Source organism: Anomaloglossus baeobatrachus, chromosome 11 (genome assembly GCF_048569485.1).
Source record: "Anomaloglossus baeobatrachus isolate aAnoBae1 chromosome 11, aAnoBae1.hap1, whole genome shotgun sequence".
NCBI lineage: Eukaryota > Metazoa > Chordata > Amphibia > Anura > Aromobatidae > Anomaloglossus > Anomaloglossus baeobatrachus.
The window spans coordinates 3,944,616-4,016,222 of record NC_134363.1 but is presented as its reverse complement, the minus strand read 5'-3'; the positions used below and the strand labels follow the sequence as shown (position 1 = coordinate 4,016,222).

The following is a 71,607-nucleotide window of genomic DNA, read 5'->3' as shown; positions in this document are numbered from 1 at the left end:
TATACCCCAGAGCTGCACTCCCTATTCTGCTGGTACAGTCACTGTGTACATACATTACTGATCCAGAGTGACCTCCTATATTATACTCCAGAGCTGCACTCACTATTCTGCTGGTGCAGTCACTGTGTACATACATTACTGATCCACAGTGACCTCCTATATTATACTCCAGAGCTGCACTCACTATTCTGCTGGTGCAGTCACTGTGTACATACATTACTGATCCAGAGTGACCTCCTATATTATACTCCAGAGCTGCACTCACTATTCTGCTGGTGCAGTCACTGTGTACATACATTACTGATCCAGAGTGACCTATATTATACTCCAGAGCTGCACTCACTATTCTGGTGGTGCAGTCACTGTGTACATACATTAATGATCCAGAGTGACCTCCTATATTATATTCCAGAGCTGCACTCACTATTCTGCTGGTGCAGTCACTGTGTACATACATTACTGATCCTGAGTTACCTCCTGTATTATACTCCAGAGCTGCACTCACTATTCTGCTGGTGCAGTCACTGTGCACATACATTACATTGCTGATCCGGAGTTACCTCCTGTATTATACTCCAGAGCTGCACTCAGTATTCTGCTGGTGCAGTCACTGTGTACATACATTACTGATCCTGAGTTACCTCCTGTATTATACTCCAGAGCTGCACTCACTATTCTGCTGGTACAGTCACTGTGTACATACATTAATGATCCTGAGTGACCTCCTATATTATACTCCAGAGCTGCACTCACTATTCTGCTGGTGCAGTCACTGTGTATATACATTACTGATCTGGAGTGACCTCCTATATTATACTCCAGAGCTGCACTCACTATTCTGCTGGTGCAGTCACTGTACATACATTACTGATCCTGAGTTACCTCCTGTATTATACTCCAGAGCTGCACTCACTATTCTGCTGGTGCAGTCACTGTGTACATACATTACATTACTGATCCTGAGTTACCCCCTGTATTATACTCCAGAGCTGCACTCACTATTCTGCTGGTGCAGTCACTGTGTACATACATTACATTACTGATCCTCAGTTACCTCCTGTATTATACTCCAGAGCTGCACTCACTATTCTGCTGGTGCAGTCACTGTGTACATACATTACATTACTGATCCTCAATCAGGCCTCCTTCACACCTCCCTGTCTCACGTACTGGAGCCATGTTCACACATGTACTAATTAAAGTGAATAGTGATCTCCACACCTCCATGTTTCATGATCAATGTATGGGCCTCACCTGACAGACAATACAATGTATGGGCCTCACCTGACAGACAATACAATGTATGGGCCTCACCTGACAGACAATACAATGTATGGGCCTCACCTGACAGACAATACAATGTATGGGCCTCGCCTGACAGACAATACAATGTATGGGCCTTGCCTGACAGACAATACAATGTATGGGCCTCTCCTGATAGACAATATAATGTCTGGGCCTCACCTGAGAGACAATACAATGTATGGGCCTCTCCTAACAGACAATATAATGTCTGGGCCTCGCCTAACAGACAATACAATGTATGGGCCTTGCCTGACAGACAATACAATGTATGGGCCTCTCCTGATAGACAATATAATGTCTGGGCCTCACCTGAGAGACAATACAATGTATGGGCCTCTCCTAACAGACAATATAATGTCTGGGCCTCGCCTAACAGACAATACAATGTATGGGCCTCGCCTGACAGACAATACAATGTATGGGCCTCTCCTGACAGACAATATAATGTCTGGGCCTCGCCTGACAGACAATACAATGTATGGGCCTCTCCTGACAGACAATATAATGTCTGGGCCTCGCCTGACAGACAATACAATGTATGGGCCTCTCCTGACAGACAATATAATGTCTGGGCCTCACCTGACAGACAATACAATGTCTGGGCCTCACCTGACAGACAATACAATGTCTGGGCCTCACCTGAGAGACAATACAATGTATGGGCCTCGCCTGACAGACAATACAATGTATGGGCCTCGCCTGACAGACAATACAATGTCTGGGCCTCACCTGACAGACAATACAATGTCTGGGCCTCACCTGAGAGACAATACAATGTATGGGCCTCGCCTGACAGACAATACAATGTATGGGCCTCGCCTGACAGACAATACAATGTTTGGGCCTCACCTGACAGACAATACAATGTTTGGGCCTCACCTGACAGACAATACAATGTCTGGGCCTCACCTGAGAGACAATACAATGTCTGGGCCTCACCTGACAGACAATACAATGTTTGGGCCTCACCTGACAGACAATACAATGTCTGGGCCTCACCTGAGAGACAATACAATGTCTGGGCCTCACCTGACAGACAATACAATGTTTGGGCCTCACCTGACAGACAATACAATGTCTGGGCCTCACCTGACAGACAATACAATGTCTGGGCCTCACCTGACAGACAATACAATGTCTGGGCCTCACCTGAGAGACAATACAATGTATGGGCCTCGCCTGACAGACAATACAATGTCTGGGCCTCGCCTGACAGACAATACAATGTCTGGGCCTCACCTGACAGACAATACAATGTCTGGGCCTCACCTGACAGACAATACAATGTCTGGGCCTCACCTGAGAGACAATACAATGTATGGGCCTCGCCTGACAGACAATACAATGTATGGGCCTCGCCTGACAGACAATACAATGTTTGGGCCTCACCTGACAGACAATACAATGTTTGGGCCTCACCTGACAGACAATACAATGTCTGGGCCTCACCTGACAGACAATACAATGTTTGGGCCTCACCTGACAGACAATACAATGTCTGGGCCTCACCTGACAGACAATACAATGTTTGGGCCTCACCTGACAGACAATACAATGTCTGGGCCTCACCTGACAGACAATACAATGAATGTCTGGGCCTCACCTGAGAGACAATACAATGTCTGGGCCTCAGCTGAGAGACAATACAATGTCTGGGCCTCACCTGACAGACAATACAATGTCTGGGCCTCACCTGACAGACAATACAATGTCTGGGCCTCACCTGACAGACAATACAATGTCTGGGCCTCACCTGACAGACAATACAATGTCTGGGCCTCACCTGACAGACAATATAATGTCTGGGCCTCAACTGACAGACAATATAATGTATGGGCCTCGCCTGACAGACAATACAATGTATGGGCCTCGCCTGACAGACAATATAATGTTTGGGCCTCAACTGACAGACAATACAATGTCTGGGCCTTGCCTGACAAACAATACAATGTATGGGCCTCGCCTGACAATATAATGTCTGGGCCTCGCCTGATAGACAATACAATGTCTGGGCCTCAACTGACAAGACAATACAATGTATGGGCCTCGCCTGACAGACAATACAATGTATGGGCCTCACCTGACAGACAATACAATGTATGGGCCTCGCCTGACAGACAATACAATGTATGGGCCTCACCTGACAGACAATACAATGTATGGGCCTCGCCTGACAGACAATACAATGTATGGGCCTCACCTGACAGACAATACAATGTATGGGCCTCGCCTGACAGACAATACAATATATGGGCCTCGCCTGACAGACAATAAAATGTATGGGCCTCGCCTGACAGACAATATAATGTATGGGCCTCGCCTGACAGACAATACAATGTATGGGCCTCGCCTGACAATATAATGTCTGGGCCTCGCCTGATAGACAATACAATGTCTGGGCCTCAACTGACAAGACAATACAATGTATGGGCCTCGCCTGACAGACAATACAATGTATGGGCCTCACCTGACAGACAATACAATGTATGGGCCTCGCCTGACAGACAATACAATGTATGGGCCTCGCCTGACAGACAATACAATGTATGGGCCTCGCCTGACAGACAATATAATGTATGGGCCTCGCCTGACAGACAATGAAATGTATGGGCCTTGCCCGAAAGACAATACAATGTATGGGGCTCGCCTGACAGACAATACAATATATGGGCCTCACCCAACAGACAATACAATGTATGGGCCTCGCCTGACAGACAATACAATATATGGGCCTCACCCGACAGACAATACAATGTATGGGCCTCGCCTGACAGACAATACAATATATGGGCCTCACCCGACAGACAATTCAATGTCTGGGTCTTGTGTAAACATTCATGCCTAAATCAGACATAATTCTCATTTTTTCCTCTTAACCCTCTATGTGATTGGGGGAAACACAGAAGGAGTCAGTGCCGCTCCTAATTGGGAGGCTGCAGGTCATGACCATGTTTGTATAACATGCCTAATGCTTTATTTCTCTGCTATATAATGGAGAAAGGGTTAATTGTGGCATCTGAGCTTCTTCAGAGGAGGCTCCGGCTGCCCCGGCCTCATCCCGGGTCTTCTTCCCAGCCAGGAGCCTACTTAAGAGCAGAGATCAGGTGCGTCCTCACCTCCTGGGAGACAGGTAACTGCTGAGGGCAATGTGGGAGCAGATGATGGAAGGGTGGGCTCGGGTCACCGCCATCCACTGCACGGGAAGGTTTGTGCAGGCGGGAGAAGCTGCTGCTGCGCTTCTTGTTCGCAGGTTACTAAGATGGGAACAAGCCCCAATGTGGTGTGAGGTTTGTGCTGCTAATGGCGCCATCATTCTGAGGGTTAATGTGAAGGTGCAGATCTCTACAGGGCGGAGAAGCCATGTCTGGCCAAGGATATAGCACTATAGCTCTACACAGAGGAGAGGGTCTGACCGCCAGTCACCTAGTGATATAGAAAATATACACAAGAGGGCGCTATAACCTACAGGAGACCCAAAACTGCTCTCACCTGTATATAATGTATTCTTATCCAACTCAGTGCCACTTCTCCTGCCTTGCACAGTGCTCCTTCTCCTGCCCTGCGTATATACCCTGCACAGTACCACTTCCTGCATATATACCCTGCACAGTACCACTTCCTGCATATATACCCTGCACAGTGCCACTTCCTGCATATATACCCTGCACAGTGCCACTTCCTGCATATATACCCTGCACAGTGCCACTTCCTGCATATATACCCTGCACAGTGCCACTTCCTGCATATATACCCTGCACAGTGCCACTTCCTGCATATATACCCTGCACAGTGCCACTTCCTGCATATATACCCTGCACAGTGCCACTTCCTGCATATATACCCTGCACAGTGCCACTTCCTGCATATATACCCTGCACAGTGCTCCCTTCTCCTGCCCTGTATATACCCTGCACAGTGCCACTTCCTGCATATATACCCTGCACAGTGCTCCTTCTCCTGCCCTGTATATACCCTGCACAGCACCACTTCTACTATCCTGCATATATACTCTGCACAGTGCTCCTTCTCCTGCCCTGTATATACACTGCACAGTGCCACTTCCTGCATATATACCCTGCACAGTGCTCCTTCTCCTGCCCTGTATATACCCTGCACAGTGCTCCTTCTCCTGCCCTGTATATACCCTGCACAGTACCACTTCTCCTGCCCTGTATATACCCTGCACAGTACCACTTCCTGCATATATACCCTGCACAGTGCCACTTCTCCTGCCCTGTATATACCCTGCACAGCACCACTTCTACTATCCTGCATATATACTCTGCACAGTGCTCCTTCTCCTGCCCTGTATATACCCTGCACAGTGCCACTTCTACTATCCTGCATATATACTCTGCACAGTGCTCCTTCTCCTGCCCTGTATATACCCTGCACAGCACCACTTCTACTATCCTGCATATATACTCTGCACAGTGCTCCTTCTCCTGCCCTGTATATACCCTGCACAGTACCACTTCCTGCATATATACCCTGCACAGTGCTCCTTCTCCTGCCCTGTATATACCCTGCACAGTGCTCCTTCTCCTGCCCTGTATATACCCTGCACAGTGCTCCTTCTCCTGCCCTGTATATACCCTGCACAGTGCTCCTTCTCCTGCCCTGTATATACCCTGCACAGTGCCACTTCTCCTGCCCTGTATATACCCTGCACAGTGCCACTTCTCCTGCCCTGTATATACCCTGCACAGCACCACTTCTACTATCCTGCATATATACTCTGCACAGTGCTCCTTCTCCTGCCCTGTATATACACTGCACAGTGCCACTTCCTGCATATATACCCTGCACAGTGCTCCTTCTCCTGCCCTGTATATACTCTGCACAGCACCACTTCTACTATCCTGCATATATACTCTGCACAGTGCTCCTTTTCCTGCCCTGTATATACACTGCACAGTACCACTTCTACTATCCTGTATATATACTCTGCACAGTGCTCCTTCTCCTGCCCTGTATATACCCTGCACAGCACTACTTCTACTATCCTGCATATATACCCTGCACAGCACTACTTCTACTATCCTGCATATATAGAAACAACAAAGAGCCAGCACCAATGTGCACTAAGGCATCAAATATTCCAAACTGCATTATAAAATTTTTTTTGAGATTTTTGGCAAAAAATTGCAATTTCTTGAGCTGCTTCGCCACGTCACGGCAAATCTCATTTGAAGCAGTCCTACACTAAAATATTTTTATAAAATGTGCCATGCGGCCTCACATATAAATAGCAGAACTGCTCTCAGCAGCACTCACCTGGTCTATTGCAGTCCCGTACCCATGACTGAGTCATGGCTGTGGGCGGGACAGGTCCAAGCAAATGCTGCATGAAGTATATATATAGCCTGTGGACAAAGCCTGATGACCCTGCACAGCACTACTTCTACTATCCTGCATATATACCCTGCACAGCACCACTTCTACTATCCTGCATATATACTCTGCACAGTGCTCCTTTTCCTGCCCTGTATATACTCTGCACAGCACCACTCCTACTATCCTGCATATATATACTCTGCACAGTACCACTTCTCCTGTCCTGTATACTGGGTGTAATCCTCAGTGTCTGTATTATGCTGTATATATACACTGCACAGTACCACTCCTCCTGTCCTGTATACTGGGTGTAATCCTCAGTATCTGTATTATTCTGTATATATACACTGCACAGTACCACTTCTCCTGTCCTGTATACTGGGTGTAATCCTCAGTGTCTGTATTATTCTGTATATATACACTGCATAGTACCACTTCTCCTGTCCTGTATACTGGGTGTAATCCTCATTGTCTGTATTATTCTGTATATATACACTGCACAGTACCACTTCTCCTGTCCTGTATACTGGGTGTAATCCTCAGTGTCTGTATTATTCTGTATATATACACTGCACAGTACCACTTCTCCTGTCCTGTATACTGGGTGTAATCCTCAGTGTCTGTATTATTCTGTATATATACACTGCACAGTACCACTTCTCCTGTCCTGTATACTGGGTGTAATCCTCAGTGTCTGTATTATTCTGTATATATACACTGCACAGTACCACTTCTCCTGTCCTGTATACTGGGTGTAATCCTCAGTGTCTGTATTATTCTGTATATATACACTGCACAGTACCACTTCTCCTGTCCTGTATACTGGGTGTAATCCTCAGTGTCTGTATTATTCTGTATATATACACTGCACAGTACCACTTCTCCTGTCCTGTATACTGGGTGTAAGCCTCAGTGTCTGTATTATTCTGTATATATATACACTGCACAGTACCACTTCTCCTGTCCTGTGTATATATACACTGCACAGTACCACTCCTCCTGTCCTGTATATATACACTGCACAGTACCACTCCTCCTGTCCTGTATACTGGGTGTAATCCTCAGTATCTGTATTCTGTGTATATACACTGCACAGTACCACTTCTCCTGTCCTGTATATATACACTGCACAGTACCACTCCTCCTGTCCTGTATACTGGGTGTAATCCTCAGTATCTGTATTATTCTGTATATATACACTGCACAGTACCACTCCTCCTGTCCTGTATACTGGGTATAATCCTCAGTATCTGTATTATTCTGTATATATACACTGCACAGTACCACTTCTCCTGTCCTGTATACTGGGTATAATCCTCAGTGTCTGTATTATTCTGTATATATACACTGCACAGTACCACTTCTCCTGTCCTGTATACTGGGTGTAAGCCTCAGTGTCTGTATTATTCTGTATATATATACACTGCACAGTACCACTTCTCCTGTCCTGTGTATATATACACTGCACAGTACCACTCCTCCTGTCCTGTATACTGGGTGTAATCCTCAGTATCTGTATTATTCTGTATATATACACTGCACAGTACCACTCCTCCTGTCCTGTATACTGGGTATAATCCTCAGTATCTGTATTATTCTGTGTATATATACACTGCACAGTACCACTTCTCCTGTCCTGTATACTAGGTGTAATCCTCAGTATCTGTATTATTCTGTATATACACACTGCACAGTACCACTTCTCCTGTCCTGTATACTGGGTGTAATCCTCAGTATCTGTATTATTCTGTATATATACACTGCACAGTGCCACTTCTCCTGTCCTGTATAGTGGGTGTAATCCTCAGTATCTGTATTATTCTGTATATATACACTGCACAGTACCACTTCTCCTGTCCTGTATACTGGGTATAATCCTCAGTATCTGTATTCTGTGTATATATACACTGTGCAGTATAAAGATGGGTTAATAAGCGTTCAGCCCTGGCGGGGGCCACAGCCCCTAATATTTACACCAGGTTTGCATTGCAATCTATGAAACGTGAGTGCGTTACTTATCGTTTTTTGTGAAACCATAGTAACCTGCTGAAGTGTTTTCCTCTTCGGGATTATGGACCCATCAGAGCTCAGTGGAGCCTTCTATTGATTAGAAAAGTATTTATAACCAATGCTGTCACCATGTTCTGCAGCAATAAGGTTGTGAAGTTCTTGAAGCAGCTCACTGGTTTTACCCATCATGAGATGTTTCTTGTGTGGCTCGTTGGTAATGAGAGCTTTTTATCGGCATCAGTTGGTGTTTGTCATTGGCAGGATTGCTTTCTAATTCCTGATGGATTTCGGCGAGTGTCAGGACTTTCCAGGGCTCTTGCTCCTTTCTTCATGTGCTCAATACTTTGTCATTTCTCATTATTACACATAACCCATACAACTCAACACAAGTTGTTACCAACATAACAGTTGACTCCTCAGAGGGCAGTGGGGGCTGTGAGATGAGTGCAGGCATTACTGTAAATCTGCAGATTATAATCTGGTTTGTTCATTAGATCCATTGCCTCCTGCCCCAGACATGGAGCTGTTCTGCAGAAAGCGCTCCCGCAGTGAGTCTCCTCCACCGGTGGAAGTGACGGTGAAGCGGTGCGCCTCCTGCCCCGAGGCCTGCAAACCACTGGTGGGCCTGCAGAGAAGTGGCGAGGAGCAGGGACTGCTGCCACGATGGTTTCATCACAAGAAGCTCAGGAAACGCGTTACTGGTGGGAAATGGAAATCCTCTGATGATGTCACTTTGCGATCAGCCGCGGACCACATAGAAGGTAACCCGAGAGCTGATCTCATTAGGGGAACAGTCCCAGGGAAAACAGTCATGGAATTGGCCCATGTTTTAGTCTTTGTAGACAAGGTGAGCGAAAGCTGACATGGTCACCGTGGCGAGGGGGTGCCTGGGCTCGGTTGCCGTGGCGGGGGGGGGGGGTGGTGCCTGGGCTCGGTCGCCGTGGCGGGGGGGTGCCTGGGCTCGGTTGCCGTGGCGGGGGGGGGGTGCCTGGGCTCGGTTGCCGTGGCGGGGGGGGGGGTGCCTGGGCTCGGTTGCCGTGGCGGGGGGGGGTGCCTGGGCTCGGTTGCCGTGGCGGGGGGGGGGTGCCTGGGCTCGGTTGCCGTGGCGGGGGGGGTGCCTGGGCTCGGTTGCCGTGGCGGGGGGGTGCCTGGGCTCGGTTGCCGTGGCGGGGGGGTGCCTGGGCTCGGTTGCCGTGGCGGGGGGGGGTGCCTGGGCTCGGTTGGCGGGGGGGGGGTGCCTGGGCTCGGTTGCCGTGGCGGGGGGGGTGCCTGGGCTCGGTTGGCGGGGGGGGGGGTGCCTGGGCTCGGTTGCCGTGGCGGGGGGGGGTGCCTGGGCTCGGTTGCCGTGGCGGGGGGGGGGTGCCTGGGCTCGGTTGCCGTGGCGGGGGGGGGGGTGCCTGGGCTCGGTTGCCGTGGCGGGGGGGGGTGCCTGGGCTCGGTTGCCGTGGCGGGGGGGGGTGCCTGGGCTCGGTTGCCGTGGCGGGGGGGGTGCCTGGGCTCGGTTGCCGTGGCGGGGGGGGGTGCCTGGGCTCGGTTGCCGTGGCGGGGGGGGGTGCCTGGGCTCGGTTGCCGTGGCGGGGGGGGGTGCCTGGGCTCGGTTGCCGTGGCGGGGGGGGGTGCCTGGGCTCGGTTGCCGTGGCGGGGGGGGGTGCCTGGGCTCGGTTGCCGTGGCGGGGGGGTGCCTGGGCTCGGTTGCCGTGGCGGGGGGGGGGGGGGTGCCTGGGCTCGGTCACTCAGCTCTTCTATTCCCCTAACACGACAGCTGCATTACATCTTCTGCAGGTTGTAAGTAGTGTTGGCACCCCAAGTGAGGAGGATGCCGAGGAGCACAGGTTGGGAGGGAGCCTCAGTACATGATTTTTTGTTCTGGTTGGGGGATTTGGCGTCCTGGGTGGCTTGCGGCGCTCCATCTCTGGTCGGGAAGGATTGGAGGTACTACCTGTAGTTATCAGCATGATGGGGGTCATGCTACTAAAGCCCAGACCGGACGGCTGCTCCCGTCAGACTCTGTGGCCCTTGTGAGCTCAGTGACCCTATCCAGGGTTATGGGGGGAGCAGCCTCTGGTGCATGGTGTATATACCGGATTAGTAGGGATTATCGCAGCTCACCGGGAGCATTGTGTGCCTATTTGAGATGACACTACAGAGGTGAAGGACGTTATAGCCGGATTATCCCCCTGTGTAAAGATTGGGGGGGGGGGGGGTTACAAGTGAGCAAATAGAAGGATCAGATGACTGTGTGCATAACCGTAACAGAGCGCTCCACAGACCATGTACATAGTCCAGAGGCCGAGGATCGTCCTCCAGGGTATTACACAAAGGTCACACATGGTCCTACCCGGACTGTCCATCTGAGAACACTTCATACTTAAGTCCTCACTTATCACACACAGACGAGGGTTAACTCCGTTGCACGTCCTACAAGACTGTGGAGACCCGTATGTTTGAAGCGGTGCCCTCCCCTCTTCCCCCCAGTCCCCAAATGAAAACACGGGCAGGCCTAGATGGGGTGAAAACAGGTCGGTCACAGTTTATTAAGTTCATAGGTAGAGAAGGGGCCTTCCATGTCATTACGAGCTCGTCGCCGCAACCTTGTCTGCGACCGACCGGCGTGCAGCCAACGAGCTGTTACGACCTTGGCCCCCTCTCCGCCATTTTCCGCTGTGACGTAATTTCAAATACTAGGGTTGCATCTATATTCATATATTCAGTTAACACACAATTATTCTGGTAAAAAAACAATAAAACTAATAAGAGGGTGCTGAGCATATAAGGGAGGGAGGGTGGGACAAAAGCTTCTAGAGGGGCAGCCAGAGGGAAAGAGGAAATCGCTGACCCCGGGCACTGAATTTAACCCCTGTAGGTGTGGCTGGACCCCCCTTTCTCTTGTGATCCCGTTGGTCAGCTGGGCATCCCAATTAGTGGCTCACCTAGGGAATGGTGGAAAGAGGGGATATGGGCACGACCCTTGCTTCCTTTAGGATTGGTCAGGGGGGGGGCTCCACAGTCAGAGACACGTTCCTTAAGCAGTATCGTGCCTGCCAGACTGTGGAGACCCGTATGTTTGAAGCGGTGCCCTCCCCTCTTCCCCCCAGTCCCCAAATGAAAACACGGGCAGGCCTAGATGGGGTGAAAACAGGTCGGTCACAGTTTATTAAGTTCATAGGTAGAGAAGGGGCCTTCCATGTCATTACGAGCTCGTCGCCGCAACCTTGTCTGCGACCGACCGGCGTGCAGCCAACGAGCTGTTACGACCTTGGCCCCCTCTCCGCCATTTTCCGCCACGGAGGATCATGTGTACCGCCTACACAGGACTCCGACCCCACCCATCACCTTCAGGGCCTGATCCTCTCCGTCCTGTATCCCGGACAACAAAATGTCTTGACCAATGTCCGTAAGGTGCACTCCGTCTGCCCTCAGCAGTGCAGAGTTATCGCCTTCCAACTGGTGGTGACGCACCACGATTCCACATCTTTCTCTCATGAATTTTGCCATTCTCGCATTGATCTTTCTCCTTGACCGCTCTATGCCATTTGCATTTTTTGCTCCGTGCCATACCGCTCGTGGTACTATCTCTGACCACACCCATACTGTATCCGGGAAGAGGTAGGCCAAACGTTCGATGTCCGTCTTCATCACTGTTAGTAGTTCGACCGTACTGCGTTTCACCAAATCATTGCCACCAGCATGAATCACCATTACCAACGGCCCCGTGGCCGACCTGGAGATGTCCACCATCTCCGGGAAAATTTGTTGCCATCTTAGCCCTCTGATGCCTCTCCAATTGACCTCAACGTTTCTGAGGCCAAGGTTCTTTCCTCCTGGTCGAATCATGGCTCTTTTTTCTGCCCAGTAAATATAAGAGTGACCAACTACCCAGACTGCCGGTCTGCAGTCGCCTGTAATAGATAAACGTGTTATTTCAGCAAATCCGGTCTTATATATCTGGCAAAGCAAGCGGACTTCCATCGACCCATTCTCTGCACTTCAGCCTCCGTTACTCCTGCCCTCGCTGCCTCAGTGGCTGCCCCGATTCGGAAGGAATGTGTCCCGTATTCCTTCGGATTCTCCCCAGCTTTCGCTAAGCACTGTTTAAACATTGCTTGGAATTGATACTTGGTAAGCGGGGACCCGTCCGTATGGGAAAGAAAAAATCTGCTTGCGTGTCTGATCAGCGCGTACTGTTTGACTATTTTTAGTGGGCATACTGGGCCGTCTGCTGAGTTAACCAGGACCCACGTGCCCCTCCCGGTGGGGTCGCATTTGGATTTACGCACGCGAATGCGCAGAGCGTTGCTGCATATGACTAAATCCTCGTTGAGTAACCCGCCTTCAGTTGCTGTTTTTGAGCGTGGTAACAATTCACCAATGCGCAGCGCGCCGAAAAAAACGATAGCGAAGGATGCTGATATGAGGGACGCCTCGTATGGAGACTTGCATATTGAGGGGGATATTGCAATAATGTCGTGTAGTAATTTCAGTGACATGGGGCGACGACATTCCTGACTAGGTTGAAGCCTTTTCCAGCCTTTAATGACTTGCTTAATGACAAAGAACTTCGTCACCTCCACCCACCCTGCTAATTGAAAAAAGAAGGCTATCCCTGATAAATGCCGTTGTGCCGATGTGCCCGACGCCCCTTGTTCTTTGAGCCGAAGCAAAAATTCCGTCGTCACTTCGCTTCTTGCGCGGTCGCCGTTATGAACGGGCCTACCCTGGATTAGTGAACACCACTCCTCCCAAGCCTTACCATAGACCTGCCAGGTAGCCGGTGTAACGGAGGCACGGATTAGAGGCATTAGTGATTGGCTACAGTGTCCCATAGCGATGGAGGACACGGGATACCCTCTGGATGCGCCATTGGGAGATGGTCTGTGAAGGCCTGCCAATCGGAACATAAAAGAGAGTTAACAAGGTTATCGTCTATGTCTGCCGTTATATGAGCTCGGCACCAGATGTTGTGTCTCAGGCATAGAAGGGCGAGCCTGCGTAGCAGAGCCAGTAAGGGCAGCGACGCAGACGACATGTGATTTAAGCTCTTCGCCGTTATTGGATTTTTTGTTGGAAATCGAATGTTTGAGTTTTCCAGCTGATGACCCCATAACTCCACGGACAATACTATTGTGAATATTTCTAGCAGGGCTGGGTCACTCCCCCAGCTTGATGTGGCCCACAGATCCGGCCAGCTGCCGGTACACCACTGGTTCTTGTAGATTGCCGCAAAGCTCTTTTTATTACGTCCTCCTACAGTGAGCCCTATGTCTGTGCTTGACGTCTCTTTAGCCATGACGCAGGTATGGCCATTGAAGGATTGAAGGAAAGTCTTCCAGACTAGTAAGTCTGCCTTCAGCGAGCGAGTGAGCCTGATTCTATGGCCTGGTTGGGAAATGCCCTTTGTTGCTAGTGATAATCGCCGAGAGAAGGCCCTGCCAACCGGCATTACGCGGCTGGCGAATGTCAGCAGACCCAGCAAGGACTGCATCTGTTGGAGGGTAACCTTTTTCGCCTCGCAGAAACCCTCCAGCATATGCAGTGTTTTCTGAATTTTTTCTGCTGGTAGGCGAAAAACCAATGCGTTAGTGTCTATCTCGATGCCGAGGAAAGGCAAGACGTTACAGGGGCCGACTGTTTTTTCGGGTGATAGCGGGACGCCGAACCGCTGAGCTATAAATTTAAATTTTGTGAGGAGGAGGGAGCAGAGTTTAGAGTTTACGGGGCCGACGAATAAAAAGTCGTCGAGGTAATGGATCAGGGAATTGCTGCCTGTTTCGTAACGAACTACCCAGTCCAGGAACGAACTGAACAACTCAAAGTAGTGACATGAGATGGAACATCCCATTGGCAGACACATATCGTAATAATAGTGTTCGTTCACCTTGCAGCCTAGCAGGTGGAAGCAGTCGGGATGCACGGGTAATAGGCGGAATGCCGCCTCTATGTCAGATTTAGCTAGCAGGGCACCGGGCCCCGCTGCGCGGACTAATTCTACTGCTTTGTCAAAGGACGCGTATGTTACCGATGCTTCCTCTGGGGGGATTCCGTCGTTAACCGATGCGCCTTTTGGGTGCCGGGTTCCTTTTTTGGGATAATGCCTAGCGGGGATATCCTGATATTTTGGAAAGGGATTGATTCAAAGGGGCCCGCCATTCGGCCTAGGTTTACTTCATTTTGAATTTTTTGTTTCAAGATGTCGGGGAATTCGCGAGCGGATTTTAGGTTATGCGCCAGGGTTGGTGTTCTATTAGGTTTGAAGGGGATAATAAAACCGTGTGTAAAGCCGGAGTGCAATTGCCTTGCAGCTTCTTTATTAGGGTAGAGGTTTAACCAGGGGGCCATTGCGGTTACGCTCACCGGGGTTCTGCCTTGTAGGCCCTTGATTGCTGGACGGGTACACCTTGCTGCTGGGTGTCCTCCTCCACAAGCAGAGCAGTCGTGTCTGTATCTGCACGACGTGAGGAAACGGCAATTTCCTTCATTAAATAGCCAGCAGGGCCCGTTTTTTCGCACAACCACTGAGTGTTGGGCTGCGGGGTAGCTAGTGGTCGTAGGTGAAAAGGGGGGCTGCTTCTGTGACAGCATCAGTCGTAACCATACGTCTGTCGCTTTAACTCCCCAGCCTAGGCTGGGTTGCAGGGCCAGCCGCCTGCGGAACTCCTCGTCATACCGCCTCCAGGCTGACCCGCCATGGGCCTTGTATGAGTTATATATCAGATCCTGATATATATAGAGCTCGGAGCAGCGTTCCGGATGCTTCTGGCCCATAATACAGCCTAAGACTGCGAAAGCCTGTAGCCAATTATTCATCGTCTGCGCTATTTTCGGTCTATTTCTGTCGTATGAACGGTCGTTTGTCCTCCTTTCTTTATCTATAGTCAGTTGGTCGGGGGATAATAGGGACCATATGTCAATATAGTCATTATTCCAGATTTTGTCTCTTGTCTCCTGATCTATGTGCGCCCCTAGGGGGCTAATACCGCAGAAGAACGCGTCCTTGTGAAGGCTCGCTAGCTGCGGTGTAGCTTTATCTTCTGGTGTAGCGCTAGAGCGCGTCAGCTGATGAATTAATGCCTTAATGGTTGACGCTAGCTCGTTCCCCACTGCGTTATGCCCGATATTATGTACGGTGTCGTGTGCATTGGCCTCGGAGAACTCACCGCTGTGTGATGCAGGAAGAGCGACTCCATGTGATGGAGGGACCCCGGCTCCCACTCGATTGACGGACGGAGGAGCGACTCCATGTGATGGAGGGACCCCGGCTCCCGCTGGGATGATGGCAAGAGGAGCGACTCCAGGTGATGGAGGGACTCCGGCTACCGCTGGGATGATGGCTGGGGGAGCGACTCCGGGTGCTGGAGGGACTCCGGCTCCCGCTGGGATGATGGCTGGCGGAGCGACTCCGGGTGCTGGAGGGACTCCTGCTTGGATGATGGACTGGTAAATTTCGCCGGGCGCCCTGGGAGATGACCGGTCTCCCTGGCTGACAGCCATGGATGCGGCTTGTGACCGCTGGCGTCGGTCGAGAGGCCGGGCTAGTCTGTTGGGACTCTCGGATTTGTCGGACCATTGTGAAGATGATGATGGGGTACGCCATCTGGAGGACCGCGATCTGTGGCGGCTCCTATGGGAGCTGCGTCTCCGGTGGTAATGTGGGGGTCGCCTTTTAGAGGGATGTGGGGAATGGCGTCGGGACTCGTCGGAGGAGGTTGGGGAGGACCTGCCGCGCCTATGCCTACGCCTGCTGTGGCTATGGGTGCGCTGGGGGGCGACCGAGGGGACATTATAACTTGTGCTAATTGTTTCGCAGGGCGGGTTATGTGCAGTAACTAAGTGGTTTTCGCTGGTTAATATTGGGGTGTGCACTGAATGTGGTGAGTTAGTGGGGATTACGTGGTTAGTGGTGTGCTGAGCATTGCTGGGGGGCAGGAGGGGGAGTATAGGGGGCATTGTATGTCTGGTAAGGGCTGTGTGAGGGGGGGGCTGTTAGTGGGGATGTGGTATGTGTGTCAGTGGTGATTGCTGGTGTGCTGAGCATTGCTGGGGGGCAGGAGGGGGAGTATAGGGGGCATTGTATGTCTGGTGAGGGCTGTGTGAGGGGGGGGCTGTTAGTGGGGATGTGGTGTGTGTGTCAGTGGTGATTGCTGGTGTGCTGAGCATTGCTGGGGGGCAGGAGTGGGAGTATAGGGGGCATTGTATGTCTGGTAAGGGCTGTGTGAGGGGGGGCTGTTAGTGGGGCTGTGGTGTGTGTGTCAGTGGTGATTGCTGGTGTGCTGAGCATTGCTGGGGGGCAGGAGGGGGAGTATAGGGGGCATTGTATGTCTGGTAAGGGCTGTGTGAGGGGGGGCTGTTAGTGGGGCTGTGGTGTGTGTGTGTCAGTGGTGATTGCTGGTGTGCTGAGCATTGCTGGGGGGCAGGAGGGGGAGTATAGGGGGCATTGTGTGTCTGGTGAGGGATGTGTGAGGGGGGGCTGTTAGTGGGGCTGTGGTGTGTGTGTCAGTGGTGATTGCTGGTGTGCTGAGCATTGCTGGGGGGCAGGAGTATAGGGGGCATTGTATGTCTGGTGAGGGCTGTGTGAGGGGGGGGCTGTTAGTGGGGCTGTGGTGTGTGTGTCAGTGGTGATTGCTGGTGTGCTGAGCATTGCTGGGGGGCAGGAGTATAGGGGGCATTGTATGTCTGGTGAGGGCTGTGTGAGGGGAGGCTGTTAGTGGGGCTGTGGTGTGTGTGTCAGTGGTGATTGCTGGTGTGCTGAGCATTGCTGGGGGGCAGGAGTATAGGGGGCATTGTATGTCTGGTGAGGGCTGTGTGAGGGGGGGGCTGTTAGTGGGGCTGTGGTGTGTGTGTCAGTGGTGATTGCTGGTGTGCTGAGCATTGCTGGGGGGCAGGAGTGGGAGTATAGGGGGCATTGTATGTCTGGTAAGGGCTGTGTGAGGGGGGCTGTTAGTGGGGATGTGGTGTGTGTGTCAGTGGTGATTGCTGGTGTGCTGAGCATTGCTGGGGGGCAGGAGTGGGAGTATAGGGGGCATTGTGTGTCTGGTAAGGGCTGTGTGAGGGGGGGCTGTTAGTGGGGCTGTGGTGTGTGTGTCAGTGGTGATTGCTGGTGTGCTGAGCATTGCTGGGGGGCAGGAGGGGGAGTATAGGGGGCATTGTATGTCTGGTAAGGGCTGTGTGAGGGGGGCTGTTAGTGGGGCTGTGGTGTGTGTGTCAGTGGTGATTGCTGGTGTGCTGAGCATTGCTGGGGGGCAGGAGGGGGAGTATAGGGGGCATTGTATGTCTGGTAAGGGCTGTGTGAGGGGGGCTGTTAGTGGGGATGTGGTGTGTGTGTCAGTGGTGATTGCTGGTGTGCTGAGCATTGCTGGGGGGCAGGAGGGGGAGTATAGGGGGCATTGTGTGTCTGGTAAGGGCTGTGTGAGGGGGGGCTGTTAGTGGGGCTGTGGTGTGTGTGTCAGTGGTGATTGCTGGTGTGCTGAGCATTGCTGGGGGGCAGGAGTGGGAGTATAGGGGGCATTGTATGTCTGGTAAGGGCTGTGTGAGGGGGGCTGTTAGTGGGGCTGTGGTGTGTGTGTCAGTGGTGATTGCTGGTGTGCTGAGCATTGCTGGGGGGCAGGAGTGGGAGTATAGGGGGCATTGTATGTCTGGTGAGGGCTGTGTGAGGGGGGGCTGTTAGTGGGGCTGTGGTGTGTGTGTCAGTGGTGCTTGGTGCACTGTGTGTACCGTTATAGCCCTGCTGCAGGGAGCGCTGATCGGTCAGGAGAGACCGAGCAGAGGAACCCGCAGCTGTGGACATTACACTGGTGATCTCCGCCTCCTGTGTAAGCATCACGCTGGAGCCTGCTGGAGGGGCGGAGCCTGTAGGAGGGGAGGTGCTCGCCTGCTGGCATTGCAACAGGGGAGTGGGCGGTGCCCGGGAATGACGCTGCATGGTGGGCGGAGCCAGGACGCTCGGCCTGGAAGAGGAGGAGGTGATTTGTCTCCTGGATCTCTGGAGGGGGCGGGGCGCTTCCACGTGGGGCTTAGCTTTTCCTGGCCGGCGCCGGTGATGCAGGGGTTCGCCGATGACCCGGAGGCGCTGTGGGGGGCGAGAGCAGCGCTGGGAGCGTCGGTCTCCCTGGGTCGGCAGCTCCCTGGGCTTGGCTTGGGCTGAGAGCTCCGTGTGCAGGGGGCTAGTGACCGGCTGGATCCCGGGGGAGCTAGTGCTGGAGTGTGGGGCTGCGGGGGAGGCTAGCGAGCACTCGGGCTGATCTATGGGGAAGTCCGGAGGGGCTGTGGTGGGGGCTTGTGAGGAAGAGGCCTGGGCATACAGATCTATGGGGTGGCCTGGAGGGGCTGCGGTGGACGGAGTCCCAGGGATGGATAGTATTCCCTGAGAAGCCAGAGAGGGCGCAGGGAGGGGAGCGCTGAGGCCAGAAATAAGGGCTTGTAGCCAGTGCTCACCTTCCTGTGCCGCTCTCTGCCGCAGGGCCTCCATCAGGGAGTCAGCCATGACGATCGTCTCCATGGGGTCCTCAGGAACAAAAGCTTCTAGAGGGGCAGCCAGAGGGAAAGAGGAAATCGCTGACCCCGGGCACTGAATTTAACCCCTGTAGGTGTGGCTGGACCCCCCTTTCTCTTGTGATCCCGTTGGTCAGCTGGGCATCCCAATTAGTGGCTCACCTAGGGAATGGTGGAAAGAGGGGATATGGGCACGACCCTTGCTTCCTTTAGGATTGGTCAGGGGGGGGGGCTCCACAGTCAGAGACACGTTCCTTAAGCAGTATCGTGCCTGCCAGGAGCAGCTTTACAACGTATTGATCCTGGCAGCCTCATAACCAATTCTATGGGCCCTGAGGCAAGATTTGGAGCTAGCCCCATCCCCACACAGCATGTTGCTTAGATCTATAGGCCCCGGTGGCGTTGCCAGAGGTACAGACGTGTGCTCGCCCCACCCCATTAATAAAGCAAAACTGAGAAAATGTGTAACAGAGAAAAAGAAGCAATAAGAGATTTATCGCAGTGATCCTTCTAAATAGTCATGAAGTTACTAAGTAGCCATTATTTCCATACTATAACTGAGTAAACACTATGCAAAGAGCAAATACAGCTCTATAAATACTACAAGTGTACAGGTAATAGTGATCACCACTGACATTATACACCGGAGCTCTGTATATAGTGTAATTGTACAGGTAATAGTGATCACCACTGACATTATACACCGGAGCTCTGTATATAGTGAAATTGTACAGGTAATAGTGATCACCACTGACATTATACACCGGAGCTCTGTATATAGTGTAATTGTACAGGTAATAGTGATCACCACTGACATTATACACCGGAGCTCTGTATATAGTGAAATTGTACAGGTAATAGTGATCACCACTGACATTATACACCGGAGCTCTGTATATAGTGTAATTGTACAGGTAATAGTGATCACCACTGACATTATACACCGGAGCTCTGTATATAGTGAAATTGTACAGGTAATGGTGATCACCACTGACATTATACACCGGAGCTCTGTATATAGTGTAATTGTACAGGTAATAGTGATCACCACTGACATTATACACCGGAGCTCTGTATATAGTGTAATTGTACAGGTAATGGTGATCACCACTGACATTATACACCGGAGCTCTGTATATAGTGTAATTGTACAGGTAATAGTGATCACCACTGACATTATACACCGGAGCTCTGTATATAGTGAAATTGTACAGGTAATGGTGATCACCACTGACATTATACACCGGAGCTCTGTGTATAGTGTAATTGTACAGGTAATAGTGATCACCACTGACATTACACTATATACAGAGCTCCGGTGTATGTCAGTGGTGATCACTATTACCTGTACAATTACACTATATACAGAGCTCCGGTGTATAATGTCAGTGGTGATCACTATTACCTGTACAATTACACTATATACAGAGCTCCGGTGTATAATTGTACAGGTAATAGTGATCACCACTGACATTATACACCGGAGCTCTGTATATAGTGTAATTGTACAGGTAATAGTGATCACCACTGACATTATACACCGGAGCTCTGTATATAGTGAAATTGTACAGGTAATGGTGATCACCACTGACATTATACACCGGAGCTCTGTATATAGTGAAATTATACAGGTAATAGTCATCACCACTGACATTATACACCGGAGCTCTGTATATAGTGTAATTGTACAGGTAATACAGTGATCACCACTGACATTATACACCGGAGCTCTGTATATAGTGTAATTGTACAGGTAATAGTGATCACCACTGACATTATACACCGGAGCTCTGTATATAGTGAAATTGTACAGGTAATAGTGATCACCACTGACATTATACACCGGAGCTCTGTATATAGTGAAATTGTACAGGTAATTATTATAATTATTATTATTATTATTATTATTATTATTATTATTTATTTATAGAGCACCATTAATTCCATGGTGCTGTACATGAGAAGGGGGTTACATACAAAATACGTATACAAGTTACAGTAGACAGACTAGTACAGAGGGAAGAGGGCCCTACCCTTGCGGGCTTACATTCTATAGGATTATGGGGAGGAGACAATAGGTGGGGTGTAGGTCGGGCGGCGGCTCCGCACGGTGGTCGGGCGGCAGCTCCGCACGGTGGTCGGGCGGCAGCTCCGCACGGTGGTCGGGCGGCAGCGAGTTCATTGTAGATTGTAGGCATTTCTGAACAGATGAGTTTTCAGGTTCCGTTTGAAGTTTGCAAGGGTAGGGGATAGTCTGACGTGTTGAGGCAGCGAGTTCCAGGAGACTGGGGATGCTCGGGAGAAGTCTTGGAGTCGGTTGCGCGAGGAGCGAATGAGAGAGGAGGAGAGGAGGAGATCTTGGGAGGACCGGAGGTGACGTGTTGGAGTGTAGTGGGAGAGTAGTTCGGAGATGTACGGAGGGGAAAGATTATGCACAGCTTTGTAGGTCAGTGTTAGAAGTTTGAATTGGATACGGTGGAAGATTGGAAGCCAGTGGAGGGACATGCAGAGGGGAGAAGCGGGGTGGTATTGAGGAGAGAGGTGGATAAGTCGGGCAGCAGAGTTAAGGATGGACTGGAGAGGGGCGAGCGTGTTGGCAGGGAGGCCACAGAGGAGGATGTTACAGTAGTCGAGGCGGGAGATTATGAGGGCATGCACTAGCATTTTAGTAGATTGCAAATTGAGGAAAGGGCGGATTCTGGAAATATTTTTGAGTTGAAGACGGCAGGAGGTGGTGAGGGACTGGATGTGTGGTATGAAGGATAAGGCAGAGTCAAAGGTCACTCCGAGGCAGCGAACTTTGGGTACTGGCGAGAGCCTGGTGTTATTTATTGTAATAGATAGATCAGGTGGAGAGTGTAGGTGAGACGGAGGAAAGATGATTAGTTCAGTTTTGGCTACATTGAGCTTTAGGAAGCGAGAGGAGAAGGAGGATATAGCAGATAGACATTTCGGGATTTTGGACAGCAGAGATGTGGCATCTGGGCCAGAGAGGTAGATCTGGGTGTCGTCGGCATATAGGTGGTAATGGAAGCCATGGGACTTTATGAGTTGTCCTAGGCCAAATGTGTAGATAGAGAAAAGTAGGGGTCCTAGGACAGAGCCTTGAGGGACGCCAACAGAGAGATGGTGGGATGAAGAGGTTGTGTGAGAGTGGGAGACACTGAAAGTGCGATTTGAGAGGTATGAAGAGATCCAAGAGAGGGCGAGGTCTCTGACACCAAGGGAAGAGAGGGTCTGTAATAGGAGGGAGTGGTCAACGGTATCGAAGGCTGAGGACAGGTCTAGGAGTAGGAGTATAGAGAAGTGCTTGTTCGCTTTGGCAGTAAGCAAGTCATTTGTGATTTTAGTCAGGGCAGTTTCGGTAGAGTGATGTGGACGGAAGCCGGACTGTAGGTTGTCAAAGAGAGCGTTAGAGGAGAGGTGGGAGGAAAGTTCAGCATGGACATGCTGTTCCAGGAGTTTTGAGGCAAGTGGGAGTAGTGATATGGGGCGATAGCTGGTAGTAGAGGTTGGATCATAGTTTGGATAATAGTGATCACCACTGACATTATACACCGGAGCTCTGTATATAGTGTAATTGTACAGGTAATGGTGATCACCACTGACATTATACACCGGAGCTCTGTATATAGTGTAATTGTACAGGTAATGGTGATCACCACTGACATTATACACCGGAGCTCTGTATATAGTGTAATTGTACAGGTAATAGTGATCACCACTGACATTATACACCGGAGCTCTGTATATAGTGTAATTGTACAGGTAATAGTGATTACCACTGACATTATACACCGGAGCTCTGTATATAGTGTAATTGTACAGGTAATAGTGATCACCACTGACATTATACACCGGAGCTCTGTATATAGTGTAATTGTACAGGTAATAGTGATCACCACTGACATTATACACCAGAGCTCTGTATATAGTGTAATTGTACAGGTAATAGTGATCACCACTGACATTATACACCGGAGCTCTGTATATAGTGTAATTGTACAGGTAATACAGTGGACACCAGTAATATATATCTTCCACCTTGACCCGATACACGAATAGCATCAATATAGAAATAATCTCCCCCATTATTTTATATAATATGTATAGTGCCTACAAGTAGTATTCAACCCCCTGCAGGTTTAGCAGGTTAACACATTCGGAATTAACTTGGCATTGTGACATTTGGACTGTAGATCAGCCTGGAAGTGTGAAATGTACTGCAGCAAAAAAGAATGTTTCTTTTTATTTATTTTTTTTTAAATTGTGAAAAGTTTATTCACCAGAATTCTGTTTAGTTCCCCTAAAGTATTAAGGCTATGTGCGCACAGTGCGTTTTTCGCGGCGTTTTTGCGCGTTTTTCTGGTGCGGTTTTGGCCTCAAAACTGCAGGACTTTGCTTCCCCAGCAAAGTCTGAGTTTTCATTTTTGCTGTCCGCACACATCTGTTTTTTTTTCAGCTGCGTTTTTGTGGTGCCACAAAAACGCAGCATGTCAATTATTCCCGCGTTTTTCACTGCGCTTTTCATCCATTGAGTTCAATGGGATGTTGAAAGAGGCAATGAGAAACGCAAATAGGTGCGTTTTGGTGCGTTTCTAAGACCAAAAACGCAGCTATAAACGCAGGAGGTGGGTAGTAAAGTGACGTGCACAGGAAGAGGATTCCTTCTGTCAGTATATACAGAAGCGTGAATCCTCCCGGTACCGTCACCGCCGCTTCCACCTCCAGTCCTGTGCATGTATGCTGCCGTGCGGCGCCATGTACAGGCAGGAGGTGGAAGCGGCTGCGAAAACAAAAGTTAACAGTGGGAAAAAAAAAAAAGTTATACTCACCTGTCTGCAGACTCCCGGTGCCATGCCCGCTCCCAGCTCCTCTCACGGTATCGCCACCCCCGCTCTGGCTGTGTGCAGACGGCCGGGAAACCTCCGATGGATGCAGGACCTGGCGATGGATCACCTGATGCAGTCACCTGACGCATCAGGTGATCGTAAGTATCGCGGTGACGCGGGCGCCCGGCCGGTATCAGCGGATGCGTCAGGAGACTTCATCCCTGATTACCGGCAGCTGCTGCAGCGGTTGGACGGGATCAGACTCCCGCCCCATCGCTGCAGGAGCTGCCGGTAATCAGCACATGTGAGTATTATTTTTCTCTAGTCCCTTCCACGACAGCATAGGAGGTTGTCTCTCCACGCCCTAATTGGGACAGGAAGTTCAAGAGGTTTAAAAGGACCCTCCCACAGCCGGTGTCTTTCCTGTCCCCATGGGGCATGGAGAGGTTTTGTTTTTCTCCTATGCTGTGGTGGCCGGCGAACTACAGTAAAATTTTTTTTTTTTTTTTTTTTTTTTTTTTTTTTCTTCTTCCCCTGTTACCTTAAGCCGGACAGCATCGGTCGGGCCTTCACCGCTCCTCCCTTGCTGTTCCCTCACGCTGTGGGGGACCGCTGCTCCAGCCTTCCGGATCCTCCTGAGGGGTGATGCAGGCTGTTGAGCTCCCCGGCCGGCGTCCTCCCTGAGCCGCCGGCCGCTTCCCGCATACACGCTGCCGGAGCGATCCGGAAGTGCTCCCGGGGGCGGGACTTCCGGTCTTGCGGACTTCCGGTTGAGCGTTTCCGGTTTGCGGAGGCAGCGTGGAGGCACGCCGACGGTGACACGGCCTGCCCAGGACCGGATGCGGGAGGCGGGGAACGTGCACCGTCACTGGGGGGGCAGGCCCTTTTGCATAAGGGCTGCCACGAAGACATCAGATCATGGTAAGCAGCCGTGCTCCCTGGCATGTCTTCCGCTGCAGCTGCATCTGCAGAACCCAGTGTGCCCCCTGCTACTGTGAGTATGGAGGGGAATGGTCCCTCGGACATAGGTCTCATCAGCTGATTTATGGCTCTATGGTCTGTGTTTTCTAGGAGGACAAGGCCACCAGGAAATCTGACAAAAATGAAAAATCAGAGAAGCCTGAGAAGTCAGAAAAAGCTGACAAGTCCGATAAGCCTGATAGACCTGACAGAGTGGAAAAAAATTAAAAAATGTCCTATCTGTGTAAAGAAGCTCCCTGCAGTATGGGATAAAAAGCTTTGCCAGCAATGTACGGACCAGATTATTAGGGCCGAACAACCATCTCTGATAGATGAGTTGCGGTCCATGATGAAACAGGAGATTAGGGCCTCTCTGGCCTCCCTTCCTGCTCCTGGCCCTGCTCCTGGCCCCTCTCCTCCAAAAAAGAGGAGACTCCGGTCGACCCCATCTGATCAGGAGGACGCTGATTCCACCTCTGAGGGTCCTGATGAAGGATTTCCATCTGGGGGGTCTGACCAGTCCTTTCTGTTTCACTCAGAAGAGTTGGGGGATCTTATTGGGGCAGTTCGGAGCACTATGGGTTTAGAGGAAGTGCAGTCTCTTCCTTCAATCCAGGACGAAATGTTTGCTGGCCTGAAGTCAGTCAAACAGTTGGGATTCCCAGTTCATGCTAATGTTTTGGATATTGTCTCTCAGGAATGGGAATTTCCTGAGAGGCGGGTACGGAGTGACCTTAGACGCCGGTTTCCTCTGGAACCTTCGGGACTACATTGGGAGGTCCCAAGAGTAGACGTTCAGGTGGCTAGGGTAGCTAAGCAAACGGCTCTTCCCTTTGAGGATACTTCCCAACTGAAGGATCAGATGGATAGGAAGGTAGAGGGCCTGATGAAGCGGTCCTGGGAGGCATCGTTTTCCTCTATTCAAGCCAACATTGCCTCCACCTGCGTATCCAGGTCCCTAATTAGGTGGTTAGACCAGTTGGAGGCTCATATTTCCCAAGGGACCCCTAGGGAGGAATTACTGGAATCCCTTCCCTTGCTTAGGAAGGCTACCTGTTTTCTGGCAGATACCTCGGTGGAATCTGTCCGCCTGGCAGCCAGGACCTCGGTGCTTTCTAACTCTGCCCGACGTGCCCTCTGGCTTAAGGCCTGGAGCGGAGACTCCACCTCCAAAATGAGGCTTTGTTCACTTCCGTTTAAAGGGGATTTAGTGTTTGGGCCTGCCCTGGATGATATCCTGGACAAGGCGACCGATCGTAAGGCCTTGCCCGATCCTAGACCTAACAAGAAGCGGTCCTTTCGTCCCTCGATGCCTCAGGCCTCCCAGCCCAGAGGGAAAGGGAACGCTGGCAGGTGGAGCTATCCCAAAGGTAGAGGGAGAAACATCCTCATCCCTCCCCATCAGCAACGTCCTCAGCAGGACAAACAGTGACTCGGCCCGGGTGGGGGGAAGACTCTCAGCGTTTCTTCCCCAGTGGCAGTCCATAACCACTTGCCAATGGGTTCTGAAGATCGTCTCGGACGGTCTTCTCATAGAATTCCTTTCCCCCCCTCTTCTGGGTCTCCGAGTCACTGCACTGGCGTCGCCGGGTTCACAGGCTCTGTTGTACACAAAGATTGTAGAGCTAGTGCACTCGGGGGTCGTTTCCCCAGTCCCGAGTCAGGAAGAAGGGGTGGGACACTACTCCCGTCTCTTCCTGGTCAAGAAGCCATCCGGCGACGTCCGTATAATTATCAATTTAAAACGTCTGAACCGTCAGGTACCGGCGGTTCAAGATGGAGTCGGTGAAATCAGCTATTCCCCTGATAGGTCTACACCATCAGATGGCCTCTATAGATCTGAAAGATGCCTACTTCCATGTACCCGTCCATCCGGGACACAGGCAATACCTCAGGTTTGCGGTGCTACACGGGGAGGAAGTACTTCATTTCCAATTCAATGTACTTCCCTTCGGGATCTCCTCAGCTCCAAGGATCTTTTCCAAGATCATGGCAGAGGTGGTCACCTTCATAAGATTGCAGGGTATCTGTCTGGTTCCATATTTGGACGACTTTCTTCTCATGGCTCCATCTGCTCCAACCCTCCGGAGCCATGTGGAAAGGTCTTTGGGAATCCTTCGGTCTCTGGGATGGATTCCCAATCTCAAAAAATCAGTTAACCCCCTCCTCCACTCGGCAGTTTCTCGGAGTGCTGCTGGACTCCGACAGACAGGCATCTTTTCTCCCAGAGGGCCACAGGATGGCTCTGTTAGCCAAAATTTCGAAGCTTCGCAGGCAGGCTCGCCCGACGCTTCGAGCGGCTATGTCAGCTCTGGTTCCATGACATCCTGCATTCCTTCAGTCAGGTGGGCTCAGGCCCATTCTCGGTGTCTCCAGGATCATATCCTGGCACATTGGGACAGACTCCCGTCATCCCTAAACAGACGGTTTCGCCTCTCGGAGTCCGTCTCCTCATCCCTTCTCTGGTGGCTGAGTCCCGCCAACCTGCAGGTGGGGGTTGCCTGGACTCAGAAACCTCTGGTTACACTGACCACAGATGCCAGCCTACGAGGATGGGGGGCAATGGTGGCAAATTCCCCATTTCAAGGGGTCTGGAGTCCTTATGTCAGCTCCCAATCCTCCAACTACAGGGAGCTCAGGGCAGTCAGGGAAGCCCTCCTTGCGGCTCAGGACCTCGTCCGGGACTCTCACGTCCTGGTGTATTCAGACAATGTCACAACAGTGGCACATCTCCGCCATCAGGGCAGTACACGCTCAGGCGCCCTGAAGTCAGTATCCTCCCGAATCTTTCAATGGGCAGAACAATCTCTGCTCTCCCTTTCTGCGGTCCATCTGAAGGGCTCCCTCAATCTTCAGGCGGATTTCCTGAGTCGTCGGGATGTTCATCCAGGGGAATGGAGCCTGGATCAGGCGGTGTTCTGCTCTCTAGTGGCAAGGTGGGGTGCACCAGAGGTGGACCTCTTTGCCTCGGCAGGGAATCGCAAGGTCGCAACATATTTCTCCCTGAACCCACGGGACGAGGCGTTAGGGGTAGACGCTTTCTGCCACAGATGGTCCTTTCGCCTCGCTTACGCGTTCCCCCCTCTTCCTCTTCTCGCACGGGCCCTGAGGAAGATCAGGGACGAGGGGGTCCCAACCATACTGGTAGCCCCTCTGTGGCCCCGGAGGAGTTGGTACAGCCTGGTCATGACGCTAGGAATCGACGGCCCAGTCCTCTTAGGTTCGGACCCCAGCTTACTGTCACAGGGTCCGATTTTCCATCCGACTCCCCAGAAACTCCACTTGGCTGCCTGGCTTCTGAGGCCCGGGCACTGAAGGCCCAAGGGCTTTCTGACAAAGTTGTGGCTACACTACAGAAGAACCGTAAACCTGTGACTAATAGTATATACAACAAAATCCGGAAGAGATTTTCCTCCTGGTGTGGTTCTCGGCCTCCTGACCCTCTTCGGCCTAACGTTGCGCAGATTCTGGACTTTCTCCAGAGTGGTTTAGACTTAGGTCTTAGGCCTAGCACCCTGAAAGTTCAGGTGTCAGCACTCAGTGCAGTCTTTGACACGGCTCTGGCAGATCATCGTTGGATCCGTCGGTTCTTTGTGTCCGCTAGTAGACTCTGTCCACGTCAGAGGGTCCTGACGCCTCGCTGGGATCTCAATGTGGTCCTTACAGGACTATCTGTCTCCGTTTGAACCTCTGTGCTCTTGTAACATTCGTTCCCTTTCTCACAAGACTGCTTTTCTTGTGGCTATTACATCTGCTCGCAGAGTCGGCGAGCTTCAGGCTTTGTCTGTTAGGGAACCTTACCTGACCATCAGAGATGACAGCATTGTTTTTCAGCTGGACCCTTCCTTCCTTCCCAAGGTGGTTTCGGATTTTCACCGTTCGCAGTCCATCGTCCTGCCTTCCTTCTGTCAGAATCCTCGGACTCCGGGTGAGGAAGTGTTTCATTCTTTGGATGTCCGTCGGATAGTGTTGCACTACCTAGAGGTTACTGCTTCTTGGCGCCTTGATTCTAACCTGTTCATCCAGCCCTTTGGCCGCAATAAGGGCAAGAAGGTGGCTAAGAGTACCATCGCCAACTGGATTGTACGGGCAATTAGAGGTGCCTACCTCGCTCAGCATCTCTCTCCACCTACTGGATTCACGGCGCACTCCACCAGGGCTACCTCTGTCTCCTGGGCTGAACGGGCAGGGGCTTCTCCTGAGCAGATCTGCAAGGCGGCTACGTGGTCTTCGCTCCATACTTTCACGAAGCATTATCGTCTGGATCTGGATTCCAACAGGGATTTGGCCTTTGGCAGGAAAGTCCTGCAGGCTGTGGTCCCCCCCCTAGGTATCAATTCTTTGGTATTCCTCCTATGCTGTCGTGGAAGGGACTAGAGAAATAAGAATTATTCTTACCGATAATTCGGTTTCTAGGACCTTCCACGACAGCAGGTAATTCCCTCCCCTATGTATTCATATATTCCTGAATGTGTGGTACTTCTCATATGCTATGGATTCTTTGTAAGACACTGGCTGTGGGAGGTGGGAGGGTCCTTTTAAACCTCTTGAACTTCCTGTCCCAATTAGGGCGTGGAGAGACAACCTCCTATGCTGTCGTGGAAGGTCCTAGAAACCGAATTATCGGTAAGAATAATTCTTATATTTTTTTTTTTTTTTTTTTTTTTGCACCGATGCATCAGCTGATTGTATAATCGGCTTTTATACAATCAGCTGATGTGTGATGGGATTCAGGCACTTGATCCTGACACATCATCTGATCGCTTTGCCTTTCAGCAAACCGATCAGATGATATTGGATCCGGATTTGACGGCGCGGGACCCTGACCCAGGATTACTGCGGAGGGGGGTTCTTTATTTCAATAAAGATGGAGTCACTAATTGTGTTGTGTTTTATTTCTAATAAAAATATTTTTCTGTTTTTTTTTTTTTTTTATCCTTACTAGAAATTCATGGTGGCCATGTCTAATATTGGTGTGACACCATGAATTTCGGGCTTAGGGCCAGCAATACAGCTAGCCCTAACCCCATTATTACCCGGCGAGCCACCCGGCATCAGGGCAGCTGGAAGAGTTGGATACAGCGCCAGAAGATGGCGCTTCTATGAAAGCGCCATTTTCTGGGGTGGCTGCGGGACTGCAATTCACAGTGGGGGGTGCCCAGAAAGCATGGGCACCCTTCACTGTGGATTCCAATCCCCAGCTGCCTAGTTGTACCCGGCTGGACTCAAATTGGGCGAAGCTCACGTCATTTTTTTTTTTTCAAAATTATTTCATGAAATTCATGAAATAATTAAAAAAAAAAAAAAAAAAAAGGGGCTTCCCTATATTTTTGGTTCCCAGCCGGGTACAAATAGGCAGCTGGGGGTTGGGGGCAGCCCGTACCTGCCTGCTGTACCCGGCTATCATACAAAAATATGGCGAAGCCCACGTCATTTTTGTTTGGGGGGGCAAAGAAATCCTGCATACAGTCCTGGAAGGAGGATGCTGAGCCTTGTAGTTCGACAGCTGCTGTCTGCTCTCCTGCATACACTATTGGATGGAGTATGCTGAGCCTTGTAGTTCTGCAGCTGTCTGCTCTTCTGCATACACTAGTGGAGAATGAAGAACACATTGAAGAAGGAAATGACAGACCTTTTTTTTTTTTTTTTTTTTTTTTTTTTTTGTTCACTGATAAAAAACGCAGTGAGCAAAAACGCAGCAAAACACGCACCAAATCGTTTTTTGCCGCGTTTTTTCGACGCAGGTGCGTTTTTGTGCGTTTTTAGCGGCCAAAAACGCACAAACGCAGCCTCAAAAAAACGCAGTGTGCGCACATAGCCTTAGAAGTATTTCAGGCACAAAGAACAATGAGCTTCACATGTTTGGATTAATTATCTTTTTCCAGCCTTTTCTGACTAAGACCCTCCCCAAACTTGTGAACAGCACTCATACTTGGTCAACATGGGAAAGACAAAGGAGCATTCCAAGGCCATTAGAGACAAGATCGTGGAGGGTCACAAGGCTGGCAAGGGGTACAAAACCCTTTCCAAGGAGTTGGGCCTACCTGTCTCCACTGTTGGGAGCATCATCCGGAAGTGGAAGGCTTATGGAACTACTGTTAGCCTTCCACGGCCTGGACAACCTTTGAAAGTTTCCACCCGTGCCGAGGCCAGGCTTGTCCGAAGAGTCAAGGCTAACCCAAGGACAACAAGGAAGGAGCTCCGGGAAGATCTCATGGCAGTGGGGACATTGCTTTCAGTCAATACCATAAGTAACGTACTCCACCGCAATGGTCTCCGTTCCAGACGAGCTCGTAAGGTACCTTTACTTTCAAAGCGTCATGTCAAGGCTCGTCTAGTTTGCTCATGATCATTTGGAGGACTCTGAGACAGACTGGTTCAAGGTTCTCTGGTCTGATTAGACCAAGATCGAGATCTTTGGTGCCAACCACACACGTGACGTTTGGAGACTGGATGGCACTGCATACGACCCCAAGAATACCATCCCTACAGTCAAGCATGGTGGTGGCAGCATCATGCTGTGGGGCTGTTTCTCAGCCAAGGGGCTTGGCCATCTGGTCCGCATCCATGGGAAGATGGATAGCACAGCCTACCTGGAGATTTTGGCCAAGAACCTCCGCTCCTCCATCAAGGATCTTAAGATGGGTCGTCATTTCATCTTCCAACAAGACAACGACCCAAAACACACAGCCAAGAAAACCAAGGCCTGGTTCAAGAGGGAAAAAATCAAGGTGTTGCAGTGGCCTAGTCAGTCTCCTGACCTTAACCCAATTGAAAACTTGTGGAAGGAGCTCAAGATTAAAGTCCACATGAGACACCCAAAGAACCTAGATAACTTGAGAAGATCTGCATGGAGGAGTGGGCCAAGATAACTCCAGAGACCTGTGCCGGCCTGATCAGGTCTTATAAAAGACGATTATTAGCTGTAATTGCAAACAAGGGTTATTCCACAAAATATTAAACCTAGGGGTTGAATAATAATTGACCCACACTTTTATGTTGAAAATTTATTAAAATTTAACTGAGCAACATAACTTGTTGGTTTGTAAGATTTATGCATCTGTTAATAAATCCTGCTCTTGTTTGAAGTTTGCAGGCTCTAACTTATTTGCATCTTATCAAACCTGCTAAATCTGCAGGGGGTTGAAGACTACTTGTAGGCACTGTATGTATCTATGTATGTGTATTGTCCCCAATAGTAACCGTCTTTAAGTAGTTTTGTTTGTTTTTTTTACTTTCTATCTCATTGCTCCCACAATATGCAGCAAAGTTGGAGCAATACAGTGTAATTGTACCATCTGTAATGGCCTTAATGTAAACTTTTTCTAAAATTTGGAGCAAAAAACATCAATGCATACCACAAGACAAAAAAGAAAAGTAACTGAAGAGCAAAAATGTTGATTCTGGCCCCAATTATTTACATCTAGTGACAGCTGCAGTAGACAGCTACTAACCCTCACCACCTCATATATAAAATCTGCTACAACCTCATGCACCAGTATGGCTGCCCTATATCCACTCCATACTTACCGTAATATGGCTGCGTGAATAAGCCCCAAGTATAAAGTATCTATAAGGTTACTAGCTTTATATGCAATGTATATCAGGTGATTGAGGCTTTCTATTCTCCCCAACAATACTCTTTAGTCACGGATGTTGGAGTCCAGACTATGAAATGGGTTTGGTACCAAATTGTTAGGTTTCTTGTCCTTGGCTGGTTCTGAGGTCTTCACATTTCGCAGCCTCATCTAGAACAAGCCAACTCAAACTATACGGAACGAAAAGCTGATGTTTGTAAATCTTTCAGAATGTGACCTTGGGGGATCTAAAGTCTACACCAATCCCATCTACCAACCTCCTTTCTGTACGACGTCTCCGTGCGTTTCTTCTATGGGACGCGAATATAAAGAGGACACAAAGACTGACGTACAGGAGGCTCCGCTGCTCCCCACCTCAGAATACCCATCTAAGAAAAAAAATCGGGAGGAATGGAGCACAACCACAAGCCCCGCAGAGCCCAGGTAAATCCCACCATAGACTCTGATGTAGAGGATCCACACCACCAACTCGTTTAGTCTAACAATTACCAGCAATAACTGTTCACGGCCATGTCGTCAGTCCTCGGTCACCAGATGGGACCCTCTTTCTACCGGCCTGCCACCCCAGTGCCTCTTCTGATCACCAGGTTCAGAGTGATGTCATGCTGCAAAAGTGATGTCACCCCAGAATTACCGGGGAGTCTGGCAGGTGATTCATAGAGCTTGATTGTCTGTCACTGTTATGGCCACTGCACCAGGGTCCCACGAATCTATTCACTTTTCTTTTGTCACTGAGTTTTGGGACGTGTAGTGCTACGCTGTAGACTCCATACTGTACCAGTCATTACATAGCCTTTCATTGACCGTTAGGACTGTGATCATTGTAACTCAGGAACCGTATGGGCGTAGAATACGCTACCTGCATAGTTGGGACACGAATGTCGTGTGTTGTGACGGCATGTTAGCAGTGTAAGCCGGAGCCCATTTCTTTGAGTGGGTAATTAAATTCTTTAAACTACACTGAGCACACATCAGACTCACCACGGGCTCATAAACCTCCATCATTGTTGTTGATCAGACCCGATAAGCTGGCATTCTTCAAACCTCCATGAAGTGTGATGAAATGATGCCTCCTCTGAGACCTCTGAGTGTGATTGATTCATTGACCTGGAGCTTTGTGCTGATAACCATGTCTTTCTACTTAGCCTGATTGGAAGACTGATGAAGGAGTCTCGTCGGTGGAAGCGGAAGGAGTCTAAGTTTGTGCACACACGTTAGTAGCGCTTATAATTTAGTGTCTCGCACCTCTTGGTTGTGTCCTCTCCATAATCGCTGATATTCTATATTCTGTTCCTTCTTCAGAGCCGCTTTATCAAGACTATTGTGTCTACTACACTAAGGGAGCTCCGGTACTGTCCCCAGCCGTCTTCACGATAGATGCCTCTCTTCCTTTCGCTGGTCTCGCTACGTCTTCGTTACTTGCGAACAACGAAGGACCTCCACACTACACCTCATCCCTGTGGCAGGAACTTCCAGAGGTTAAAGGGAAAGGAACTGCTCTCAAAATGAGCCCCCAGATGCGACAACTTCAGGAGGTGAGCACCGGCCGATCTGCAGTCACAACGGGGTTTCGTAGGATTGGCATCAACAGCTAGAGCAGGGTACTGTTTCGATAGGAGGCGTTGGTTCTCCTATACAGATCAATACATTGGCACCAGGGCAAGGGGATTGTTATAAAGAACCAAAGACATACCCATGGCTTTCACTATACAACATGGTGCCACTGATATTCAAGAGGCTGCCATGGACCTGGTCTGCTCTGTACTATGTGCGGCACATCCATCCAGTAGAAGACTTGGTCCTGTCAGTTACTGATTACTCAGCCTGAAAGGTTCGGTCTCGTGACTTTGGATTTTGTTCCACAGGCTATTTTTGAGGTGGTGACGTCAGAAGCCTCATACCAGCGCAGTTTGTCTGTAGCCATTGGTCACTTCCAGAAATCGCGGAGACTGATGGAGTGTTTGGGCACCTCACACCGGCACACCCTGTTCTCCAATCTTCCCAGTGTTCGGGAAGTCAGTGAAAGGTCTGTGGCTTATAATCCATAATCTTGGCAGTTTTCCATGATTGAAGTTGACTTCTGTAGTCTCCAATGTACACAGGTTTCTTCTGGATCTAGAAGAAGGTTTGGAGAAGGACATTCACCTATATGATATTGGCGAACGTGTTCTGAGGCATTGCAATGAGTTCCAGAGAGTTTACATTCCCTACGTCACCAACCAGATGTACCAAGAAAAGCTGATGCAGCAGCTAATGTAAGTTCAAGACATGGAAAAGTGTGCCTCATGTCATCCAGTCAGCCTAGGACAGAGGCATGGAGTACCATGAAGCACCTGGAAATCTGTATCTGGCTCACCTTGTGCCACTTATAATACTGGCATTTAGTATGACATTTGGGTCTCCTCGGGCATCTTGTATGACACGGACATTTGGGCCTCCTCAAGCATCTTGTATGACATGGACATTTGGGTCTTTTCAAGCATCTTGTATGACATGGACATTTGGTCCTCCTCGGGCATCTTGTATGACACGGACATTTGGTCCTCCTCGGGCATCTTGTATGACACGGACATTTGGTCCTCCTCAGGCATCTTGTATGACACGGACATTTGGTCCTCCTCGGGCATCTTGTATGACATGGGCATTTGGGCCTCCTTGGGCATCTTGTATGACATGGGCATTTGGGCCTCCTCAAGCATCTTGTATGACATGGACATTTGGTCCTCCTCGGGCATCTTGTATGACACGGACATTTGGGCCTCCTTGGGCATCTTGTATGACACGGACATTTGGGTCTCCTCGGGCATCTTGTATGACATGGACATTTGGGCCTCCTCGGGCATCTTGTATGACACGGACATTTGTGTCTCCTCGGGCATCTTGTATGACATGGACATTTGGTCCTCCTCGGGCATCTTGTATGACACGGACATTTGGGCCTCCTTGGGCATCTTGTATGACACGGACATTTGGGTCTCCTCGGGCATCTTGTATGACATGGACATTTGGGCCTCCTCGGGCATCTTGTATGACACGGACATTTGTGTCTCCTCGGGCATCTTGTATGACATGGACATTTGGGTCTCCTCGGGCATCTTGTATGACATGGACATTTGGGCCTCCTCGGGCATCTTGTATGACACGGACATTTGTGTCTCCTCGGGCATCTTGTATGGCACGGACATTTGGGTCTCCTCGGGCATCTTGTATGACATGGACATTTGGGCCTCCTCGGGCATCTTGTATGACACGGACATTTGGGTCTCCTCGGGCAGCTTGTATGGCACGGACATTTGGGTCTCCTCGGGCATCTGGCCCAGAGACTTACTGCTCTTTATTATAATGTAGCATGGATATTAGTAGGAACAGATTCAATAATTGGACTCCTCTTATAGCTTAGCTTCTTAGTCTAAAGAGCAATCCATTACTAAACCCAGATGTAAGGCTAAAGTTACACAGTGACTTTTGCTGCACAGTGTAAGCCTCCAAAAAAAGCACAATATACCGTGCAGCATAATGTGAGTAAATGCACATTGTGGCCAGCAGGTTCCTGTGACTACGATTAAGTACAATGCAGCTGGTTCATGGTTGGGTTTTTGTTTTGGAAAGCAATGACCACCAATATGGGAACCATTACTGTGCCCATGATCCAGGCTATTTACTGCAGATTTGCCTTGCTGTGAAAGGAGTAACTAGTGGTCAGACCCAACTGCCTCCAGGACTGTGCCGTACTGGTCTTTGGCATGAGGTTTTCAGCACTGGCTCATATTCCAGCTTTCTATACCTTCACATTTGTCATAGGAGATGGTGATATTCGCAAGACTCTCCTTGTTGGCTCTGATCTTTTCTCTTCTCCCGATAGTCGAGAAAATGGAAGATTCCTGCAAGTGCTCCAGCAACTAGAGGAGCAGCCGGTGTGCAAGAGACAACTCCTGAAATCCTTCCTGGTGCTGCCATTTCAACGAGTAACGCGCCTGAAGATCCTGCTGGAGGTAAACGGGCGTCTTGTCAATCGGGGGGTAGAGTGCCCACCTGGGTTTCAACAAATGGCTTTTTGTTGCAGAATATGCTGAAGTTGGCAGAAAGTAATGCTGTGTCATTGTCATCTGCACGAGAGGCAGCTGCTTCTGTGGCAGAGGTGAGTACTGGATGGGGTAACTGGCCATGAAGGTCTAACATGGAGTGTAGGATAGCAGCTGACCACTGTCCACCAGGACTGAAGCTAATCACTATATAATGGGGTCTACAAACTCTGCTGTCTTTTGTCCGCAGATTGTGTCTCGGTGTAATGAGGGGGTGAGGTGTATGATGCAGACGGAGGAGCTGGTCTTACTAGAGAAGAGGATGGATTTCCACCAAACCAAGGTAAACAGTTCTCACCTTTTTATCCCCACGTGAAGATCAATTAGAAAGGAATCATTAGCCTCTTGTCTGATTCAAAGGCAAGAAAATGGATCTCCTCTTAGGCTATGTGCGCACTTACCGGATTTTGCCGCGGATTTTCCGCGGATTTGCTGCATGTTTCGCTGCAGAAAATGTTCATAACATCTCTGCAGTGAATCACCAGCAAAACCTATGGGCAAAAAAAAATCCTGTGTGCACTGGGCGGAATTTGACAGCTGCATGTTTTGCTGCGGGATTCCCGCAGCAAAAACAAGTGCATGTCACTACTTTTCCGCACATCGCTGCGGGATTTCACTCCATTGACTCCAATGTAATCGTGAAATCCCGCAGGGAATAACGCAGGCAGCAAAATCTGTGCGGTTCACTGCGTTTTCCTGCGTTATTCCCTGCGGTATTTCACGGTTTACCTGCGGTAATGTGCATCGCTTGTCTGCAGTTTTGCAGGGAAGTGATGTCATTACAGGAAGAGGAAGCCGTGCAGAGAGTAAACACACACACACAGACACACACACACAGAACACATCACAGACACATAAAACACACATAGAAAGAAAACGGAAATATAGAAAACAAAGAACGTGAGCTCCGCTGTATATTTACCGTCCAGCCGAGGTAAGCACACAGCGGCGGCCCGGTATTCTCAGGCTGGGGAGGGAGAGGGGCAGGGTTAATGTCCCCCACCTCACTCCCCCTCCGGCAGCCGAGAATATCAGCCGCAGCTGCCCCGGCACTGTCGCATGCATTATGCGGCAGCACCGGGAGTGTCCTCGGCTCTTCCTGCCGCCGTGTAGCAGTGGCGGTCAGGGTAATATAACAAGGGGTTAATGATGGTGGATCACCGCCATTAACTCCAGGCTTGATCATGGCAGCGTCTATGTGACAGCTGACATGATCAACCCGTAAGTGAAGTGAATAAAACACACAGAAAAATCCTTTATTTTAAATAAAACCAACCAGCCTCGTTCACCCTTTTATTAACCCCTCCCGCACCAAAGCTCCGGCGTAATCCACAGCTCCGACATAATCCACAGCTCTGGCGTCCTGCACTGCTGACATCCAGCCGCGACTGTCACAGACACAGGCTGAATGCAGGAGACAGCAGAGGTAATTACCGGTCATTTCCCACGGCCGGTAATGTGAACTCACTGCCGACCGTGGGAAATGCAGCGATCTGTCTATCTATCTATCCCTCTATCTATCCCTCTATCTATCTATCCCTCTATCTATTCTTCTGTCTCTTTATCTATCTATCTACTATCTCAGAATTAAATGACTTTTTTTTTTTTTTTTTTTTTCAATGTGCTTTATTGCATTGAATGCAATAAAGCACATCCCAACCCGCAAGCGGCAAAACCGCGGCAATACCGCGAATAATACCGCGGTAAAACCGCGGCAAACCGCATGCGGTTTTCGGGTGCGGTTTCCCGCGGTTTTTTACCGCGGGTGCGGTAATCTTTGAGAGCATGCGGAATTTTCTCAAGAAAATTCCATTTCCCAGTGCGCACATAGCCTTATTGTCTGGTGTGTAGGCCGCCTATTCCTCAGCCACCACTAATACTCAAGACTTGTTGGGGCCCTCGTTATGGAATCATCATACAATGCCTCGGGCCAGAACGGTCTGGAGAATGGGTCTCCGTTTACGCCATTCTCTATTTCCCCTGAGCCATATGGGCATGACGCTGGAGAGCTGTGCGCACAACTCGTGCTTTCTGGCCAGTAATCTCCACGGCTTCCATGATGGCTGCTCCATTGTCTGACGGCCTTCTAATTGCTGCACCCCTTCTTGTCTGTCTTCTAATTGCTGCACCCCTTCTTGTCTGTCTTCTAATTGCTGCACCCCTTCTTGTCTGTCTTCTAATTGCTGCACCCCTTCTTGTCTGTCTTCTAATTGCTGCACCCCTTCTTGTCTGTCTTCTAATTGCTGCACCCCTTCTTGTCTGTCTTCTAATTGCTGCACCCCTTCTTGTCTGTCTTCTAATTGCTGGTCCCCTTCTTGTCGTCTTTCTAATTGCTGGACCTCTTCTTGCTGGTCTTCTAATTGCTGGTCCCCTTGTCTGTCTTCTAATTGCTGCACCCCTTCTTGTTGGTCTTCTAATTGCTGCACCCCTTCTTGTTGGTCTTCTAATTGCTGAACCTCTTCTTGCTGGTCTTCTAATTGCTGGACCTCCTTCTTGCTGGACCTCCTTCTTGCTGGACCTCCTTCTTGCTGGACCTCCTTCTTGCTGGACCTCCTTCTTGCTGGACCTCCTTCTTGCTGGACCTCCTTCTTGCTGGACCTCCTTCTTGCTGGACCTCCTTCTTGCTGGTCTTCTAATTGCTGGACCTCTTCTTATTGCTGGTCTTCTAATTGCTGGTCTTCTAATTGCTGGTCCCCTTGTCTGTCTTCTAATTGCTGCACCCCTTCTTGTTGGTCTTCTAATTGCTGCACCCCTTCTTGTTGGTCTTCTAATTGCTGGACCCCTTCTTGTCTGTCTTCTAATTGCTGCACCCCTTCTTGTCTGTCTTCTAATTGCTGCACCCCTTCTTGTCTGTCTTCTAATTGCTGCACCCCTTCTTGTCTGTCTTCTAATTGCTGCACCCCTTCTTGTCTGTCTTCTAATTGCTGCACCCCTTCTTGTCTGTCTTCTAATTGCTGCACCCCTTCTTGTCTGTCTTCTAATTGCTGGTCCCCTTCTTGTCGTCTTTCTAATTGCTGGACCTCTTCTTGCTGGTCTTCTAATTGCTGGTCCCCTTGTCTGTCTTTCTAATTGCTGCACCCCTTGTTGTTCTTCTGATTGCTGGACCACTTCTTTTGCAGTCTCTTCCCCTCATCTCGAGGGGTCGTGTGCTTGTTCAGCAAGGAGATCTGGTGAGGATATTTTTCCAAGAGATGGGCATGGGTCACCGTCCGCGTCTTGTTAGCAAACCCGTCTATCTCCATCTTTTCAGCGACTTGCTACTTTTATCCAGCAAAACAGAGTAAGTTTGTACATGGGGAGCAGAGGAATTACTTTCCGGCATAGTAATATGGTGGTAGGGGAAGATACTTGTTGATGTGCTGCCATTCTTGTCATGTCTTACAGTGGAATTGCAGCTTTATATACTGAAAACCCGAGCTCTGATATATTGCGTTGGCGTATGTGATCTGCCAATATTTCTGGTGCCCTATGGGTGGCATCTCTTATTGCTCTTCTCTTTCCCTCCAGTGCTGGTCGCTTCCAAGTGACTGACTATGCAAGACGCGGGCAAGTGAAAGCGGACCATGTCAAGGCGAAGGCCCTCGGCCTCCCCACGCTGGTCTTCTTACTGCGCCTGACACAAAACCACAGTGGTCTGAGCTGTGAGATTGTCCTGCAGGCTTCCACTGAGTAAGTTATGGCCACCACCAACTACGGGAGACCATAAAAACCAAAACTATGAAGGTTTGTCTGCAGTCATGTCTGAGTCCATGTACTGGAGAGAGGAAGGGTCCCCCTCTCATAAGTGTCAAGAATACCCCCCCACTCATGTGAGACTGAACCCTGAAAGATTGTGGGGACCACCGGTAAAGCTGTGCGGTGTCGATCCACGCGACACATCTACAGGGCGAGGATTGATACAGGCACAAGGCATTGTCACTCCTATGATCACATAGAGGAGTATAGAAATGATGGTAAGAGCGGGGAGGCCGTGTGCTTTCTGGGGTCTTTACTCCTTATCTGTTCTGTGTTCCCTCTAGATTGGAGAAGCAGCATTGGATCGCCAAGATAACACAACAGATGTCGCAGGAATCAAGCTGCTAACTGACCAGGAGGCCACAAGGTAAGTCTCCTATATGCAAGGGGATCGCGATTCTTTCAGTACCCGATCATTTCAAGATGGTGCACACTGTTGTAATCTCCTCCGCAATATGACGCACACCGACGTCACCAACTCTGCAGTGTATTCAATGGAATGATGCGCACTGACGTAGCCTCCTCCGCAGTGTATTCCCCGAGATATGGCGCTCACTGACTTAGTCTCCTCCGCAGTGTATTCCCCGAGATATGACTCTCACTGACGTAGCCTCCTCCGCAGTGTATTCCCCGAGATATGACGCTCACTGGTGAAGCCTCCTCCGCAGTGTATTCCCCGGGATATGACGGTCGCTGGTGAAGCCTCCTCCGCAGTGTATTCCCCGAGATATGGCGCTCACTGACGTAGCCTCCTCCGCAGTGTATTTCCCGAGATGACTCTCACTGGTGAAGCCTCCTCTGCAGTGTATTCCCCGAGATATGACGCTCACTGACAGTCTCCTCCGCAGTGTATTCCCTGGGATATGGTGTACATGGATGTAGTCTCCCCTGCAGTGTATTCCCTGGGATATGGCGTACATGGATGTAGTCTCCTCTGCAGTGTATTCCCTGGGATATGGATGTAGTCTCCCCTGCAGTGTATTCCCTGGGATATGGCGTACATGGATGTAGTCTCCACTGCAGTGTATTCCCTGGGATATGGATGTAGTCTCCTCCGCAGTGTATTCCCTGGGATATGGTGTACATGGATGTAGTCTCCCCTGCAGTGTATTCCCTGGGATATGGTGTACATGGATGTAGTCTCCCCTGCAGTGTATTCCCTGGGATATGGTGTACACGGATGTAGTCTCCTCTGCAGTGTATTCCCTGGGATATGGTGTACATGGATGTAGTCTCCCCTGCAGTGTATTCCCTGGGATATGGTGTACACGGATGTAGTCTCCCCTGCAGTGTATTCCCTGGGATATGGCGTACATGGATGTAGTCTCCTCTGCAGTGTATTCCCTGGGATATGGATGTAGTCTCCCCTGCAGTGTATTCCCTGGGATATGGCGTACATGGATGTAGTCTCCACTGCAGTGTATTCCCTGGGATATGGATGTAGTCTCCTCCGCAGTGTATTCCCTGGGATATGGTGTACATGGATGTAGTCTCCCCTGCAGTGTATTCCCTGGGATATGGTGTACATGGATGTAGTCTCCCCTGCAGTGTATTCCCTGGGATATGGTGTACACGGATGTAGTCTCCTCTGCAGTGTATTCCCTGGGATATGGTGTACATGGATGTAGTCTCCTCTGCAGTGTATTCCCTGGGATATGGTGTACATGGATGTAGTCTCCTCTGCAGTGTATTCCCTGGGATATGCATGTAGTCTCCTCTGCAGTGTATTCCCTGGGATATGGTGTACATGGATGTAGTCTCCTCTGCAGTGTATTCCCTGGGATATGGTGTACATGGATGTAGTCTCCTCTGCAATGTATTCCCTGGGATATGGATGTAATCTCCTCTGCAGTGTATTCCCTGGGATATGGTGTACATCAGGGGTGGGGAACCTCCGGCCCGCGGGCAGTATACGGCCCGTGACGACTTTTTATGCGGCCCCCGGGCACATTCCCGGGGACCATTGTGCTTTGGTGGCAGCCGCGCTTTTCCCGGCTGCCGGCCCTTTAAATCCCACAGCCTGATGCCCTGTGGGTAGATGCTAGAATGTACGGGCTCTCTCCAGATCCTGACTTCCAGGACCTGACTGCAGCCCATACATTCTAGGCTTATCCCCGGCCTGTGTGCTCTGGTGGGCGGGTAAGCAGCAAGCTGCGATAAAGTCACACAGAAGAGCTGCAGCAGGTTTACCAGCCTCCCGGACCTGCTGTGTGTGTGTGACTCTCCCTCCCCCTCACTGCGAGTACTCAACCCATCGCTGCCCCCCCCCCGCTCAGTGCTGTGTACACCCTCGTACTGTGTACCCCCTCGTGCTGTGTACCCCCTCGTGCTGTGTACCCCCTCGTGCTGTATGTACCCCCCAATGCTGTGTGTACCCCCTTGTGCTGTATGTACCCCCTAGTGCAGTGTGTACCCCCTAGTACAGTGTGTACCCCCTAGTACAGTGTGTACCCCCTAATGCTGTGTGTACCCCCTAATGCTGTGTGTACCCCTTAATGCTGTGTGTACCCCTTAATGCTGTGTGTACCCCTTAATGCTGTGTACCCCTTAATGCTGTGTACCCCCTCGTGCTGTGTACCCCCTCGTGCTGTGTACCCCCTCGTGCTGTGTACCCCCTCGTGCTGTGTACCCCCTCGTGCTGTGTACCCCCTCGTGCTGTGTACCCCCTCGTGCTGTGTACCCCCTCGTGCTGTGTGTACCCCCTCGTGCTGTGTGTACCCCCTCATGCTGTGTACCTCCTAGTACAGTGTGTACCCCCAGGTGCTGTGTGTACCCCCAGGTGCTGTGTGTACCCCCAGGTGCTGTGTGTACCCCCAGGTGCTGTGTGTACCCCCAGGTGCTGTGTGTACCCCCAGGTGCTGTGTGTACCCCCAGGTGCTGTGTGTACCCCCAGGTGCTGTGTGTACCCCCAGGTGCTGTGTGTACCCCCAGGTGCTGTGTGTACCCCCTAGTGCTGTGTACACCCCAGTGCTGTGTGTACCCCCTCGTGCTATGTGTACCACCTAGTGCAGCGAGTACCACCTAGTGCAGCGAGTACCCCCTAATGCTGTGTGTACCCCTTAATGCTGTGTGTACCCCCTAATGCTGTGTACCCCTTAATGCTGTGTGTACCCCCTCGTGCTGTGTACCCCCTCGTGCTGTGTGTACCCCCTCATGCTGTGTACCTCCTAGTACAGTGTGTACCCCCCAGTGCTGTGTACCCCCAGGTGCTGTGTGTACCCCCTAGTGCTGTGTGTACCCCCTAATGCTGTGTACACCCCAGTGCTGTGTACCCCCTCAGCGTGGTGTAACCCCTCACTGCTGTCCGTGCCCCCCCTAGTGCTGTCTGTACCCCCTGGGTGATGTCTATGCCCCCCCACCAGTGCTGTCCGCACCACCTAATGCTGTCCATGCTGCCACCAGTGCTGTCCATGCCACGGTGAGTGCTGCCTGTGTCCCCCTTATGCTGTCCATGCTCCCCAGTGCTGTGTGCCACCCCTCAGTGCTCTTAACTCGCTACTGCTGTCTGTACCCTCCCACTGCTTTCTATGCTCCCCAGTCCGTGCTCTCCTATTGATGTCTATGTTCCCCCAGACCTGTCTGTCTCCCTAATGCTGCCACCCAGTGCAGTGCGTGCTGCCACCCAGTGCAGTGCGTGCTGCCACCCAGTGCAGTGCGTGCTGCCACCCAGTGCAGTGCGTGCTGCCACCCAGTGCAGTGCGTGCTGCCACCCAGTGCAGTGCGTGCTGCCACCCAGTGCAGTGCGTGCTGCCACCCAGTGCAGTGCGTGCTGCCACCCAGTGCAGTGCGTGCTGCCACCCAGTGCAGTGCGTGCTGCCACCCAGTGCAGTGCGTGCTGCCACCCAGTGCAGTGCGTGCTGCCACCCAGTGCAGTGCGTGCTGCCACCCAGTGCAGTGCGTGCTGCCACCCAGTGCTGTGCGTGCTGCCACCCAGTGCTGTGCGTGCTGCCACCCAGTGCTGTGCGTGTCCCCAGTCATGTCTGTGCCACCGCCAGGGCTGTCCATGCCCCCTACTGATGTATATGCCCCAGCTCCTCCTGTGATGTATATGCCCCAGCCCCTTCTGTGATGTATATGCCCCAGCCCCTTCTGTGATGTATATGCCTCAGCCCCTCCTGTGATGTATATGCCCCAGCCCCTCCTGTGATGTATATGCCCCAGCCCCTCCTGTGATGTATATGCCCCAGCCCCTCCTGTGATGTATATGCCCCAGCCCCTCCTGTGATGTGTACTCCCAGTGTCTCCTGTAATTTATGCGCCCTGGCCCCTCCTGTGATGTGTATGCCCCCAGCATCTCCAGACAGAGACAAACCTGGAAAAGCAGCTGTGAGAAACAAGATGATCAATATCACCGAACATTACAATCGCACCAAAGAGAAGCAGCTCCGGCCACCACAATAGGGGTGAGTTAATCGTTTGACCAAATATAGCAGGGTTATTTTTCAGGTTGATAATGTTGTGCGGCCCCCAAAGGTTAGTAGGAAATTCCAAATGGCCCCCGGCAGTAAAAAGGTTCCCCACCCCTGGTGTACATGGATGTAGTCTCCCCTGCAGCGTATTCCCTGGGATATGGTGTACATGGATGTAGTCTCCTCTGCAGCATATTCCCTGGGATATGGTGTACACGGATGTAGTCTCCTCTGCAGTGTAATCCCTGGGATAAGGTGTACATGGATGTAGTCTCCCCTGCAGTGTATTCCCTGGGATATGGTGTACACGGATGTAGTCTCTCCTGCAGTGTATTCCCTGGGATATGGTGTACACGGATGTAGTCTCCCCTGCAGTGTATTCCCTGGGATATGGCGTACATGGATGTAGTCTCCCCTGCAGTGTATTCCCTGGGATATGGCGTACATGGATGTAGTCTCCTCTGCAGTGTATTCCCTGGGATATGCATGTAGTCTCCACTGCAGTGTATTCCCTGGGATATGGATGTAGTCTCCTCTGCAGTGTATTCCCTGGGATATGGATGTAGTCTCCCCTGCAGTGTATTCCCTGGGATATGGCGTACATGGATGTAGTCTCCTCCACAGTGTATTCCCTGGGATATGGATGTAGTCTCCCCTGCAGTGTATTCCCTGGGATATGGCGTACATGGATGTAGTCTCCTCTGCAGTGTATTCCCTGGGATATGGCGTACATGGATGTAGTCTCCTCTGCAGTGTATTCCCTGGGATATGGATGTAGTCTCCTCTGCAGTGTATTCCCTGGGATATGGTTGTAGTCTCCCCTGCAGTGTATTCCCTGGGATATGGCGTACATGGATGTAGTCTCCTCCAGTGTATTCCCTGGGATATGGATGTAGTCTCCCCTGCAGTGTATTCCCTGGGATATGGTGTACATGGATGTAGTCTCCTCCACAGTGTATTCCCTGGGATATGGATGTAGTCTCCCCTGCAGTGTATTCCCTGGGATATGGCGTACATGGATGTAGTCTCCTCTGCAGTGTATTCCCTGGGATATGCATGTAGTCTCCTCTGCAGTGTATTCCCTGGGATATGGTGTACACGGATGTAGTCTCCCCTGCAGTGTATTCCCTGGGATATGGTGTACATGGATGTAGTCTCCCCTGCAGTGTATTCCCTGGGATATGGTGTACATGGATGTAGTCTCCCCTGCAGTGTATTCCCTGGGATATGGTGTACATGGATGTAGTCTCCTCTGCAGTGTATTCCCTGGGATATGGTGTACACGGATGTAGTCTCCTCTGCAGTGTAATCCCCGGGATATGGTGTACATGGATGTAGTCTCCTCCACAGTGTATTCCCTGGGATATGGATGTAGTCTCCCCTGCAGTGTATTCCCTGGGATATGGTGTACATGGATGTAGTCTCCTCCACAGTGTATTCCCTGGGATATGGATGTAGTCTCCCCTGCAGTGTATTCCCTGGGATATGGATGTAGTCTCCCCTGCAGTGTATTCCCTGGGATATGGTGTACATGGATGTAGTCTCCCCTGCAGTGTATTCCCTGGGATATGGTGTACATGGATGTAGTCTCCTCCACAGTGTATTCCCTGGGATATGGATGTAGTCTCCCCTGCAGTGTATTCCCTGGGATATGGATGTAGTCTCCCCTGCAGTGTATTCCCTGGGATATGGTGTACATGGATGTAGTCTCCCCTGCAGTGTATTCCCTGGGATATGGTGTACATGGATGTAGTCTCCCCTGCAGTGTATTCCCTGGGATATGGTGTACATGGATGTAGTCTCCCCTGCAGTGTATTCCCTGGGATATGGTGTACACGGATGTAGTCTCCTCCACAGTGTATTCCCTGGGATATGGATGTAGTCTCCCCTGCAGTGTATTCCCTGGGATATGGCGTACATGGATGTAGTCTCCTCTGCAGTGTATTCCCTGGGATATGGCGTACATGGATGTAGTCTCCTCCACAGTGTATTCCCTGGGATATGGATGTAGTCTCCCCTGCAGTGTATTCCCTGGGATATGGATGTAGTCTCCCCTGCAGTGTATTCCCTGGGATATGGTGTACATGGATGTAGTCTCCCCTGCAGTGTATTCCCTGGGATATGGTGTACACGGATGTAGTCTCCTCCACAGTGTATTCCCTGGGATATGGATGTAGTCTCCCCTGCAGTGTATTCCCTGGGATATGGCGTACATGGATGTAGTCTCCTCTGCAGTGTATTCCCTGGGATATGGCGTACATGGATGTAGTCTCCTCCACAGTGTATTCCCTGGGATATGGATGTAGTCTCCTCTGCAGTGTATTCCCTGGGATATGGTGTACACGGATGTAGTCTCCCCTGCAGTGTATTCCCTGGGATATGGTGTACATGGATGTAGTCTCCCCTGCAGTGTATTCCCTGGGATATGGTGTACATGGATGTAGTCTCCCCTGCAGTGTATTCCCTGGGATATGGTGTACATGGATGTAGTCTCCTCTGCAGTGTATTCCCTGGGATATGGTGTACACGGATGTAGTCTCCTCTGCAGTGTAATCCCCGGGATATGGTGTACATGGATGTAGTCTCCTCTGCAATGTATTCCCTGGGATATGGATGTAGTCTCCCCTGCAGTGTATTCCCTGGGATATGGTGTACATGGATGTAGTCTCCTCTGCAGTGTATTCCCTGGGATATGGATGTAGTCTCCCCTGCAGTGTATTCCCTGGGATATGGATGTAGTCTCCCCTGCAGTGTATTCCCTGGGATATGGTGTACATGGATGTAGTCTCCCCTGCAGTGTATTCCCTGGGATATGGTGTACATGGATGTAGTCTCCCCTGCAGTGTATTCCCTGGGATATGACGTACATGGATGTAGTCTCCCCTGCAGTGTATTCCCTGGGATATGGATGTAGTCTCCTCCACAGTGTATTCCCTGGGATATGGATGTAGTCTCCTCTGCAGTGTATTCCCTGGGATATGGCGTACACGGATGTAGTCTCCCCTGCAGTGTATTCCCTGGGATATGGTGTACATGGATGTAGTCTCCTCTGCAGTGTATTCCCTGGGATATGGATGTAGTCTCCTCCACAGTGTATTCCCTGGGATATGGATGTATTCTCCACTGCAGTGTATTCCCTGGGATATGGCGTACATGGATGTAGTCTCCCCTGCAGTGTATTCCCTGGGATATGGCGTACATGGATGTAGTCTCCCCTGCAGTGTATTCCCTGGGATATGGTGTACACGGATGTAGTCTCCCCTGCAGTGTATTCCCTGGGATATGGCGTACATGGATGTAGTCTCCCCTGCAGTGTATTCCCTGGGATATGGGGCACATTATTCCTATCCTCCATATTTTCCCCGTACATTTGGGTAATTTTAGGAACCTACAACTCCAGACTCCTCACCAATAATCTATTTCTGATGACAACGGGTGACGTGTCCTGTGTAAACCGTGGATGGCAGTTATTTCAGACCGGTCCCTGTTACGCACGGAGCCTTCCTCAGATCTGCAGGCAGCTGTATACTGGGGGAGCAGGTGGCCGGTCCTGTACAATGGCTGCATAGTATACAGGAATGTATGGTGTGTGTATGGCAGGGAGGATACAATGATTCTTCTGTCACGCCTCAGTTATCCCTTTAATAGAGCTCAGTAACAGCCACCTGGACGCAGTGGTGGGTGATCGCTGGTGTCACTGCTGCCACGGACACGTTACCAGATTGTTATGGCTTTATGTAGGTCTGGATGAATGTTCAGAGCTTTCTCTTGGCCACAATGGTTGGAGCATTCCCTTCACCCATCGGTCGTTATCACCAGAGTCTTCTCCACGTGCAGCAGGGATAATAGAGACGTTTCGTGGTGGTTGGAGTTGTGGTATCCAGACGCCCACCCTATGCGGTGTCGGACCACCATAATAGAGTCTACGCTGACTAATGATATTATCCCGGTGATGGACGGGACGTTATAGGATTGTTCTGAGCCATCGATCGGCACAGCATGGGGGTCAGTGACCTTTACCATCATCAATGTCACTTATGTCTGATTTTGCTTTGTAGGATAATCTGCTGCTAGGACCTGCGGCCGACCTGATCCATGGCCGAGGCCAAACATTGCCCACGCCGTGCCCTGTCTGCAGAGAGCCTGACCGAAAGAGTCCTCGTCTCTCTGCCCTTCTGCTTTATTTCAGTGTTTCTATCATTGGTGACTGATCTGCAGCGTGGACCCCGGTCCCGACCTCCATCATTGTCCGTGTGATGCTCATTGGGGACTGATCTGCAGCGTGGACCCTAGTCCTGACCTCCATCATTGTCCGTGTGATGCTCATTGGGGACTGATCTGCAGCGTGGACCCTGGTCCTGACCTCATTCATTGCCCGTCTAATGCTCATTGGGGACTGATCTGCAGCGTGGACCCTAGTCCTGACCTCCATCATTGTCCATCTGATGCTCATTGGGGACTGATCTGCAGCGTGGACCCTGGTCCCGACCTCCTCCATTGTCCGTGTGATGCTCGTTGGTGACTGATCTGCAGCGTGGACCCCGGTCCCTACCTCCGTCATTGTCCGTGCGAGGCTTGGGTACGGTGACTGATCTGCAGCGTGGACCCCGGTCCTGACCTCCATCATTGTCCGTGTGATGCTCGTTGGTGACTGATCTGCAGCGTGGACCCCGGTCCCTACCTCCGTCATTGTCCGTGCGAGGCTTGGGTACGGTGACTGATCTACAGCGTGGACCCCGGTCCCTACCTCCGTCATTGTCCGTGCGAGGCTTGGGTACGGTGACTGATCTGCAGCGTGGACCCCGGTCCTGACCTCCGTCATTGTCCGTGCGAGGCTTGGGTACGGTGACTGATCTACAGCGTGGACCCCGGTCCCTACCTCCGTCATTGTCCGTGCGAGGCTTGGGTACGGTGACTGATCTGCAGCGTGGACCCCGGTCTTGACCTCCGTCATTGTCCGTGCGAGGCTTGGGTACGGTGACTGGTATCTACAATGGACCCTTGGTTGGACGCACCAGGCCCTTCACGCATCGGACACATCTGAATGTTTTGTGTTGTCGGCTTTTATGTGTTTTATTGATGTGTGAAATAAACATCGATTTTTAGAGCTGATTGTGCCGCTCGGCTTCTTTCTGAGTGATGGTGGTCCATAGTGGGCTACAGCGGCCTCTTCTCTCCCCCAGGACGTAGTCTTCTATCCCAGACATCTGCTCGTACTGCAGTACCAGACGCTGGCAGCAGGGGGCAGCCTCCGTCCTATCTACAGGTGTCTGTGAGCCGGATTCCTCAATACTGAAGGAGAATGGAGTCGCCATATGACACAATATGATTCCAGATGATGATGATCCCAGCTAGGTTGTGATGAGCCACATTAACCACCGGGGGCAGCGCTGTGCTGGAATTCTCAGGTCACAGAGCACAATGGCAGCGCTCTGTGGATATGTGGTTATACGTGTGACCTATGATGAGGATGATATAGCACTGGCTTATTCTGTAGCGCTGTATACAGGCCATTGGGTTAGAGGAACTTCCATCATTTTTCCACATGTCCGGTTTTCTGCCCCTTTTTCGCCTTTTCTGTAGGACTTGTCGTAACTCGTATGAGAGCGTTGGATGATGTGCGACCGTGCACCGGAGTAACCCCAGTGTGGGGCCGGAGAGTGTCACTAATATGGGGAGACCAGGGAGCGCAGCACTACACGTCCCAGCACCGGAGTAACCCCAGTGTGGGGCCGGAGAGTGGTAATCACGAATATGGGGAGACCAGGGAGCGCAGCACTGGAGTAACCCCAGTGTGGGGCCGGAGAGTGGTAATCACTAATATGGGGAGACCAGGGAGCGCAGCACTACACGTCCCAGCACCGGAGTAACCCCAGTGTGAGGCCGGAGAGTGGTAATCACTAATATGGGGAGACCAGAGAGCGCAGCACTACACGTCCCAGCACCGGAGTAACCCCAGTGTGAGGCCGGAGAGTGGTAATCACTAATATGGGGAGACCAGAGAGCGCAGCACTACACGTCCCAGCACCGGAGTAACCCCAGTGTGAGGCCGGAGAGTGGTAATCACTAATATGGGGAGACCAGGGAGCGCAGCACTACACGTCCCAGCACCGGAGTAACCCCAGTGTGGGGCCGGAGAGTGGTAATCACTAATATGGGGAGACCAGGGAGCGCAGCACTACACGTCCCAGCACCGGAGTAACCCCAGTGTGAGGCCGGAGAGTGTCACTAATATGGGGAGAGCAGGGAGCGCAGCACTACACGTCCCAGCACCGGAGTAACCCCAGTGTGGGGCCGGAGAGTGGTAATCACTAGTATGGGGAGACCAGAGAGCGCAGCACTACACGTCCCAGCACCGGAGTAACCCCAGTGTGAGGCCGGAGAGTGGTAATCACTAATATGGGGAGACCAGAGAGCGCAGCACTACACGTCCCAGCACCGGAGTAACCCCAGTGTGAGGCCGGAGAATGGTAATCACTAATATGGGGAGACTAGGGAGCGCAGCACTACACGTCCCAGCACCGGAGTAACCCCAGTGTGAGGCCGGAGAGTGGTAATCACTAATATGGGGAGACCAGAGACCGCAGCACTACACGTCCCAGCACCGGAGTAACCCCAGTGTGAGGCCGGAGAGTGGTAATCACTAATATGGGGAGACCAGAGAGCGCAGCACTACACGTCCCAGCACCGGAGTAACCCCAGTGTGAGGCCGGAGAGTGGTAATCACTAATATGGGGAGACCAGAGAGCGCAGCACTACACGTCCCAGCACCGGAGTAACCCCAGTGTGAGGCCGGAGAATGGTAATCACTAATATGGGGAGACTAGGGAGCGCAGCACTACACGTCCCAGCACCGGAGTAACCCCAGTGTGAGGCCGGAGAGTGGTAATCACTAATATGGGGAGACCAGAGACCGCAGCACTACACGTCCCAGCACCGGAGTAACCCCAGTGTGGGGCCGGAGAGTGGTAATCACTAATATGGGGAGACCAGAGACCGCAGCACTACACGTCCCAGCACCGGAGTAACCCCAGTGTGAGGCCGGAGAGTGGTAATCACTAATATGGGGAGACCAGAGAGCGCAGCACTACACGTCCCAGCACCGGAGTAACCCCAGTGTGAGGCCGGAGAATGGTAATCACTAATATGGGGAGACTAGGGAGCGCAGCACTACACGTCCCAGCACCGGAGTAACCCCAGTGTGAGGCCGGAGAGTGGTAATCACTAATATGGGGAGACCAGAGACCGCAGCACTACACGTCCCAGCACCGGAGTAACCCCAGTGTGGGGCCGGAGAGTGGTAATCACTAATATGGGGAGACCAGAGACCGCAGCACTACACGTCCCAGCACCGGAGTAACCCCAGTGTGAGGCCGGAGAGTGGTAATCACTAATATGGGGAGACCAGAGAGCGCAGCACTACACGTCCCAGCACCGGAGTAACCCCAGTGTGAGGCCGGAGAGTGGTAATCACTAATATGGGGAGACTAGGAAGCGCAGCACTACACGTCCCAGCACCGGAGTAACCCCAGTGTGGGGCCGGAGAGTGGTAATCACTAATATGGGGAGAGCAGGGAGCGCAGCACTACACGTCCCAGCACCGGAGTAACCCCAGTGTGAGGCCGGAGAGTGTCACTAATATGGGGAGACCAGGGAGCGCAGCACTACACGTCCCAGCACCAGAGTAACCCCAGTGTGGGGCCGGAGAGTGGTAATCACTAATATGGGGAGAGCAGGGAGCGCAGCACTACACGTCCCAGCACCGGAGTAACCCCAGTGTGAGGCCAGAGAGTGGTAATCACTAATATGGGGAGACCAGGGAGCGCAGCACTGGTTTCCGCGGCACTACCAGTCTCTGCACTGGTTTCCGCGGCACTACCAGTCTCTGCACTGGTTTCCGCGGCACTACCCGTCTCTGCACTGGTTTCCGCGGCACTCCCCGTCTCTGCACTGGTTTCCGCAGCACTACACGTCCCAGCCTCGGTGCTCGCTGTTGGCTGGGTTTCGGATGATGGTGTAACTGTCTTGTTACACGGCGGTTTCCTCCTCGGGTAAACACCACGGAGCTGGAGGCCATCGCTGAATTGGCAGGAAATCTTCTTGGAACTTCTCAGTAACGGTTGTGGAGCATGAACACCTGAAACTGTGTATTCAGCAATACCGCTAGATAAGAGCGCGCGGCCCGAGGTATACGGAGGACGGCGGCCGTATACTGAGACCAGAAACACAACGGATCACAGAAATGCTGAGAAAAGCACAGGCGTGTGGTGGGGTGTGCTCCGTACACTGGGCCCTGGTGGTAGATGGCCCTGGTCCTCCAGCCGGAGCGTGGCCATGAATGCAGGGTGCCCACAGGGCGGAAACTAATAAAATCCTGGACTGGTCCTCACGACGTGATACAAGAGCATGTGGTGCAGGAGGCCAGGACGGGGAAATACAACCGGTAACCAGGCCGCTCTGGGATCTAACACAAAGATGGAGCGCTGCCCCTCTGTGCCTGAATCATGGAGCCTGCAGCGCTCACCTCTGTGCCTGGAGCCCGCGGCGCTCACCTCTGTGCCTGAATCCTGGAGCCTGCAGCGCTCGCCCCTCGGCGTCCGAATCCTAGAGCCTGCAGCGCTCGCCTCTGTGCCTGAATCCTGGAGCCCGCAGCGCTCGCCCCTCGGCGTCCGAATCCTGGAGCCCGCAGTGCTCGCCCCTCGGCGTCCGAATCCTGGAGCCCGCAGCGCTCGCCCCTCGGCGTCCGAATCCTGGAGCCCGCAGCGCTCGCCCCTCTGCGTCTGAATCCTGGAGCCCGCAGCGCTCGCCCCCGCCTTCCAGCACCATGGTCTGTGGCTCCTTTTTGTATACATGGTGTGAACTGTGCCCGGCGGGGGGGTGGCAGTCTGTGATTGAGCAGCCTCCACCTGTCCCATCCATCACTTTCCCATTTTTCTCTGGGGGAGAAGCTGTTGTGGAATGAAGTCTCTTCTCCGCAGGTTGAGCTCTTCCATCAGCCGCACCCCGCACTGGGGGTCTCATCTGCTCCCATACTGGGGTCTCATGTAGGTGCGGGGAGATGAGGCTATCCCATTTTCCCTCTAGATCCTATACACAACCCATGCAGTTGCCACCAAGCTTTCCCAGGCTCCTGCAGAGCCAATCTGCTTAGATGCTGTGAAGCGTCATCACATAAGTGGGCGAGTAATGACCACACCTTATGTTATAGACCGGGCACATCATGTGGGGGGGTCCAGGAACAAATGTGCCCCCCATGGCGCCGCATACGCCAATGGTAGTCGTCACCTTACCTCATCTAATTCTGTGATTGGTCAATATAGAAATCAGGATTTAGGTGAAAGCAGATTAGAGTGATTACTGACCTGGGCCTTGGCTCGGGCCTAGTTAACCCCTCCATGTCTGGAGACAGTAGCGCATCTGTAATGACAGGGAGATAAAAGGAACAAAAAACACCCATGAAAATCAAAGATCCAAGAGGAGATGATAGGAGGTAATGGTGGAGGGGCAATCACTGGAGACCCCCTGAACAGAGGCTGGGGGAGGCCATAAAGTGACAGAACAAGGCCTGTTCACAGGGACCTGTTACTGGTGGCGGGGGCCGTTTTATGGCAGCCGGGCTCATAAAACTGCTCACAAATCGCCGGCCATAAGGCCATCATGATGGTGTGACACCTCTGATATTGGCCCAGCCGGGCTGGGGGAGGGGGCTCCTATACACAAAGCTGCAGTACGTTTGTGCGCCCCCATTCCCCCTCTTTATAGTCCGGCTTTCTCCTGAGAGGGTCTCCCCATTACACCCCCTGGTGCTTCGTGTCCTCCTTGATTCTTGCTGTGTGGATGACGCCCCCCGGGGGTCTGTGCTCCCCTCCCCCTTATATACCTGCTCCCTGGATTATGGGGGGCACATTTCCCCGCCGCCCCCCATGTATACAGGGCACAGTCGGCCCCGGCGCCTCGTCTCCGGCACTCGGCCTCTCGGTTCCACCTCATTTACTGAAACCTGCCCAACCAGAACTTTTTCTTTTCGATTTTTTTTTTTTTTTTTTGCACCAGTTTTCCAGAGATTTGACAAATGTGACCATGAAAGCGCGTGCAACCGGTGTGAAGTGTCAGCTCCTGGGCCGACCACTGCAAGTGTCAGTGTTCACCGCAAATCTGGAGTTCCCTTCATGAGTAGTGGGGGGCACAGGGAATGTTTTATTGTGGGGTCTTCATCCTGTGCAGGGGTACAGAGAGAGGACCCCCGAGCACCCAAAGACGGTCCGGCTCCCCGAGCGCCCAAAGACGATCCGGCTCCCTCCCCCCTCGAGTGCCCAAAGACGGTCCGGCCCCCCCTCCCCGAGTGCCCAGAGACGGTCCGGCCCCCCCGAGGGCCCAAAGACTGTCCGCCCCCCCCCCCGAGCGCCCAGAGACAGTCCGGCCCCCCCTGAGCGCCCAAAGACGGTCCGGCCCCCCCTGAGCGCCCAAAGACGGTCCGGCCCCCCCTGAGCGCCCAAAGACGGTCCGGGCCCCCCACCCCCCCCCCCGGTCCGTTTTTTTTACTTTAAAAAGGAATTTAAAAAAATGGGAAAAAGAGGAAAACAATGTGAATTTGTGTAACATCGTCCACGAGCAATTCTGAAGGATATGCAACCAAAACGAGTGAACCCCGCGACAAAAACAGAAAAGGTGCAAAGATAAAAGCGCAGCTGAAGAATGGTCCATTCAAGTCTCTGCCGTCTCGCGGGTCCAGCCTTTATCTCCGGGCGCAGCGATACTCTCTGGTATCAGCTGCACTTGTCATATTATGCCCCAGATGCCCCGCTCCGGAAGACATCTCGTGGACACACGTCTTATGTCCTCCTGTTTTGGTTACAGTTTTTCTCTTCAGTTATCTGTTCTAGGAAAAATGGAGGCACCAGTATGACTGCCATTACAGCTGCCACCGGGGCCGACCACGGATGACCACACAGCAGCTGATGGGACTGGTCAGTACACCCTCCTGTCTGGTTACACAGGGAAATCTCCTATTCTGGGGCCTGGAAGAGGTGGCAACAACCATGACGGCTGCCACAGGGGTATACCATAATAATCTCCAACATCACGGACTAGGGCCCGGGAGAAGGAAAATGTGTGAAAAATGACTATATGATAACAACGTGTGATCCAGGTGTCCCCGAACCCACAGTCTCCAATCTAGGAATCTCTGATCCCACCATCTCCGATCCAGGAGTCTCCGATCCAGGAGTCTCCGATCTGGCCATCTCCAATCCAGGTATCTCCGATCTGGCCATCTCCAATCCAGGAATCTCCGATCTGGCCATCTCCACTCCAGGAATCTCCGATCTGGCCATCTCCAATCCAGGAATCTCCGATCTGGCCATCTCCACTCCAGGTGTCTCCGATTCGGACATCTCTGATCTGGCCATCTCCAATCCCACCATCTCCGATCCAGGTGTCTCTGATCTGGCCATCTCCAATCCCACCATCTCCGATCCAGGAGTCTCTGATCTGGCCATCTCCAATCCCACCATCTCCGATCCAGGTGTCTCTGATCTGGCCATCTCCAATCCCACCATCTCCGATCCAGGTGTCTCTGATCTGGCCATCTCCAATCCCACCATCTCCGATCCAGGTGTCTCTGATCTGGCCATCTCCAATCCCACCATCTCCGATCCAGGTGTCTCTGATCTGGCCATCTCCAATCCCACCATCTCCGATCCAGGTGTCTCTGATCTGGCCATCTCCAATCCCACCATCTCCGATCCAGGTGTCTCTGATCTGGCCATCTCCAATCCCACCATCTCCGATCCAGGTGTCTCTGATCTGGCCATCTCCAATCCCACCATCTCCGATCCAGGTGTCTCTGATCTGGCCATCTCCAATCCCACCATCTCCGATCCAGGTGTCTCCGATCTGGCCATCTCCAATCCCACCATCTCCGATCCAGGTGTCTCTGATCTGGCCATCTCCAATCCCACCATCTCCGATCCAGGTGTCTCTGATCTGGCCATCTCCAATCCCACCATCTCCGATCCAGGTGTCTCTGATCTAGCTATCTCCAATCCAGGTGTCTCCGATTCGGACATCTCTGATCTGGCCATCTTCGATCCAGGTGTCCTCATGCTCCCATCTTCAATATGGCAGTCTTCAATCCCACCATCTCCGATCTAAGCATCTTCAATCTGGCCATCTCTGATAACATCGTTTCTGATCCAAGAGTCTCTGATCCAGATCTCCAATCTGGTTGTAGCCAATCCCAGCATCTCCGATCCAGGAGTCTCCAATCCTGCCGTCTCCAATCAACGAGTCTTTGGTCCAGGGGTCTCAGATTATGGCGTCTTTGATCCAGGTGTCTCCGTTGTCGGAGTCTCCGATTCGGCATTTTCCGATCCAGGTGACTCCCACCTGGATCGGAAATGGCAGGATTGATCAGAGGATCCACGTGTCTCCGATTGCACCGTCTCTCATCTCACTGTCTCCGATCCTGCCGTCTTTGATCCAAGAGTCTCTAATCCCGCCATCTCCAGTCCAGGTGTCTCTAATCCCGCCATCTCCAGTCCAGGTGTCTCTAATCCCGCCATCTCCAGTCCAGGTGTCACTAATCCCGCCATCTCCAGTCCAGGTGTCACTAATCCCGCCGTCTCCAGTCCAGGTGTCTCTAATCCCGCCGTCTCCAGTCCAGGTGTCTCTAATCCCGCCGTCTCCAGTCCCGCCGTCTCCAGTCCAGGTGTCTCCAATCCCGCCATCTCCAGTCCAGGTGTCTCTAATCCCGCCATATCCAGTCCAGGTGTCTCTAATCCCGCCATCTCCAGTCCAGGTGTCTCTAATCCCGCCATCTCCAGTCCCGCCGTCTCCAGTCCAGGTGTCTCTAATCCCGCCATCTCCAGTCCAGGTGTCTCTAATCCCGCCATCTCCAGTCCAGGTGTCTCTAATCCCGCCATCTCCAGTCCAGGTGTCTCTAATCCCGCCATCTCCAGTCCAGGTGTCTCTAATCCCGCCATCTCCAGTCCAGGTGTCTCTAATCCCGCCATCTCCAGTCCCGCCGTCTCCAGTCCAGGTGTCTCTAATCCCGTCATCTCCAGTCTAGGTGTCTCTAATCCCGCCATCTCCAGTCCAGGTGTCTCTAATGCCGCCATCTCCAGTCCAGGTGTCTCTAATGCCGCCATCTCCAGTCCAGGTGTCTCTAATCCCTCCATCTCCAGTCCAGGTATCACTAATCCCGCCATCTCCAGTCCAGGTGTCTCTAATCCCGCCATCTCCAGTCCAGGTGTCACTAATCCCGCCATCTCCAGTCCAGGTGTCTCTAATCCCGCCATCTCCAGTCCAGGTGTCTCTAATCCCGCCATCTCCAGTCCAGGTGTCTCTAATCCCGCCATCTCCAGTCCAGGTGTCTCCAATCCCGCCATCTCCAGTCCAGGTGTCTCCAGTCCCGCCATCTCCAGTCCAGGTGTCTCTAATCCCGCCATCTACAGTGCAGGTGTCTCTAATCCCGCCATCTCCAGTGCAGGTGTCTCTAATCCCGCCATCTCCAGTGCAGGTGTCTCTAATCCCGCCATCTCCAGTCCAGATATGTCTAATCCCGCCATCTCCAATCCAGGAGTCTCTAATCCCGCCCTCTCCAGTCCAGGTGTCTCTAATCCCGCCATCCCAGGCCAGGTGTCTCTAATCCCGCCATCTCCAGTCCCGCCATCTCCAATCCAGGAGTCTCTAATGCCGGCATCTCCAGTCCAGGTGTCTCTAATCCCGCCATCTCCAGTCTAGGTATCTCCAGTCCCGCCATCTCCAATCCAGGAGTCTCTAATCCCGCCCTCTCCAGTCCAGGTGTCTCTAATCCCGCCATCCCAGGCCAGGTGTCTCAAATCCCGCCATCTCCAGTCCAGGAGTCTCTAATCCCGCCATCTCCAGTCCCACCATCTCCAGTCCAGGAGTCTCTAATCCCGCCATCTCCAGGCCAAGTGTCTCTAATCCCGCCATCTCCAGGCCAGGTGTCTCTAATCCCGCCATCTCCAGGCCAGGTGTCTCTAATCCCGCCATCTCCAGGCCAGGTGTCTCTAATCCCGCCATCTCCAGTCCAGGAGTCTCTAATCCCGCCATCTCCAGTCCAGGTGTCTCTAATCCCGCCATCTCCAGGCCAAGTGTCTCTAATCCCGCCATCTCCAGTCCCGCCATCTCCAATCCAGGAGTCTCTAATGCCGGCATCTCCAGTCCAGGTGTCTCTAATCCCGCCATCTCCAGTCCAGGTGTCTCTAATCCCGCCATCTCCAGGCCAGGTATCTTCAGTCCCGCCATCTCCAATCCAGGAGTCTCTAATCCCGCCCTCTCCAGTCCAGGTGTCTCTAATCCCGCCATCCCAGGCCAGGTGTCTCAAATCCCGCCATCTCCAGTCCAGGAGTCTCTAATCCCGCCATCTCCAGTCCCACCATCTCCAGTCCAGGAGTCTCTAATCCCGCCATCTCCAGTCCAGGTGTCTCTAATCCCGCCATCTCCAGGCCAAGTGTCTCTAATCCCGCCATCTCCAGGCCAGGTGTCTCTAATCCCGCCATCTCCAGGCCAGGTGTCTCTAATCCCGCCATCTCCAGTCCAGGAGTCTCTAATCCCGCCATCTCCAGGCCAAGTGTCTCTAATCCCGCCATCTCCAGGCCAAGTGTCTCTAATCCCGCCATCTCCAGGCCAGGTGTCTCTAATCCCGCCATCTCCAGGCCAGGTGTCTCTAATCCCGCCATCTCCAGTCCAGGAGTCTCTAATCCCGCCATCTCCAGTCCAGGAGTCTCTAATCCCGCCATCTCCAGTCCAGGTGTCTCTAATCCCGCCATCTCCAGGCCAAGTGTCTCTAATCCCGCCATCTCCAGGCCAGGTGTCTCTAATCCCGCCATCTCCAGGCCAGGTGTCTCTAATCCCGCCATCTCCAGGCCAGGTGTCTCTAATCCCGCCATCTCCAGTCCAGGAGTCTCTAATCCCGCCATCTCCAGTCCAGGAGTCTCTAATCCCGCCATCTCCAGTCCAGGTGTCTTCGCCGATCCCGCCATCTCCAGTCCAGGAGTCTCTAATCCCGCCATCTCCAGTCCAGGAGTCTCTAATCCCGCCATCTCCAGTCCAGGAGTCTCTAATCCCGCCATCTCCAGTCCAGGAGTCTCTAATCCCGCCATCTCCAGTCCAGGAGTCTCTAATCCCGCCATCTCCAGTCCAGGAGTCTCTAATCCCGCCATCTCCAGGCCAGGTGTCTCTAATCCCGCCATCTCCAGGCCAGATGTGTCTAATCCCGCCATCTCCAGGCCAGATGTGTCTAATCCCGCCATCTCCAGTCCAGGAGTCTCTAATCCCGCCATCTCCAGTGCAGGTGTCTTCGCGGATCCCGCCCTCATTCTGCGCTTTGTCATGATGTGTGCTGTACACAGCGGCCCTCCCCGTCAGCTCAGCCTCGGGGCCCGGGGCCACGGTTATTTACGTCCTGCTGGAATGCCGTCTGATCTCTCAGTCATCTGCTACAGGAGGAAGGAGAACAATCTGAAGGCAAATAAAAGTATAACGAGCCTGTAATTATATCTCGTCATGTAATAAACCTCCTGACTGCGAGTTCCATTCATGTTAGCAGCAGTAATTAGTCACATGACTCGGATGTGACACAGCCGGCGTCCTGGGACCCAAAGCGTGGGACAAAAACCTGACCGGCCACTTCACCTGTGCGGATAATTATGGATCCAGCTCTCATCATCCGATAACGGCAGCGGTGACACCCGGTCCAGGCAGACAGCGAAGCTCCGGAGTGTGGGGCCGGGTCCCCTCCTCCATCGCTGGGCGTGCAGCCGGCATACAATTATACTGCTCCATACCAGAGATTAGGAGCCACGAGGACCGAAACTCATGACCCAAAAATGTCCGTCCCTTCACATGTGGTTTAGGGTTTGCAATGGTCCAGTGAATATTAGAAAACAACAGTCTGAGTGATGGCCGCAGTGTACATCAGCGGCGTCTCCATCAGGCCCCGCACAGTGTACGTCAGCGGCGTCTCCATCAGGCCCCGCACAGTGTACATCAGCGGCGTCTCCATCAGGCCCCGCACAGTGTACGTCAGCGGTGTCTCCATCAGGCCCCGCACAGGGTACGTCAGCGGCATCTCCATCAGGCCCCGCACAGTGTACGTCAGCGGCGTCTCCATCAGGCCCCGCACAGTGTACGTCAGCGGCGTCTCCATCAGGCCCCGCACAGCGTACGTCAGCGGCATCTCCATCAGGCCCCGCACAGTGTACGTCAGCGGCGTCTCCATCAGGCCCCGCACAGTGTACAGCAGCGGCGTCTCCATCAGGCCCCGCACAGCGTACGTCAGCGGCATCTCCATCAGGCCCCGCACAGTGTACGTCAGCGGCGTCTCCATCAGGCCCCGCACAGCGTACAGCAGCGGCGTCTCCATCAGGCCCCGCACAGCGTACAGCAGCGGCGTCTCCATCAGGCCCCGCACAGCGTACATCAGCGGCATCTCCATCAGGCCCCGCACAGTGTACGTCAGCGGCGTCTCCATCAGGCCCCGCACAGTGTACAGCAGCGGCGTCTCCATCAGGCCCCGCACAGCGTACATCAGCGGCGTCTCCATCAGGCCCCGCACAGCGTACGTCAGCGGCGTCTCCATCAGGCCCCGCTCAGTGTACGTCAGCGGCGTCTCCATCAGGCCCCGCACAGCGTACATCAGCGGCGTCTCCATCAGGCCCCGCACAGCGTACGTCAGCGGTGTCTCCATCAGGCCCCGCACAGTGTACGTCAGCGGCGTCTCCATCAGGCCCCGCACAGTGTACGTCAGCGGCGTCTCCATCAGGCCCCGCACAGCGTACGTCAGCGGCGTCTCCATCAGGCCCCGCACAGTGTACGTCAGCGGTGTCTCCATCAGGCCCCGCACAGGGTACGTCAGCGGCATCTCCATCAGGCCCCGCACAGTGTACGTCAGCGGCGTCTCCATCAGGCCCCGCACAGTGTACGTCAGCGGTGTCTCCATCAGGCCCCGCACAGCGTACGTCAGCGGCATCTCCATCAGGCCCCGCACAGCGTACGTCAGCGGCGTCTCCATCAGGCCCCGCACAGCGTACGTCAGCGGCGTCTCCATCAGGCCTCGCACAGCGTACGTCAGCGGCGTCTCCATCAGGCCCCGCACAGCGTACATCAGCGGCGTCTCCATCAGGCCCCGCACAGCGTACATCAGCGGCGTCTCCATCAGGCCCCGCACAGCGTACGTCAGCGGCATCTCCATCAGGCCCCGCACAGCGTACGTCAGCGGCGTCTCCATCAGGCCCCGCACAGCGTACGTCAGCGGCGTCTCCATCAGGCCCCGCACAGTGTACGTCAGCGGCGTCTCCATCAGGCCCCGCACAGCGTACGTCAGCGGCGTCTCCATCAGGCCCCGCACAGCGTACGTCAGCGGCCTCTCCATCAGGCCTCGCACAGCGTACGTCAGCAGCGCCTCCATCAGGCCCCGCACAGCGTACGTCAGCAGCGCCTCCATCAGGCCCCGCACAGTGTACGTCAGCAGCGCCTCCATCAGGCCCCGCTCAGTGTACGTCAGCAGCGCCTCCATCAGGCCCCGCACAGTGTACGTCAGCAGCGCCTCCATCAGGCCCCGCTCAGTGTACGTCAGCAGCGCCTCCATCAGGCCCCGCACAGCGTACGTCAGCGGCGTCTCCATCAGGCCCCGCACAGTGTACGTCAGCAGCGCCTCCATCAGGCCCCGCACAGCGTACGTCAGCAGCGCCTCCATCAGGCCCCGCACAGTGTACGTCATCAGCGCCTCCATCAGGCCCCGCACAGCGTACGTCAGCAGCGCCTCCATCAGGCCCCGCACAGCGTACGTCAGCAGCGCCTCCATCAGGTCCCGCTCCCAAGTGGAAGGCTGGGAGCTGATTCATCAAGCAATTTACACCAATTCTATGCCATTAATCTGCTTTAAAATGTTGCAATTATTATTTTTATCCTTTTTTACAGCGAGTCTGCTGGCCAGATGCTGAGGAGACCCTCCTGCAGGCCAGGGCGTAGGACACGGATAGCCTCAGACATGGTGGAAGTGGTCTGTGGAGGCACATCGTTACCTGTTGTGGATGTAGTCAGTCCTGCCAGCCAGGGCATATGACACGGACAGTGGTAGACGTAGTGGAGGTGGCCCGTGGATGCAGTTGGTCATGACTTGCAGGTGCACATCTTTTGGGACTGTCATCACGTGGTTACATCATGTGACATGTAGGAACATGCGCACATTTGTAATCCTTCCTCAAGGAGTTGCCATACAACCTGACAATCTTGGTGTCAGAAACCCAAAATCACCACGTAGCCCGGCCAAATGGCCATGTGCAGTTAAGGCTGTGGCCCCCATCTGCCGTCCTACCGTCTGGATGGGTGGTATTTATAGGCCACCATTAATACTCCGCCGGCCACATCTCCCGCCAGGCTCCTCTTCAGGCTTGTGTTCTCAGAGCAGCTGACACCGGTGGCCACCATTAATACTCCGCCGGCCACATCTCCCGCCAGGCTCCTCTTCTGTCGTCTTCACGTCTGTTCTCAGAGCAGCTGACACCGGTGGCCACCAATAATACTCCGCCGGCCACATCTCCCGCCAGGCTCCTCTTCAGGCTTGTGTTCTCAGAGCAGCTGACACCGGTGGCCACCAATAATACTCCGCCGACCACGTCTCCCACCAGGCTCCTCTTCTGTCGTCTTCACGTCTGTTCTCGGAGCAGCTGACATCGGTGGCCACCATTAATACTCCGCCGGCCACATCTCCCGCCAGGCTCCTCTTCTGTCTTGTGTTCTCGGAGCAGCTGACAGTGGTGGCCACCATTAATACTCCGCCGACCACGTCTCCCGCCAGGCTCCTCTTCTGTCGTCTTCACGTCTGTTCTCGGAGCAGCTTACACCGGTGGCCGCCATTAATACTCCACCGGCCACATCTCCCGTCAGGCTCCTCTTCCGTCGTCTTCACATCTGTTCTCGGAGCAGCTGACACCGGTGGCCGCCATTAATACTCCGCCGGCCACGTCTCCCGCCAGGCTCCTCTTCCGTCGTCTTCACATCTGTTCTCGGAGCAGCTGACACTGGTGGCCACCATTAATACTCCGAGGCCACATCTCCCGCCAGGCTCCTCTTCTGTCATTTTCACGTCTGTTCTCGGAGCAGCTGACACCGGTGGCCGCCATTAATACTCCGCCGGCCACATCTCCCACCAGGCTCCTCTTCTGTCTTGTGTTCTCGGAGCAGCTGACAGTGGTGGCCACCATTAATACTCCGCCGACCACGTCTCCCGCCAGGCTCCTCTTCCGTCGTCTTCACGTCTGTTCTCGGAGTAGCTGACACCTGTGGCCACCATTAATACTCCGCCGGCCACATCTCCCGCCAGGCTCCTCTTCTGTCATCTTCACGTCTGTTCTCGGAGCAGCTGACACCGGTGGCCGCCATTAATACTCCGCCGGCCACGTCTCCCGCCAGGCTCCTCTTCCGTCGTCTTCACGTCTGTTCTCGGAGCAGCTGACACCGGTGGCCGCCATTAATACTCCGCCGGCCACATCTCCCGCCAGGCTCCTCTTCTGTCTTGTGTTCTCGGAGCAGCTGACAGTGGTGGCCACCATTAATACTCCGCCGACCACGTCTCCCGCCAGGCTCCTCTTCCGTCGTCTTCACGTCTGTTCTCGGAGTAGCTGACACCGGTGGCCACCATTAATACTCCGCCGGCCACGTCTCCCGCCAGGCTCCTCTTCCGTCGTCTTCACATCTGTTCTCGGAGCAGCTGACACCGGTGGCCGCCATTAATACTCCGCCGGCCACGTCTCCCGCCAGGCTCCTCTTCCGTCGTCTTCACATCTGTTCTCGGAGCAGCTGACACTGGTGGCCACCATTAATACTCCGCCGGCCACATCTCCCGCCAGGCTCCTCTTCTGTCATCTTCACGTCTGTTCTCGGAGCAGCTGACACCGGTGGCCGCCATTAATACTCCGCCGGCCACATCTCCCGCCAGGCTCCTCTTCTGTCATCTTCACGTCTGTTCTCGGAGCAGCTGACACCGGTGGCCACCATTAATACTCCGCCGGCCACGTCTCCCGCCAGGCTCCTCTTCCGTCGTCTTCACGTCTGTTCTCGGAGCAGCTGACACCGGTGCCATTAATACTCCACCGGCCACGTCTCCCGCCAGGCTCCTCTTCCGTCGTCTTCACGTCTGTTCTCGGAGCAGCTGACACCGGTGCCATTAATACTCCGCCGGCCACGTCTCCCGCCAGGCTCCTGTTCTGTCGTCTTCACATCTGTTCTCGGAGCAGCTGACACTGGTGGCCACCATTAATACTCCGCCGGCCACGTCTCCCGCCAGGCTCCTCTTCCATCATCTTCACATCTGTTCTCGGAGCAGCTGACACCGGTGGCCGCCATTAATACTCCGCCGGCCACGTCTCTCGCCAGGCTCCTCTTCCGTCGCCTTCACATCTGTTCTCGGAGCAGCTGACACCGGTGGCCACCATTACAGTGCCACGGTCATTGTCACACACTTTTCTAAAGAGGTAGATTTACCTCATTCTTCCCAGAAATAATGAGAGCTGTGCTCACAACGTGCCTGATCAGGCTGAGCGAGGCCAGGGCCCGGGGCAGGCAGTGTTGTCATGGGGACATTGGAGCAGACACTGAAGTCATTGGGGGACGCCAGCTGCCTCGGCCTCAGCCATCCTTGGCCGTGCACTCGCCCATTTAGCGCGGTTCACACGCGGCAGACATATTTAATTGGGGTCTTGTGAAAGCATTTATGTGGGAATCACGGTGAGCGGACTGATAATGAAGTGTGAGGAACGTCTGGAAAAGCCATCGAGCTGCAGCTCTCCACCATGGCGGTGATTTACTGCGCCAGGAATGAGGGGGACACGGCGGCGGTGCGGGCTCTACCCCTCCATCCCGCCATGGAAACCTGCAGCCTGGCCTCGCCCTCACACAGGTCGTGGGGTCTCTGGCAGCCGGCCCGGCTCCTGGTAACCGGGCCTTAATAAGATCGGATTCAGACCCTTCTTTCCTGAGCTCAAATAACTCGCAGCGCTGCAGACACAGGAAGCGGCGGAGGGAAGGGAAAAGGATGATGTCAATGGCAGCTCAGCGGGGGCCGCCATACTGGGCCATTGTCATGGACATCCGCGCATTCCTCAGCTCAGGTCAATGAGATGCGGGGGGGGGGGGGGGCCACAACTGCAGCCATTGTCACAGCCTCCTCCTCCAGCCACAGCTGCAGACCTGCTGCAATGTACCAGTGTATGAGATCGGCCGATGTGCGCTCGTCCGGGGGAACGTCTGCTCCTGATTACGGATGTTTGGATCACGACGGCCGCGGCTGCTGCTGCACGGTTTTGGTTTTTTCACAGCGATAATCAAAAAGTTTACTCCTTTCTAAAATGAGGCAAAAAAAAAAAAAAAAAGCGACATGTCAGCAGATAGTAAAGCGTCTGCCACCGCCGGCCGCCACCGCCGGCCGCGTACTGTCACCGCTCGTGTCACACATTCAGGCGGCTGCCACCTACGCAACGTAATCCGCTGTGACTGGGGCCTCTCCCCACTTTAGGGCCCCCGCTGTGTGTGACGGGGGCCTCTCCCCACTTTAGGGCCCCCGCTGTGTGTGACTGGGGCCTCTCCCCACTTTAGGGCCCCCGCTGTGTGTGACTGGGGCCTCTCCCCACTTTAGGGCCCCCGCTGTGTGTGACTGGGGCCTCTCCCCACTTTAGGGCCCCCGCTGTGTGTGACTGGGGCCTCTCCCCACTTTAGGCCCCCGCTGTGTGTGACTGGGGCCTCTGCCCACTTTAGGCCCCTGCTGTGTGTGACTGGGGCCTCTCCCCACTTTAGGGCCCCCGCTGTGTGTGACTGGAGCCTCTCCCCACTTTAGGGCCCCCCCCCCGCTGTGTGCGACTGGGGCCTCTCCCCACTTTAGGGCCCCCGCTGTGTGTGACTGGGGCCTCTCCCCACTTTAGGGCCCCCGCTGTGTGTGGCTGGGGCCTCTCCCCACTTTAGGGCCCTCCGCTGTGTGTGACTGGGGCCTCTCCCCACTTTAGGGCCCCCGCTGTGTGTGACTGGGGCCTCTCCCCACTTAAGGGCCCCCGCTGTGTGTGACTGGGGCCTCTCCTCACTTTAGGGCCCCCGCTGTGTGTGACTGGGGCCTCTCCCCACTTTAGGGCCCCCGCTGTGTGTGACTGGGGCCTCTCCCCACTTTAGGGCCCTCCGCTGTGTGTGACTGGGGCCTCTCCCCACTTTAGGGCCCCCGCTGTGTGTGACTGGGGCCTCTCCCCACTTTAGGGTCCCCGCTGTGTGTGACTGGGGCCTCTCCTCACTTTAGGGCCCCCGCTGTGTGTGACTGGGGCCTCTCCTCACTTTAGGGCCCCCGCTGTGTGTGACTGGGGCCTCTACCCACTTTAGGGCCCCCGCTGTGTGTGACTGGGGCCTCTCCCCACTTTAGGGCCCCCGCTGTGTGTGACTGGGGCTTCTCCCCACTTTAGGGCCCCCGCTGTGTGTGACTGGGGCCTCTCCTCACTTTAGGGCCCCCGCTGTGTTTGACTGGGGCCTCTCCCCACTTTAGGGCCCCCGCTGTGTGTGACTGGGGCCTCTCCCCACTTTAGGGCCCCCGCTGTGTGTGACTGGGGCCTCTCCTCACTTTAGGGCCCTCCGCTGTGTGTGACTGGGGCCTCTCCCCTCTTTAGGACCCCCGCTGTGTGTGACTGGGGCCTCTCCTCACTTTAGGGCCCCCGCTGTGTGTGACTGGGGCCTCTCCCCACTTTAGGGCCCCCGCTGTGTGTGACTGGGGCCTCTCCCCACTTTAGGGCCCCCGCTGTGTGTGACTGGGGCCTCTCCTCACTTTAGGCCCCCCGCTGTGTGTGACTGGGGCCTCTCCCCACTTTAGGGCCCCCGCTGTGTGTGACTGGGGCCTCTCCCCACTTTAGGGCCCTCGCTGTGTGTGACTGGGGCCTCTCCCCACTTTAGGGCCCCCGCTGTGTGTGACTGGGGCCTCTCCCCACTTTAGGGCCCCCGCTGTGTGTGACTGGGGCCTCTCCTCACTTTAGGGCCCCCGCTGTGTGTGACTGGGGCCTCTCCCCACTTTAGGGCCCCCGCTGTGTGTGACTGGGGCCTCTCCCCACTTTAGGGCCCCCGCTGTGTGTGACTGGGGCCTCTCCCCACTTTAGGGCCCCCGCTGTGTGTGACTGGGGCCTCTCCCCACTTTAGGGCCCCCGCTGTGTGTGACTGGGGCCTCTCCCCACTTTAGGGCCCTCGCTGTGTGTGACTGGAGCCTCTCCCCACTTTAGGACCCCCGCTGTGTGTGACTGGGGCTTCTCCCCACTTTAGGGCCCCCGCTGTGTGTGACTGGGGCCTCTCCCCACTTTAGGGCCCCCGCTGTGTGTGACTGGGGCCTCTCCTCACTTTAGGGCCCCCGCTGTGTGTGACTGGGGCCTCTCCCCACTTTAGGGCCCCCGCTGTGTGTCACTGGGGCCTCTCCCCACTTTAGGCCCTCGCTGTGTGTGACTGGGGCCTCTCCTCACTTTAGGGCCCTCGCTGTGTGTGACTGGGGCCTCTCCCCACTTTAGGGCCCCCGCTGTGTGTGACTGGGGCCTCTCCCCACTTTAGGGCCCCCGCTGTGTGTGACTGGGGCTTCTCCCCACTTTAGGGCCCCCGCTGTGTGTGACTGGGGCTTCTCCCCACTTTAGGGCCCCCGCTGTGTGTGACTGGGGCCTCTCCTCACTTTAGGGCCCCCGCTGTGTGTGACTGGGGCCTCTCCTCACTTTAGGGCCCCCGCTGTGTGTGACTGGGGCCTCTCCTCACTTTAGGGCCCCCCGCTGTGTGTGACTGGGGCCTCTCCCCACTTTAGGGCCCTCCGCTGTGTGTGACTGGGGCTTCTCCCCACTTTAGGGCCCCCGCTGTGTGTGACTGGGGCCTCTCCCCACTTTAGGGCCCCCGCTGTGTGTGACTGGGGCCTCTCCTCACTTTAGGGCCCTCGCTGTGTGTGATTGGGGCCTCTCCCCACTTTAGGGCCCCCGCTGTGTGTGACTGGGGCCTCTCCCCACTTTAGGGCCCCCGCTGTGTGTGACTGGGGCCTCTCCCCACTTTAGGCCCCCCGCTGTGTGTGACTGGGGCCTCTCCCCACTTTAGGGCCCCCGCTGTGTGTGACTGGGGCCTCTCCTCACTTTAGGGCCCTCGCTGTGTGTGATTGGGGCCTCTCCCCACTTTAGGGCCCCCGCTGTGTGTGACTGGGGCCTCTCCTCACTTTAGGGCCCTCGCTGTGTGTGACTGGGGCCTCTCCCCACTTTAGGGCCCCCGCTGTGTGTGACTGGGGCCTCTCCTCACTTTAGGGCCCTCGCTGTGTGTGATTGGGGCCTCTCCCCACTTTAGGGCCCCCGCTGTGTGTGACTGGGGCCTCTCCCCACTTTAGGGCCCCCGCTGTGTGTGACTGGGGCCTCTCCCCACTTTAGGCCCCCCGCTGTGTGTGACTGGGGCCTCTCCCCACTTTAGGGCCCCCGCTGTGTGTGACTGGGGCCTCTCCCCACTTTAGGCCCCCCGCTGTGTGTGACTGGGGCCTCTCCTCACTTAAGGGCCCCCGCTGTGTGTGACTGGGGCCTCTCCTCACTTAAGGGCCCCCGCTGTGTGTGACTGGGGCCTCTCCCCACTTTAGGGCCCCCCGCTGTGTGTGACTGGGGCCTCTCCTCACTTAAGGGCCCCCGCTGTGTGTGACTGGGGCCTCTCCCCACTTTAGGGCCCCCCGCTGTGTGTGACTGGGGCCTCTCCTCACTTTAGGGCCCCCCGCTGTGTGTGACTGGGGCCTCTCCCCCACTTTAGGGCCCCCGCTGTGTGTGACTGGGGCCTCTCCCCACTTTAGGGCCCCCCGCTGTGTGTGACTGGGGCCTCTCCTCACTTTAGGGCCCCCCGCTGTGGGTGACTGGGGCAGCCAGTAACCCTCACTATTGGGATCTGCTTGTCGCTCCTCCCTGCCTCGTTCAGGGACATTTTTATGAGCTTCCAGGCGGAAAACAACAAAAGCAGAAAAATTCCCGGGTGGAATTCCTTGTGATTATATAGAATCCGTGCTGGAAGACCGCCAGGACAATATGGCCGAGAATCCGCCCCACATGAGGCTGCGCCTCCGCCTCTGGGCTCCACAGGCTCCAGCCTTTCCCTATTCAGCTTCTCAGGACCACGGGGTGACAATTTTGGGGCAGTTTTGACCCCAGGAATCAGATTCAGGTCACGGACCTTCCTGATAGTAACGATAGAAAACACAGGCTAGAAAAACGGCACAAATAAAGCACATCTGCGTTTCTAGGTCTGTGACGCACAGCCAATCAGGAGGGACTATCACAGCCCGTATAAAAGCAGATGCAGGGAACGCAGCCAATCAGGAGGGACTATCACAGCCTGTATAAAAGCAGAGGCAGGGAGCACAGCCAATCAGGAGGGACTATCACAGCCTGTATAAAAGCAGAGGCAGGGAACGCAGCCAATCAGGAGGGACTATCACAGCCTGTATAAAAGCAGAGGCAGGGAGCACAGCCAATCAGGAGGGACTATCACAGCCTGTATAAAAGCAGAGGCAGGGAACACAGCCAATCAGGAGGGACTATCACAGCCTGTATAAAAGCAGAGGCAGGGAACGCAGCCAATCAGGAGGGACTATCACAGCCTGTATAAAAGCAGAGGCAGGGAACGCAGCCAACCAGGAGGGACTATCGCAGCCTGTATAAAAGCAGAGGCAGGGAACGCAGCCAACCAGGAGGGACTATCGCAGCCTGTATAAAAGCAGAGGCAGGGAACGCAGCCAACCAGGAGGGACTATCGCAGCCTGTATAAAACCAGAGGCAGGGAACGCAGCCAACCAGGAGGGACTATCGCAGCCTGTATAAAAGCAGAGGCAAGGAACGCAGCCAATCAGGAGGGACTATCACAGCCTGTATAAAAGCAGAGGCAGGGAGCACGGCCAATCAGGAGGGACTATTGTAGCCTGTATAAAAGCAGAGGCAGGGAGCACAGCCAATCAGGAGGGACTAATCACAGCCTGTATAAAAGCAGAAGCAGGGAGCACAGCAGCCTTTATAGGGTGATTTAGAATAGTGTCGGGACATCAAAACACAAGCCCTACAACAATGGACACATACTGCAGAGTATGGTGCTGTACAACTGCAGAATGAAGATGAATGTACACGTCTGCAAATACTATAGATAGAAAGAGATGGCAGCGGTGCCAAAGGTGATGATCACTGGCATGCCGGAGCTGGGCTGGTAGCCTGGCTGGCAGCGTCTGAGTTGCACATTTCTTTAATTCTTCATGCACCAGACGGCATCAAGCTAACACAATATGTTCTACAGGAAAATCATCTGAACTCCGTGTCAGAGGCAGGCTGCTTCACATAAGCGACTGTACTGGGGTTGTGCATTTTGGGTGTGTCACAAACCACCGGGGGGGGTCACTCAGAAATCCCCCGCGCTGGCTACCAGTACGTCACAATCGGGGGGTAACAAGTGGGGGTCACCCCTCCTTTATACCTCCCGACCGACAGACAGAGCACGTGACGCGCTCTCTAGCGCCCCTCTTATAGTCAGGCCAATTATGGAATTGCCCGACAATAAGCAAGGAGGCCGCTATACTACTTATGCCGATTATTGAAGGGTCCCCGGTGAGAGTAAGGTATATATTCCCCCGACCTCCGCGGGCGGAATATATAAAATCTCCCCGAATCTCACTGGCCTCCCCACAATAATCCTTGGCACAACTCGCTGCCACCAACCGCTTCACGGTAACTATTAGCCGAACACACAGACGTGGGATTCAAGATCGAGATAACAGAACAGCCCAAGATTAATTATATAATTTAATCAGCCTAAAGCACACTAGAAACTACAATAT

At 53.2% G+C, this 71,607-nt stretch overlaps 1 protein-coding gene across 3 annotated transcripts; it reads left to right on the top strand.

Annotated features, from left to right (window-relative positions):
• The first annotated feature begins 15,672 nt into the window (after positions 1-15,672).
• Positions 15,673-49,859, top strand: LOC142256367 (rho guanine nucleotide exchange factor 19-like). Of its 3 annotated transcripts, none has more exons than XM_075328003.1 (13): positions 15,673-15,944; positions 32,737-32,950; positions 33,673-33,740; positions 33,830-34,062; positions 34,393-34,553; positions 34,630-34,782; positions 36,390-36,519; positions 36,591-36,665; positions 36,800-36,892; positions 39,729-39,889; positions 40,117-40,278; positions 40,629-40,711; positions 48,812-49,859. In XM_075328003.1, exons 1-12 carry the CDS (start codon positions 15,725-15,727, stop codon positions 40,690-40,692), a joined length of 1,734 nt encoding a protein of 577 aa, XP_075184118.1. In that variant the 5' UTR covers positions 15,673-15,724; the 3' UTR covers positions 40,693-40,711; positions 48,812-49,859. The 3 variants fall into 3 exon arrangements, with proteins under 3 accessions (XP_075184118.1, XP_075184119.1, XP_075184120.1); XM_075328004.1 differs by lacking the exon at positions 15,673-15,944 and adding an exon at positions 18,547-18,608; XM_075328005.1 differs by lacking the exon at positions 15,673-15,944 and adding an exon at positions 21,315-21,583.
• The last annotated feature ends 21,748 nt before the right edge of the window (positions 49,860-71,607 follow it).

What these genes read in the sequence shown, in the direction of transcription:
- LOC142256367 (XM_075328003.1), top strand. Translation starts at nt 15,725, where the DNA reads ATGGTTGACGCTAGCTCGTTCCCCACTGCGTTATGCCCGATATTATGT. An exon ending in GTTCGGGAAGTCAGTGAAAG is followed by an intron (nt 34,554 to 34,629) that starts GTCTGTGGCTTA and finishes CAATGTACACAG; the next exon opens with GTTTCTTCTGGATCTAGAAG. An exon ending in GCCTGAAGATCCTGCTGGAG is followed by an intron (nt 36,520 to 36,590) that starts GTAAACGGGCGT and finishes TTTTTGTTGCAG; the next exon opens with AATATGCTGAAGTTGGCAGA.